This window comes from Balaenoptera acutorostrata, chromosome 8, assembly GCF_949987535.1.
Source record: "Balaenoptera acutorostrata chromosome 8, mBalAcu1.1, whole genome shotgun sequence".
NCBI classification, from domain to species: domain Eukaryota; kingdom Metazoa; phylum Chordata; class Mammalia; order Artiodactyla; family Balaenopteridae; genus Balaenoptera; species Balaenoptera acutorostrata.
The window spans coordinates 50742531-50814619 of NC_080071.1; the positions used below are offsets into that span (position 1 = coordinate 50742531).

Below are 72089 nucleotides of genomic sequence, written 5' to 3' on the forward strand. Positions count from 1 at the left end.
ACACACACACACACACACACGCACATACATCCTATTGGTTCTGTTTCTTGAAGAACCCTATTATACTGCTAATACACAATTTAAGTCCTTCCTTCCAAATAACCAGTTTTACAATTACCAGGAATAATAAAAAAAAGTCTTTACTAGAGACTAATATTCCGATAAAGTTGTTTGTTTGGGTCTTAGAAATTTAGAGGGATTTTCTAGCATTGCCTTAGAATTCTGCAGTAACTATTTTTCATTCCATAAATATTTATTGAGTCTTCCTATAGTTCATCACATCCTTGTGTAATTTGAATACAAAACTAATTTACTACGTGAGCAGAAACTGTGGGGGCAGTGGGTAGGGAGATCCTTTATAGATGCCCAATTTAGTTCATTGAGTATTGACTTGTCACATAGACTGGATTTTTTTGATTCTTTAGGTTCATTGTCTTTACTTTCTGAGTCTCAAGTACAGCCCATTTCATGGTCACCTGAACCTCAATCCAGTGATTATCAGTGTAGAGAGTTCAATGACAAAGTCCTAGTCTTCTTTTCTCTTCCTCTTCAATTCAGATTTAAACAAACTGATATGTATCTATGCTCCTCTCGGAATCTCCCCAGGTTGCTTTTGTGGGTTTTTCTGAGAAGTTTAAGTTTTCTTCCTTTTACCCTCTACTGCTGTTGTATGTGTGTTGTGTACGTACACACACACACACACACACACACACACACACCCCATTTGAGCTTTTATTTAACACAAACAAAACATGCAAAAGTCTTCTCATTTTCTTCATTCCACACCTTGGTTCTGAGGTGGCTGATCTAGTTGACAGGAGGTCTGTTCTTTCCTTGATGACTCTGCATTTCTTGGTGGAAAATTGCTGGGCAAGCCTCAGCCTTGCTGAACATCAAGCACACTTTAGATTTTTAGCCAGTTCGTACCCTCAGGGCAGCATGTGCTGGCTCTTCTTGCTGTTCCAAGAACCAGTGTTGGAATCAAGAACTGGCTCTTGAATCACTCCTCCCCTGACCTCGTCCCCTCCCCCATCCCAGTGCTTCCCTTTATCAAGACTTACTGTTTGGACTGGTTTCATAGAAACACCTTGATTCTTCCCTTGATGATGAGAAGCATCATGACAGAGTCTGGGAGTGAGTATGATGCTGGCAACATGGTAGTTGTCCCTTCACAGACATGACACCTCCCTCGGGCTACTCAGACCTGATATCCTGACTTTATTATCCTTATGATAATAAGAAGTTCTTTCTTCTCCTGAAAGGGGGAATGCAATCCAGTCCTTTGGTCAGTTGTAATCTCTTAAAAGGCTTAAAGAAGGTTAACAAACCAAGCTACAGCCCTTGCTGCTGCAGCCAATCCCTGGGCAGCACTGACACTCATCATTCATCCCCTGACCACCCATTCTAGATTTTTCTTACCCTTGACCAACATTTTGGTCTGGTTTGGTTGCTTGCCTGGTATGGTGACACAGACCTTCATTTCTGAAGTGTTTCAGCCCTTAGTTGCCTTATTCTTATCAAATCATTTTTGATACATTGCCCTTTAATAGATATTATTGGACACAGATGAGCCAAGAGAAGTCCCAGTGAATCCCCTGGGTTCTAGACATATTCCTCTCTGTACCAGCAACCCTCTCTCTTCAAGGGAATCATCATCAATCATGCCTGCCTGTATCGTAACTCTTTTTCTGCCTACTGGTTCACTGACATGTGGAGCCCAAAGAGGTCAGGTGGTAGTTTTAGCCCTCAGTTCAGTGGAACCCCTGGCCAAAGAGTTCCCACCCGGGGAGGCAGAACACCTTAATTTAGCAGAGACTGAGTCTGTGGGCATGAGAAGCTCAAATTCTGCAGGTGGGTCACTTGGAGTTATGGTGGAACAGGGCCAACGCTATATCATGTAGGACATCTATCTATCTAATCAATCACACCATGAAGGACAGCACCCCAACCCTACAAGGTGTTGTCCCTTTTCTGGTACCTTAGCTGAGATTTCCAAAGGCCATTCCACTCTTCTATCAAGCTAGCTGCTTCTGAGTGATAGAATGCATTTTAAGACTAGTGAACTATACAGTCATGAGCCTGTTGTTGCACTTCCTTTGTTATAAAATAAGTCCTTTACTCTGAGGAAAGGTCACATGTATAAAGTTAGATTCGGCGCTATGTGGGTCCTTAGATGGTGGTGTCGGCACAGGTACTGTGGGCAGGGAGGGCAAATCCATCTCCAAAGTATCAATTTAGGCAAGTATGAATCACTGCTCTCTTTAAGGTAGAAGGGGTCTGATGTAATTGACCTGCCACCAGCTGGCTGGCAGGTCTTTCCAAGACTGAGACCATATCAAAGGCTCAGTGTCAGTCTCTGATCCTGGCAAGTAGGGAATTCAGTAGCGGCAGGAGCTAGCCTCAGCCTTCTTGAGAGGGAGTCCATGTCTTTTTGATCCATGCTTAGTTTCCATTCTTGTCACATTGGTTTCATGGCCCCATTGCATAAGCACTGGATGACTCAGTAAGGAGCTGACTAACATTGTTTGTTGAGAGCTTGGTATGAGATTGCTGTTCTCTGGCACGTATTAGTATGTGATAACAGATCTGCGTGCATTTTGTTCACTCCCATTAGTCTGTGTACGTGCATCTTTGGTAGACATCCTTGTCTCGTGTCTTGTTCCGTCTAAGTACTGGCCATTCAATCAAATCACTTCCCACTGCTCAGGAGTCAGTATACATCCTTTCCTCAGGCCACTTCTCCTTCAATATGCAATGGATGACCAATGTATTGCCCTTAACTCTGCCCAATGGAAGGATTTCTCTTAACTACTTTCCTTCAGGGTCAGTTTTGAGCAGCAGCTCACCCCTGGCTGGAACCAACATATTACACTGTCCCTTTTGTGAACCAGGCCCAAGTCCTTTCTCCCTCTGACAGTTGCCATAGGGAACTCCTGATGATGCCATAGGTGTAGATTGAAGGACAGGTACAATAGAGTTAGGGAAAACGAGCCTAGGCCACCTGCCTCTGTAATTTACTCAGGTGTCCTGGACTGACTTCAGTCTAATCCTGAATGTGCCTCTTCTATTGTGTCATGCATTGCGGTCATCTCCACCCGGCCCTGTGACTTGGTGGATCTGATAGCACTCGGCTCATGATGCGCAGCTGTGTTTCACAGTCACTTGGTGTTCCGTGATGAGGACTAAATTTTTATTTGGGATGAGCATCATGCTATTTTTCCAAATAGGGAGTTGTTCTCTGCCACAAAAGGTGAAACTGTGCTCCAGAATCATGAGGGTCTGTGTTATGATTCTTCTAATGAGCCTTTTCAGAGATTCTATGCAGTATTCTCACCCACAGATGCATTTAGAACCTTCCAGCCAGGTGAGTCACATGGCTCAAGTGGCAGAGCAGCCCTCACTGCAGCCCGGACTGGTTGCACATCCCTTTTGCCTCTGGGCCACTTTTGAAACTGGGCCTTCTTTATAGAGATCTGGTAGCTAAAGTGAGAGAGTGAGAACACACCATTCTGGCTGGCTATCTATCCATCTCACTCCTAGGATGGTCATGATCCGTTACCCATCACCAGCGATCCCCGTGGACCAAAGCACCCTCTGCGGCCAGGCTGTTCTGAGATGTTACTGTGATTATCAACCTGAAGGCAGTGGGGCAAATCTTGAGGAGAACAACACTTCAACTGAGATCATTACATTGTTCAGGACAAGTAGAAGTTTTTCTCCTCTGGGGAGGGAGAAGGGGCCATTTCTCCCAGCCAGGAAGGAGGGGCAGGGACATTTGGACATTCACGATGATCAGGCTTGTTCACTCAAATGTCCCCATTCTAGGTCTCAGGTTATTACTCTTCCTCTCCAGACCCTCACTTTGACGTAGGAGCACGTTGGGCTGTGCATTTTGTCTACTTTGAAAGTTTGCCACCCTATAACATGCAATCCTGGACATGATTTTCTTCTTTGTCTGCCTTGCAGCTGTAGGAGACTAGAGGATTTTAAAAGCTGCCATAGATACCCTCTGGCTCTCACAGCATGCTGTAAGTGGGCAATTAGCTTTCCTGAGGCTGTTATTCCATTTTGTAAATCTTCCAAAGCCGTCAAAAGCAGCTACTCCATGAGACAGTTCTGTTAATTATCACTTTCCCTTTCATTCACCAGGTACAGCAGCCACTTGACACACCAATATCTTGCCTTCCACCTATACCACATACCAATTAAACCCAGGTGAATATTTCAGCAATTGTGACATCACTGCATGCCAGGGATTAGGGGCTTTCAGTTTACCACCACAAATGGGGATCCACACTTCTATCCTGAACGTCTGACTTCTAAGGGCACTCCCTATACCACTGTATTTGCCTAGGTTCTTAGAAAACAGAACCTGAAGCAAAATTTTCTGTGCTAACACTTAACCGTAGGGTGGCATTGCAGCGGGCAAAGAGAAATGAGGACGGGAATGAGGAAGAACAAACACAAGGAGGTGCGTGACCGAGCTAGCCAGAGCCTTGCCACAAACACATTAGTTGCTCAGTCTTAAAAAGACATCCCGGGATTTCCCCGGTGGTCCAGTGGTTAAGAATCCGCCTTCCAATGCAGGGGACGAGGGTTCAATCCCTGGTCGGGGAACTAAGATCCCACATGCCGCGGGGCAACTAAGCCCATGCACCACAACTACTGACTACTGAGCCCATGCGCCACAACTAGAGAGAAGTCTGCACGCCGCAATGAAGAGCCCGTGTGCTGCAACTAAGACCCGACAGGGCCACACAAAAAATAAATAAATAAAATAAGGACATCTCCAGAGGGACAATATGAAAATAACTGCATTTGGAACAGTCTGTTGGGGGGGAAAGGGCAAGGAGTTTATGTGCAGGTGGCCTCTCATTTCTTGGCTCCCGTTGGTCAGACTTCACCCCATTATGTCAATTTCCCGCCACATCGGAGTTGTTTCATCACCCCCTCCAGGAAGACCCTGGAGCTTCTGAAGGCCCAATCCAGGCAGTGCGTGGTCACAGCCGTCTGTTCTCCTTAGCTGGTCACGTCTGTGGAAGCTTTTCCATCTGTGGTGACAGCTCCAGCAACAGCAGAAGCCAGGCCTTGCGACTGCAGCAAAGGGTGGGCTGCAGCCAGGCCCTTCCTAGTTAGGAAAGAAGGCTGATGGCCAAAGCCAGGTTTTATTGAATAGGCGAGGATGAGTGGATCTGGGTGGCACAGGAACTGGGCCTAGTATATTCACTTTCCCTTCAAGGAAATAAAGCCTGATGTTAAAGTTAAGCCCACTTAACTGCGTGGCAAGTTGACGCTCTACCTCTCGTAATGAGAACCTTTCCCCATATCAGGATTTCATAGGCTCACAGGACTGGAAAGCATGCAAATCATTTGGTTCAGCCTCCATATTTTTTAGATGAGATGCATGAGCTTTACAAAGCTTAGGTGACCCTCTCAAGCCAAACAGTAAGTGGAGAAGCGAGACCACCTCCCTCCAGCGCAGGCCTCATCCCGCAATATCACACGGATAAGGCAGGTGTAGGGCGGGGGGTGGGGGGGTTAGCTGGCACCCACTCTTGCCTTTATCAAAGTCTTTTGAAGGTGTCGGTTTCGTGAGGTGATGTCTAGGAGCTGTTGTAAGAACACTGAAGGAAAGATGTTATGTAACTTTGAAGTGCTGTTGTTGGTTTTGGAACAAAAAGTCTTTAAACAACACTAGCCTGGCTTGTTGGTGAATCAAAGTGGGTGTTAGAAGAATCTGTTTCCAGAAACAACACCTTGTCTTCGGATATGAAATAGAGTGTAATACAGAGAAGGAAGTGCAACAAACAAAGGTGAGTGTGTCATGTGGAGTTATTGCCTCCCTTGAATTCTAAACCTATGTTAAACAACTCTCGAGGAGTTGGCTGGGAGGTCTTCTTCCTCTGTTCTATGTTCACGCCGAAGTGGAGACATAACAGTCTGTGCTCTTTTCAGCACAGCTATTGAAGCAGCATTCGTAGCTGTCATAAAGGTCAATGTGCACCTAGAGCAGAAACCCCTTGCTCCTTGAATATAGCCTCATTTCTAGCCAATCTGCTCACTTTGCCCTTGGTGGACACATTGACTTCAGTGACATCTGGAGATTCTTGCCCTCTTGACATGTGCGCTGAACTCTACCTTCTGACAGCCCCCATTTCTGGAGCTACAGAAGCTACACAGGGACGATGTTCTAATCTTCTTTCACTTTATGTTCCAAATAATATCCTAGGAAACTTCTTGTTTTTATTTCCTGTCTGAGAAAATTTTAAAAAAGTAATTCTGGCTTGCTAAAATCAGTTTCCCATCATGTCTTAAATTAGCCTGGCAGCAATTTGCTTGAATATCTGCCCCAGTGCTGTGGGAGGGAACTGATGAGTTGGCTTCGAATTTGCACGGGTGGATGCCAACTGCGGTGTGCCCTGGCACTGCTTTCGGATGCTTTCTGCCAAAGCCAGAGTGTCACTTCTGATTCCATAGGGAATCAAGCCCTGAATGAGAAGACAACTATAGACAGGGGGGAAAACAGCATCTATTCAATCTGTCAGCTCTTCTCCTTACATCCCTTTCCACCACAAAGGGAGCCATTGAAATACAACAAGAAAAATACAGAGTAAATGCAATTCATGAAGTGTGAGAAAAAGCATAGGTAGTTTCCAGGCAAGACTGTCACATCAGCAGTGCAAGTAAAGCATTTCAACTAGTGTTTCCACCACAGAAAGGATGCTCGCTTCCAGGGCCTGCCAGGTGCTACCCTGATGCTGGAAACCTCTCCTGGAATGGAAGTAATAGCACAATTTTGTGCCTGCAGAGTTTCCTATTTTACCCCTGTTAGCTTGAGAAAGGTTACTGCCCTTCTGTGGCACTGTGAGGACGAAGACTTGGAAATATATAATCATGCACTTCTTTGGTTGTTTCCTGAATTATGCAGGGTGTTCTTTCCAGTGAATTCTACTTGGGAGGCTTTCTGAAATGTCAGGGTCTATTACCTGCTGCCCAGGAGAATCCATTCCAGGCTTGCACAAGTAGAGCCAAAAAATCAGATTTCACCTACTCATGGAGACTGAACCAGGGCCGCAGAACTGGACTCTCTAGAAGTGTGACTTTTGGTTGTCTGTTTGTTTTGCTTTTTCTCCTTTTCTTTTTATATGAAGGAAGCTTGTTGAATGTACATGCCTCTCAGATCTGGGAGGTGCAGTAAAGCCCACAGAAATCCAGGAGGGGCAATCTCTGAGTCTTTGATAGATATTGGAGGACTTTCTGCCCCTCCTTGAATATATACCCTTATGTATGGTCAGGCCACTAAAGATGGCTGTTCTCTTGCTCTCTGTACATCCTCTGCTCAACCAGCCCCTGCTTCACTCACATGAGCATCCAAGCTCTTAATTATAGGGCTTAATCAGTAACTGCCTACGTGCTCGCCCCCCACCCTCTGCCCCAGCCGCTGGTTTCCCTGGTAACTGATGAGCCCACCTGACATCAATTCCCCCTGTAAATGGTAGCCTCTTCCTCCCCCGAGTAGTGAAGATTGTTGCTACGTCCTGCCTGCCACCCACCCACTATACATGGTAGGGTGTCACTCCAGGATCCATTGTTTCAGACATGTAGGATCCCCTGTCCAATAAGCCATTGATGTCTCTGTTGCTGTCTCTGGCTCTTTCTTCAGTTTTGAGGCTGGACAACTACAAGGCTTGCAGGCCTGTGGGGGTGCAGCCAGCCCAACAACTGGTGAGCCAGCCAGGAGGCCGAGGAAACTCCGTGAGCACAGAGATGTCGGGAAATAAGGACAGGAATGGAAAGTTTCAGGGGGTAATCCTGAGGTGGCCGTCTACTAGCATGTGGGGCCCTGTGACAGCTGACCACCATGAGAGATGTCTTTCTCTTCCACTGTACAGATGATATCCTGTAAACCTCAGAGCCTCTCTCCAGTTTAAAAGTAGCAGCCCCATGCTCATGGCTCATCTGACTGCACGGGGTTTGGCTGATGAATACAGACAAAACGCAAGGACCTGGATTATCTATTAAATACTTGGATGTTTTCTGGTTGGGTAAGACAAGCATACCCCCAACCCACCACCCCTAAACAATTACAGACACAGGCTTCGGGGACATTAACTTAGGGACAGGCGTGTGAATTGGACATGGCTAATTACCCAGACGGATTGGTTGGGGCCAGTGGTAATGACAAAACAATAAAAGAGTACCCATGGGCTTCCGGTCCCAGCTCTGGAGGGGGCAGAGTAACAAGAGTATGATGGAACAGCAGCTATATGCAGTCTGTGATGCGTTACAACAGGCGGAAGACATTACAAAAGGCTTACCTGAGTCGTCAAGCAACACAGAAAACCACTGCTCGGGGTCTGGAACAGCTGTGTGTGACATACGGGCCTCCCGTGGACATGGAGAGTGACCAAGGACCATGAAGTTCAGGAATGGGCCGATAAAAATAACATACACTGGCATTTCCACCTGCCTTACAACTCGACTGCTGCCGGGCTGTGAACGACTGAGATGGGAGATCACTGTCTCAACACGGGGACCAGGAGGCTAGCTCAAGCCCTGCAAACTATAACCAAACATCCCAGGAGAAATCATCCCAGTGCCTACACCAAGTTAACCCAGAGGCAACTAGTCAACACAATTTGAGTTCAACTGCTGACCACCAAAGGACCACTGCCAACTGTCAGTTAGGATGAAAACTCACTTTTGCTCTCCTCACAGGATCTACTCCAGGTGAACACACTACAAAATGGCCCTGGTAAGGTAAGTCCCTGGTGGTTTGGGTTTGCCACCCCTTGGGGAATAGAATTAAAAAACGATGTACAGATTTCACCTGTCTTCTACCCGGCCCCACCTGAGACTACTAGTGTAATTAATCCAGGCCCCCTACTGGAGAAAGGCACCAATATGTTAACCCTATTTTCCGTTTTTCTCCACTGTCTCTCCAGTGTTGGGTACCATCTGTGGGGACTGAGTGTGGACACAGTATGGAACTGCAGGCCAGGACAAAAACCACGTGCAGGGATGGTATTATCTTAGAATGCTGTTACTGCTTGTATGCTGCTTAACGGTCATGAACTTACCTGTACTGTGCCTGTTAAACATCTTACGTTTCATCCCTAGTCTGAGGGGAAGGAATCTGTTTGCAGACTGGGTGACAGTGGTGGTCTCACCTGTGGAAAAAGTCTGACTGCTGGGTCTCCAGTGAGATGCGATTGTTATCCTCCTCTGGATTTCCATGAAAACTTGACCTGTCTGGCTCCAAAGTTTGCCCACCTCTTGGTGAATTACTATCTTTAGTCTACTAGGTGTCTTACTCCTGATACTCTTCAGCTGCTGCCATCTGTATTGCATTCGTGGTAACTGGTTGCGGTGCCCCTCTACATACCTGGCCCCAGGGATATCCTGGAAGAGTGGTGGACCAGGACGCTAAGGGTCATGCAGGGTATGTAGGGGTGGAGCATATGGTCAGGCCATTCAAGATGGCTATTCTTTTGCTCTCTGTACATCCCTGCTGGACAAGCCCCACTTCACTCACATGACTATCCAAGCTCTTAATTATAGGGCTTAATTAGTAACTGCCTACATGCTCTCCCCCCATCCCTGCCCAAGCCACTGGTTTCCCTGGTAACTGATGAGCCCACCTGACATCAATTCCCCCTATTAACAGTAGCTTCCTTCTCCCCGGAGTAGTGAGGACTGCTGCCATGTCCTGCCTGCTGCATACCACACATGGTGGGTGTTGCTCCAGGATCCTTCGTTTCGTACATGTAGGATGCCCTGCCCAGTAAGTCACTGATGTCTCTGTTGCTGTCTCTAGCCTCTTTCTTTGGTCTTGAGGACAGTTACAGGGCTTGCAGGCCTGCATGCGGGGTGCAGCCCAACACCTTAGCAGAGCAATCAGGTAACAGCACTAGCAATATTCCTGGGATGTCTGAGATTAGGTGTTCTCTCCAAGCACGCATTGAGGGTCCTGACCTCCTATATGAACATGGATGCAGAGTTATCTCCAAAATGTGCAGCAGGAATGTTCATGGTCACTGTGCACTGGAGTAGATAAACTGTCTTGTACATGTGTGTACAAATGCAAAACTGTAGTGTAATATCATAACTGGGATATTGACATACAATCTCTTGATCTTATTTATATGTATAGTAATGGTATCTTTAATAAGATAAATTTTTTAAAAATATATATTTTAAGAAAGCCTCAGGTATTTATGAGATCATTAATCATAATACTAAAATGATAAAAACTAAAAATTATATTATGGCCTATTAAAAAGCCAAATCTCAAGTTATTGTTGGGTGGTGGGGTTAGAGTGATTTTTATTTTATTTTCCTTTTATGTCTATTTCTTTCTTTTCTACAGTTCAATATTACCTTTATGATCAAAATTAAAGTTAAAAACCAAAACTTTGGGTATGATATGGACACAGCCTGAGAGTAAACATACAAATATCTAGAATGGTCAGAATTACCTGCAAAAGGGCCTAGTTTAGTTTTCTGACACGTGTTGTTAGTTTGGTTGTTACTCCATCAACAGCGTAATACGTATACATACATTTTTTTAGTTGAGATAATTATAAGTTCGCAGTTGTAAGGAACAGGGCAGAGGGATCCTTTGTACACTTTACCCAGTTCCCCCAGTGGTAACATTTTGCTAAACTATAGTATAATGTCACAACCAGGATATGGACATTGACACAATCTACTGATCTTATTGAGATTTTCCCAGTTCTACTTGTACTCATTTGCGTGTGTTCCTGTAGGTGCAGGCACACTTCTGTATCAAGTTCCATATGATTTTATCAGCTGTGTAGGTCTGTGACCACCATAGTCGAGATACTGAACAGTTCCAGCACCAAAAGGATCCCTTATGTTGTTGCCCTTTTATCACTATACCCACCTCTGGTGCCACCTCCCCAATCTCTCATCTCTGGCAACCACTAATCTGTTCTCCATTTCCAAAGTTTCATCATTTCAGAAATGTTATATAAATGGAATTATGTACCATGTAACCTTTTGGAATTGGCTGTTTTCACTCAGCATAAATCCCTGGAGATTCATCCAAATTGTTGCAGCCATCACAATAGTCTGTTCCTTTCCATTGGTGAGCAGTATTTCATGTTATATATGTACCACAGTTTAACCACGTGCATGTTGGAGGACACCTGGGTTGATTCCTAGCTTCGGCTACTACAAGTAAAGCTGCTGTGCACATTTGTGTACAGGTTTCTGTGTGACTGTACATTTTCATTTTTCTGAAATAAATACCCTAGGAATGCAATTGCTGAGTAATATGATGGTTGCATGTAGTTTTATAAGAAACTTCCAAACTGTGTTCCAAAGTGGTTGTATCATTTTACATTCCCAACGGCAATGTATGAGTTACCCAATTTCCCCACATTCTCCCCAACATTTGGTATTGCCACTTTTTAAATTTTAGTCATTCTGATATGTCTTAGTGATATCTCTTTGTGGTTTCACTGTGCACTTCCCTAAAGGCTAACGAAGTTGACCATCTTTTCAAGTGCTTATTTTCTATCTGTTTATCCTCTTTGGTGAAATGTCTATTAATGTCCTTTTTGCCCCTTTTCTAATTGGATTGTTTGCTCTTTTAAATCTTGAGTTTGGAGAGTTCTTCACATTATAGATATCAATCCTCTACCACGTAGGTAATTTGTAAATATTTTCTCCCAGCTTATAACTTTTCTTTTCATCCTCTTCATGTGGGCTCTCATAGAGCAAAAGTTTTAAACTTTATGAGGTCCAATTTTGTGTGTGTCTGTGTGGTTTTTTTTTTTTTTTTTTTTTTTTTGCTTTTATGGATCATGGTTTTGGTGCCAAGTCTAAAAACTCTCCTAGTCTTAGGTCTCAAAGACTCTCTCTGGTTTTTTTTTTTTCTAAAAGTTTTGTAGTTTTTATGTTTTACATTTGAGTGTATGATCCATTTTGAGTTAATTTTTTTATGATGTGTGAGACTTCAGTCAAGGCTCATTTCTTCCTTTTCCTTTTCTCCTTTTCTCTCTTTCCCTCTTCCTCTCTTTTTTCTATGATGTCCAACTGCTCCAGCACCATTTACTGGAAGGCTATCCTATCTCCATTGAACTGCTTTCTCACCTTTGTCAAAAATCAGTTGGGTATATCTGTGTGGATCTATTTCTGGGTGTCGACAGCATTTTGACGCAGCATCTGCTTCACATGGAGAGATAGAGAATGAGGAGTTACTGCTTCACTGTGCGTGAAAGAAGAGGGGTCTCTGTGGGGTTATTAGTGTAAGAGAGCCAAATGCAGAATCAATGAGTAAACGCAGAACCTGGCCCACAAAAGAAAAATCTGCCTGGCAACTGTTGAAACATCAAGCCTGAGCTTAAAAAAAAAAAAATCACACTTGCTTAAGGCATACAGCAGAAGACTGTGGTCAGTTCTCTGCCTCCCTATTGTCTTTTATTGTTTTATCACTTAAAGGAGATGGGACTCTTTGATTCCCCACTACTTTCTGTTACAGATAATCAAAGACTAATTTTTAGGATATCTCTTTGAGCTCTCAGTGTTTCCCAGAGGCTATGATTATCACCTTCAAAGAAGTGTTTCCTCCCCTTAACCCCCTGCTGTCCATGTATTTGCAAGTGTCCAGACAGGTGGCTGAGTGGAGATGCCTCTCAGGGTTTTCATGTGAAGAGGTCACCATGAATCCAGGGGACCCCATAAATCATCTTTGAGAAACCTAGCCCTGACTCGTCTTACCTCACGCAGGTGCCTCATAGTATTTTCTCTGAATCAGTATGATTAAAATGATTTTGTCCTGAACTTGTTCACATTCTTTGATCACTTGGAGAGGTCTTTGAGGGATAAACTGATTATAACCTGGAATTCTCCCCAACCATAGTTACTTTCATCTTCACTCTCTCCACCTTTCACTGAGATTTAACTCCTTTTAATCAGAATAATCTATAATACAGATGGGTGCGCAAAACAAACACTTTACCATTTCTTAATATAAAGGGAATAAATCATCTCCTTCTCTGTAAGACACTTACACCAACCTGTCCTTTTTTATTTCCCCCTGGGAGCCTCTTCCGCCCCGTTCATGTGTCTCATAATGCACATGGGAAAAGACGTCTGTCTCTCTCTTCCTCTTTCTCCCTTGGTATTTCCTCTTCCTCATTATATTTTATTTATTTATTTATATTTATATTTTATATTATATTTCTTTGTATCTTCCTTTCAGTAAGGGTAATGAATTATAATTTTGTGGTTTGAAATATTATTTATGAGGACTAAGTATATGTTTCCATCATAGATCCTTAACATTTTAGCTTCTTTTTTTTTTATTTTTTTTTTAAATTTATTTATTTATTTATTTTAGCTGTGTTGGGTCTTCGTTTCTGTGCGAGGGCTTTCTCTAGTTGTGGCAAGTGGGGGCCACTCTTCATCGCGGTGCGCGGGCCTCTCACTGTCGCGGCCTCTCTTCTTGCGGAGCACAGGCTCCAGACGCGCAGGCTCAGCAGCTGTGGCTCACGGGCCCAGTTGCTCCGCGGCATGTGGGATCTTCCCAGACCAGGGCTCGAACCCGTGTCCCCTGCATTGGCAGGCAGATTCTCAACCACTGCGCCACCAGGGAAGCCCAACATTTTAGCTTCTTAAACTACATGAAAATAGTTTCAACATGCAATTTAAATTAAAGCTTTGTAGTGGAAAAAGGGAAGGTTTCAGGTCTATCCTGATTGGAGGCTGTTGGCATGAGAAAGCTGTAAGCTGCTAACTAGAATTGTGGAATTGCTGTGTAATTGGTTAGGGGTGCATATTTGACTTTCTCTGGTTGGTCTTGAGTTGAAATTGAGGCCAAAAATTATGAAAGGTGTCAGTTATTAATCAAGTCCTGACTGTTTGGGGCCTATTATTACAGGGGTACTGTTTGGGTTCATGCACTGATGGCTAGAGATAGTAGTCTGACTTCCTGGACTGCATAGTAGGCTGGCTTTCTGGGCGGGTTGCTGCAGATTGTGGGTCAGAGTCCTATTTATATATATATTTAAATATATTTATACATATATTCATATATATAAATATATATATTCATATATTTTTAAATATATATTTGTCTGTTTGTATAGTCAGTCTCTCAAGAATTTAAGCAACTTATCTTTGAACAGATAACAGAATTAAGATTCAGACTCATGATGCAACAAGAATATGAGTTTTTATCACCTCAATATACTGTCTCTGTGAAAGGATTCCCAGAGAAAGGGTGGCAGAGATAACCAAGTTGGCAGATATGGTTGCATTTTAGCTGATACCTGCCGCTGGACATTGTTAGTTGCTTATCCATCCAACTCCTATCTTCCTTCCTAACTAAACTCTGATTTTATTCAGGTATTAAGTCCCTTTGCCATGCAGCAGGATTGAAGTTGACTCCTTCTCCAATTCCAGGAACCCTGATTTTTCTAAGCCAAACAGCATCGGCATTGCCCTGGTCACCTTTCCCCCCTGCAACCCCACCCCAGGCATAAACATGTGACCTAATTTGGCCCAGAAAGAATGGAAAATGGAGGGAAGAGTCTCTTTCTTGTTGGGTGGCAGCAAAGGAGCACATATGCACCCTTTACTGCTGGTTGCCATCACTGACCGTAAGGGCAAGGAGCCTTAGGTGAAGTCAGTGCTGTGGGTAACAGAATCAAAAGGCAAAGAGAACCTGGGTTCTCCATGGTATCGGTGAACCATTGACGACCAACTCTGCAGCTGCCCTTCCTATTGACTTCTGTTACACGAGATAATTTCTTCGTCGCTTAAGGCAGTTTGAGTCGGGTTTTCTGATACACAGAGCCAAAGCATCCTAGCGAACGCAGCAGCCTAGCAATGAGTCTTTGCCTTCATACTCTGTCCCAAGTCCAGTCGTAAACTTTTGAACTTCAATAGAGCAAAATGGTTGAGAGCCATTACCCTGGACCCAGAACGCCTGCGTTCAAGGCCAGCTCCACTTCTTTGTAATTGCTGACCTTGGGAAAGCTACTTAATTTCTATATGCTTCACCCTTTTATTTAAACTGGAGATGATGACGATACCTAACTCATAGGATTGTGATGATTATAAGAGCGAAAATGTGTCAAGTGCTCAGAATAGCGCCTAGAACATTATAAGAGCTGTCACAGTGTTCGTTGTTGGTATTGATATTTAAAATTTAACAAATATTCCCTAAACTTTCTTCCAGAGCGGGGGGGGGGGGGGGGGGGCGGGCGGGGAGGAAAATACTTACCATTTAAAACTTTAAATCATTTCCATTACTGAAGTAGCTGTATCCAGTTCAGCTTTTTCACCTCTGCTTCAAACATGTAGCCAGGCTCCAGCATCCCAGGAGCAATCAGATGAAAAGGGGCCACTCTCTGCCTCCTTTCTTTACATGCCTCCTGTTCTGACAATTGATGTTTCAACGTGTTCAACAGACTCACCTTTGCTTTCATTCTCTAGCTCTTCTAATGTTTTCTTACATTTTAATAACTGACAAGTCAACATCTTTCCTTTAAAAATTGCTGAAAACCCACCACTTTTAGACAATGTGTCTGTTCTGAGGGAGTGACAAGTAGTCCCTTCCTGATTACACCAGTGTTTTGTCTCTTTTCCATGGGGAATGTTCAACCAGGAAAAGAGAAACCACTACCTAAGTGCTTACTCTGCACCAAGTACTGTGTTAGTTGTTTTCACTACTTTTTTAAAGTTTGTATTGGAGTATAGTTGATTTACAATGTTAGCTTCTGCTGCACAGCAAAGTGAATCAGTTACACATATACATATATCCACATATATCTAGAATCCATCTAGATTCTTTTTCCATATAGGTCATTACAGAGTATTGAGTAGAGTTCCCTGTGCTCTACAGTAGGTCATTATTAGTTATTTATTTTATATATAGTAGTGTGTATATGTCAATCTCAATCTCCCAATTTATCCCTCCTCCCCCTCTACCCCCTGGTAACCATAAGTTTGTTTTTAACATCTGTGTTTTCACTATTTCTTGAGTAATGTATTTCTATTAATGACATACACACAAATTGGGTGATTTTTTTTTAAGAGTTTTGTGTCAGTCAGAATAACCTGGGTTACGTATGAATACTCAATAATTCCCACTTTTTGTTGGTTTAAAATAGCAAAGGCATGTCTTTCCTTTCAATCTACATGTCTTTCTCAAGTATGTGGGTTGTGGATACAGTGCTCTGTATCAACAGTTGGCATACTTTTTCTTAGAGGCCCATTTGGTAAACACTTTAGGTTTGCATATTATACAGTCTCTGCCTCAACAATCCAATTCTACCATTGCAACTTGAAAACATAGGCAAATGGATATGGCTTTATTCCAAAAAAACTTTATTTATAAAAGCAGGCAGCCAACCCAGGGGCTGTAGATTGCCGATGCCTGGGCTATATTATCCTCACTCTGACACCCAGGCTGGTAGAGGCTCCCTTGTTTGGAATGCACCCATCATGGCAGCAGGGAGAAAAAAGATCACGAGGAATCATGCACCAGGTCTTAAATGCTTCACCTGGAAGTGACCCGTATTGCCTGCCCTCAGGTTTTATTGACAGTAGACAATCATACAGCCACATCTGAGTTCAATATATGGAGGTAAGGAAGCACACCTGTGAGCCTAGAAGAGCAGAATCAGAAACACAACCAGAAACACAAGCCCTAGTCCTGACTATCGTACATTGCATCATTCTGCTGTTCATCTCTTTTTGTGGCTATATTTTTGCTGAGCTCTATGTTCCTAGTTAAGGAAATGGTTTACTCTATGTTCTTACAGGTGTATTACTCAGTTTCTGGATAAACCGGGCCTCTTTTTTTCCTACTTTTCTCGTCCAGCCTCTAGGCTTGTTATTACTCAGCAAGCAAAGCACTAAAGAGCCAGAGAGAAAGTGAAGTGTAAAATGCAAATTCATCCACCTCAGACATGGCTCCTGGGCCTTGTACCATCCACTCAGGAAAGTCCCCGCTGAGGGCCCGTTGTCAGGCTTGGGGGTTGCAGAAATCTGCATATGACCGATTATTATCTAATTAACACAATATTCAAAGTAACCATTTTTTTTTTAAATAAATTTATTTATTTATTTATTTATTTATTTTTGGCTGCATTGGGTCTTCGTTGCTGTGCACGGGCTTCCTCTAGTTGTGGTGAGCAGGACCTACTCTTTGTTGTGGTGCATGGGCTTCCCATTGCGGTGGCTTCTCTTGTTGCAGAGCACAGGCTCTAGGCACGTGGGCTGCAGTAGTTGTGGCTCGCGGGCTCTAGAGCGCAGGCTCTAGTTGTGGCACACGGGCTTAGTTGCTCCGCGGCATGTGGGATCTTCCCAGACCAGGGCTCGAACCCGTGTCCCCTGCATTGGCAGGCGGATTCTTAACCACTGCGCCACCAGGGAAGTCCCAAAGTAACCATTTTTTGAGGCAACGTCTGGCCTGTGTTGAACAGCTCTGTATGTTAGAAGTGTGTGTGTGTCTGCGTGTGTGTGTCTGTGTAGAGATGAATATTACAAAACCAATTTGGTCAGCTTCTCATTACTGTCTCCTTTTCCTCTATTTCCTCTTTACATTTTCTTTTTTTTTTTTTTTTAATTAATTTATTTTTTGGCTGCATTGGGCCTTTGTTGCTGCACATGGGCTTTCTCTAGTTGCGGCGAGTGGGGGCTACTCTTCGTTGTGGTGTGCGGGCTTCTCATTGCTTTGGCTTCTCTTATTGTGGAGCATGGGCTTCAGTAGCTGTGGCATGCGGGCTCTAGAGCGCAGGCTCAGTAGTTGTGGCGCACGGGCTTAGTTGTCCCGTGGCATGTGGAATCTTCCCGGACCAGGGATCAAACCCGTGTCCCCTGCATTGGCAGGCAGATTCTCAACCAGTGCGCCACAAGGGAAGTCCCTCTTTACATTTTCTCTCCCTTTCTTCCTCTGGAGCCCTTATGTTTTCAGAGAGTCAAAGATAGGTTGGAGGGAGTGGGAATTAAGGATTTTTTCTGGTTAAAATATGTCCCTGGCCTATGGGCCTAATCATACCTTCCTCCAAGTTTCTTTTTCTCCATCATCCATTCATCTATCCATCCAACATCTAAATGAGGACCTATTATTTGCCAGGCTCTATGTAGGCAGGTAACAGGGGTATAACTGTGCATAAGAGCAATACAGTATTTGCCCTCACAGAGCTGAAAACTTTTGTGGGGAAAAAAAATGTAATAATTGGTAAGAGAACTGAAGAATCCTGGAAGCTGGGGATTGTGAGGGAACGTGTGGTGTGAGCATCTATCTCCTGGAAGGTAAAAAGCATTAGAGGGGAGAGTTCCTGTTACTCTATGTGAATGAAGGCACTACTAAGGGATTTTATTCAAATGCTTTTCTTCTTTAACATTTTGCTTGCACTGTTTATGCCATTGTTATCTTTAGCTCTGTTTGGAGAATGGCAAATAGCCAGCAAGTTCTCAGTTGATTTCCCATTTACAATATGTTTCTCATTTATCTGGTTTTGGCTTAAAGATCACACTGCCTTTAGGCCTACTTCTGATCTTTGGCAGAAAAATCTGGCTCTTTCGCCACTCATCTGTGTAAAGCATTGCTCAGGTGAGAATTTTCACATGATTTGAATAGAAGAACTAAAACTTTCCAGGAAATAAAGAGAGCAGGAAGGGCATAACATTTATTTTGTTGCTTCCAAGGCTCAAGATACTATTTTGTGGTTTTCTTTTGTTTTAACTTTTTATTTTGTGGCAAAAATGTATATCTAGTTGGAATGCTGACCAAACAAAATGAATACAATACTTAAGTATAGAGATATTTTGAGAAAATTCTTACATAAAATCAGCACATTAAAAACAACAGAACCATATCCAGTGACAACTCATTTATTTTGCAACCTGGAAAAATGTACTATTCCATATCACAGAATTTCCAGAAAACTTGCTCTTTTTGCATGCTCTTTTGTGAGCAAAATTTTTTTTAAAAACGAAGGTATTTTGAATTAAAATGTTTCTATGATATTTCCTATCTCTTAAACCAAACATAATTTATTCTTGATGACTCCAAGCGTAATTGCACATGAATTCAGATGATTCTAATTTTCTGTAGCATACTGATACCCTTGGAGCCTACCTAAGAGGTCTGGGACAATTTATCTCAATAGGTATGACTAGAATGCTTTACTTTAAAAGTATTTACAGGAAAACCTACTACAGGTTTAGTTGTTTGTGTTTTCTGCATTTCTTTCTTTCTTTCTTTTTTTTTTTTTTTGGTGTCTTGTTAGGGGTGTCAGACATCCCTTTTCCCAGGTATCATGTATCTGCTTCTAGTAACCACAAAACTAACAATTTATTACTTTTGATTTATGTTGAGCATATTTATTAGAATAAATTTGGGTGCATATAACATTTAGAACAAAAGTAACAGCAGCTAAAACAAGATAGTAGCTTATTTCTGTCTCATGTGTAAGAAACCAGAGACAGGCAGTCCAAGATGAGTAGGACACATCTTGAATTTCTTAGGGATTCAGTCTCCTTCTAGCTCTCCACCGCAACATCTTTAGGCCATATTCCTCATAGCCACAGTTCAAGAAGACTCCTAGAATCATCATAGCAAGGCAGCCAGCAGATTGGAAGGTGGGAAGACAGAAGGGCTGGGTCCCACTTCTTGGGATACTTCCTGGGTGGCCTATAAAACAACGTTTCCGCTTGTCTTTCATTGGTCAAAAGTTTATCACATTTATCATTGTAAATATAGTTTTCATCTGGCTGCACGACTTCCCCTGAACAAACTTGAGTTTCTGATACTAAGTAGAAACGGAAGAATGGATGCTGGGGCCAACCACTATCAGACTCTGCCATATTCCAATACCAAATATCCAAGCCTCTTAGAAAATTGTGTAGAGATTTTGAATAATGTGGGTTTCTCCTAGGAAGTAAAATGAATGGCATTTAATGCATGGACTTATATGCCTTAATCACTACAAGGCCTCTGAAAATTTTTCCAGATTCCCAGCTGGGTTCTGAATAACTAAATTCGTTACATGAATGGCATTTGAACAACGGAGGTGCTATTGTGGCTGAAGCGAATACTTATATATAAAATCCTTTTCTAGAATTCAAGAAATTCTGCTTTGCCATATCGCATAGATGCATTCCAAATGTGGGAGTTTCCTCTTGAAGTATGTGCCTCCAGTGTGTGCAGGAATTGTATGTGGCCTGAACAGTTTAGATTGGAGCCTAACATTTGGTTACATCTACTACCCTTATCACTGTTTCTCATCTTATGGAATTTATGCCAAGACCTACTAGAAATAACTTTTTCACATTACATAATTCCTAGAGTATAAGCAAAATCTTATATTTGGTTTGTTTTCTACATTTTGTCTCTCTAAATCTATCCCTTGCAACGTTAGAAACTTTGCAGTGAAGAAGATGAAGTACGCGTAAAAACAGGATGCCAATTTGTACATTTAATATATTTGTGTTTGGCAAGGATCACTGTGGGCATTATTTTTGGTTCCCTGGTATTTGGTTTAAATTAAAAACATTTGCATGGGGACTTCCCTGGTGGCACAGTGGTTAAGACTCTGTGCTCCCAATGCAGGGGGCCCGGCTTCAATCCCTGGTCAGGGAACTAGATCCCACACACATGCTGCAACTAAGGAGCCCACCTGCTGCAACTAAGACCCGGCACAACCAAATAAATAAATAAAATCAATATTTAAAAAAGAAAAAAGAAAAACATTTGCATGAGCTAGACGGGTGTCTGATCTAGAACGGGGTCTCCTGACCCCGTGCCCTTGAGTGACTTAGTTCTCTGGGTAACTCTCATGGCAGCACACATGCTCTTCTGGTGTATTATACAGGCTGGATTTTAACTGCCCTGACCTAACTGTGCCCGCAAATGTGACTTTTGTATGTGAAGCAAATGTGGAAAGTGGAAACAGAGTTTAGCTCACTACTGGGCTGATGAGCAGCTGCTGTGCACTAATACAGCTGCACTGGTTGTTTACAACTGCCCTACCAGATGTCAGATATTTTGAATACCTCCCCTAGTAAGGATTGGATAGATCTTCCTAATTATATATCAAGGACTCACCAATGCAAGATTTCCAGTGCTTCTAGAAGTCCACCCCACACACCATCTCCTGCACCTCAAGCTGTCTGCAAATCCCAGCCAAGCCTGGAGAGAGGTGCCAGCACTGGGCAGATGATGCAGTTCTTTGTCTTCCACATTGGACATAATGACCATGGTTCACTCTGTTTTTACTCCAGCATCTCAGCCATTCCTGGCCTCAACATGTTCACATGCAGTCATAACAATGGGAGTAAATGCTTTCTCGACACACCATTAAAAGGAAAAGGTGAAATAACAAGACAGCTTCGGCATCTTCCTTCTGCACCCTCTGCAGGCATCTGCCTCCTCTGTGCGTCCTGCCTGGTTTCTCGCGTATTACTGCAGGGGAATAATCTGCTAAATGCTGGGGAGTTATGGAAATAAATGCAAGTCAGTCCCTGCCCTCAGGTGCTTACAATCCAGTGTGGAAATGGTGAGAAGCCACAATGATGAAGATGAGGGATCTTGACCTAACCGAGGTCCTCCTCTGACGGAACTTGAGTTAAGTGAGGGGAGAAAAGAAAGAATGAGTATCTTAGTCTGCTCAGGCTGCCATAACAAAATATCATAGATTGGGTGGCTTGAACAACAGACGTTTATTGTTTCATAATTTTGGAGGCTAATAGTCCAAGATCAAGGTTCAAGTCAATTTGGTTGCTGGTTAGAGCTCGCTTCCTGGCTTGCAGACAGCTCCTTCTTGTTTGTCTTCACGTGGCATTTATTCAGTCTGTGCACTGAGGGGAGCAAGTTGCCAAGCTGCCTGGTGTCTCTGCTTAAAAGGACACTAATCCTGTTTTTGGCCCCTCCCAAATTCTCCCGGTTATTTTTTGGCGGCAGCACTGCATTCTTTATCGTGACCTCCTGTTATGAGACAACTCAGGCAAGTGGTTATTATCGTGCCTGGCCAAGGCGGGCAGTTTTGGTCAACAGTTCCCTAATATAGGTAATGTTCCATTTTGTGGCAGCTTCAGCAGCCTGGATCCTGGAATGAGGATGCAAAGCTGAGCTCCCAGCCAGCTAGCGGTGGACACTAAGTATAGCCATGTAACCAGCACACAGATTCAAAAATAAGACATTACCAGCAGCAGAACAAGCCTGATCAAACTTTTTCAAGGCAGCTGTCCTCCAACAGCTGTGTGGCTGACAGGGTCTTGGTGCTCCAGCAGGGTGTCAGGCCTGAGCTTCTGAGGTGGGAGAGCTGAGTTCAGGACATTGGACCACCAGAGACCTCCTTGCCCCATGTAATATCAATTGGCGAGAGCTCTCCCAGAGATCTCCGTCTCAATGCTAAGACCCAGCTCCACTCAATGACCAGCAAGCTACAGTGCTGGACACCCTATGCCAAACAACAAGCAAGACAGGAACACAACCCCACCCATTAGAAGAGAGGCTGCCTAAAATCATACTAAGTTCACAGACACCCCAAAACACACCACTGGATGTGACCCTGCCCACCAGAAAGACAAGATCCAGTCCCACACACCAGAACACAGGCACTAGTCCCCTCCACCAGGAAGCCTACACAACCCACTGAACCAACCTTAGCCACTGGGGGCAGACACCAAAAACAATGGGAACTACGAACCTACAGCCTGTGAAAAGGAGACCCAAAACACAGTAAGTTAAGCAAAATGAGAAGACAGAGAAATACACAGCAGATGAAGGAGCAAGGTAATAACCCACCAGACCAAACAAATGAAGAGGAAATAGGCAGTCTACCTGAAAAAGAATTCAGAGTACTGATAGTAAAGATGATCCAAAATCCTGGAAATAGAATGGAGAAAATACAAGAAACGTTTAACAAGGACCTAGAAGTACTAAAGAGCAAACAAACAATGATGAACAACACAATAAATGAAACTAAAAATTCTCTAGAAGGAATCAGTAGGAGAATAACTGAGGCAGAAGAACAGATAAGTGACCTGGAAGATAAAGTAGTAGAAATAACTACCACAGAGCAGAATAAAGAAAAAAAAAATGAAAAGAATTGAGGACAGTCTCAGAGACCTCTGGGGCAACATTAAATGCACCAACATTCAAGTTATAGGGGTTCCAGAAGAAGAAGAGAAAAAGAAAGGGACTAAGAAAATATTTGAAGAGATTATAGTTGAAAACTTCCCTAATATGGGAAAGGAAATAGTCAATCAAGTCCAGGAAGTGCAGAGAGTCCTATACAGGATAAATGCAAGGAGAAACACGCCAAGACACGTATTAATCAAACTATCAAAAATTAAATACAAAGAAAAAATATTAAAAGCAACAAGGGAAAACCAACAAACAACATACAGGAGAATCCCCATAAGGTTAACAGCTGATCTTTCAGCAGAAACTCTGCAAGCCAGAAGGGAGTGGCAGAACATATTTAAAGTGATGAAACGGAAAAACCTACAACCAAGATTATTCTACCCAGCAAGGATCTCATTCAGATTCGATGGAGAAATTAAAACCTTTACAGATAAGCAAAATCTAAGAGAATTCAGCACCACAAAACCAGTTTTACAACAAATGCTAAAGGAACTTCTCTAGGCAGGAAACACAAGAGAAGGAAAAGACCTACAATAACAAACCCCAAATAATTAAGAAAATGGTAATAGGAACATACATATCAATAATTATGTTAAATGTAAATGGATTAAATGCTCAACCAAAAGACATGGACTGCCTGAATGGATACAAAAACAAGACCCATATATATGCTGTCTACAAGAGACCCACTTCAGACCTAGGGACACATACAGACTGAAAGTGAGGGGATGGGAAAAGACATTCCATGCAAATGGAAATCAGAAGAAAACTGGAGTAGCAATTCTCATATCAGACAAAATAGACTTTAAAATAAAGACTATTACAAGAGACAAAAAAGGACACTGCATAATGATCAAGGGATCAATCCAAGAAGAAGATATAACAATTGTAAATATTTATGCTCCCAACATAGGAGCACCTCAATACATAAGGCAAATGCTAACAGCCATAAAAGGGGAAATCAACAGTAACATAATCATAGTAGGGGACTTTAACATCCCACTTTCACCAATGGACAGATCAACCAAAATGAAAATAAATAAGGAAACACAAGCTTTAAATGATACATTAAACAAGATGGACTTAATTGATATTTATAGGACATTCTATCCAAAAACAACAGAATACACTTTCTTCTCAAGCGCTTATGGAACATCCTCCAGGATAGATCATGTCTTGGGTCACAAATCAAGCCTTGGTAAATTTAAGAAAATTGATATTGTATCAAGTATCTTTTCTGACCACAACACTATGAGACTAGATATCAATTACAGGACAAAAAAACTGTAAAAAATACACATGGAGGCTAAACAGTACACTACTAAATAATGAAGAGATCACTGAAGGAATCAAAGAGGAAATCAAAGAATACCTAGAAACAAATGACAGTGAAAACATGATGGCCCAAAACCTATGGGATGCAGTAAAAGCAGTTCTAAGAGGGAAGTATATAGCTATAAAATTCTACCTCAAGAAACAAGAAACATCTCAAATAAACAATCTAACCTTACACCTAAAGCAATTAGAGAAAGAAGAAGAAAAAAAACCCAAAGTTAGCAGAAAGAAAGAAATGATAGGGCTTCCCTGGTGGCGCAGTGGTTGAGAACCTGCCTGCTAATGCAGGAGACGCAGGTTCGGGCCCTGGCCTGGGAAGATCCCACGTGCCGCGGAGCGGCTGGGCCCGTGAGCCACAGTTGCTGAGCCTGCGCGTCTGGAGCCTGTGCCCCGCGACGGGAGAGGCCGCGATGGTGAGAGGCCTGCGCAGCGCGATGAAGAGTGGCCCCCACTTGCCACAACCAGAGAAAGCCCTCGCACAGAAACGAAGACCCAACACAGCCAAAAATAAATAAATAAATTAATTAATTTAAAAAAAAAAAAAAAAAAAAAAGTAACTGAAGTGAAAAAAAAAACCAATTGAGGACACAAAACAAGGCAAAAATATTAAAAAAAAAAAAAAAAAAAAAAAAAAGAAAGAAATGATAAAGATCAGCCCAGAGGTAAATGAAAAAGAAATGAAGGAAACAATAGCAAAGATCAGTAAAACTAAAAGCTGGCTCTTTGAGAAGATAAACACAATTTATAAACCATTAGCCAGACTCATCAAGAAAAAAAGGGAGAAGACTCAAATCAACAGAATTGGAAATGAAAAAGGAGAAGTAACAACTGACACTGCAGAAATACAGAGGATCATGAGAGATTACTACAAACAACTATATGCCAATAAAATGGACAACCTAGAAGAAATGGACAAATTCTTAGAAAAGCACAACCTTCTGAAACTGAACCAGGAAGAAAGAGAAAATGTGAACAGAGCAATCACAAGCACTGAAATTGAGACTGTGATTAAAAATCTTCCAACAAACAAAAGCCCAGGTCCAGATGTCTTCACAGGCGAATTCTATCAAACATTTAGAGAAGAGCTAACACCTATCCTTCCCAAACTCTTCCAAAATATAGCAGAGGGAGGGACACTCCCCAACTCATTCTATGAGGCCACCATCACCCTGATACCAAAACCAGACAAAGATGTCAGAAAGAAAGAAAACTACAGGCCAATATCACTGATGAACATAGATGCAAAAATCCTCAACAAAATACTAGCAAACAGAATCCAACAGCACATTAAAAGGATCATACACCATGATCAAGTGGGTTTTATCCCAGGAATGCAAAGATTCTTCAATATACGCTAATCAAGCAATGTGATACACCATATTAACAAATTGAAGCATAAAAACCGTACAATAATCTCAATAGATGTAGAAAAAGCTTTCAACAAAATTCAACACCCATTTATGATAAAAACTATCCAGAAAGTAAGCAAAGAAGGAACCTACCTCTACATAATAAAGGCCATATATGACAAATCCACAGCTAACATTGTTCTCAATCGTGAAAAACTGAAACCATTTCCACTAAGATCAGGAACAAGACAAGGTTGCCCACTCTCGCCACTATTATTCAACATAGTTTTGGAAGTTTTAGCCACAGCAATCAGAGAAGAAAAAGAAATAAAAGGAATCCAAATCAGAAAAGAAGAAGTAAAACTGTCACTGTTTGCAGATGACATGATACTATACATAGAGAATCCTAAAGATGCTACCAGAAAACTACTAGAGCTAATCAATGAATTTGGTAAAGTAGCAGGATACAAAATTAATGCACAGAAATCTCTTGCATTCCTATACACTAATGATGAAAAATCTGAAGGAGAAATTAAGGAAACACTCCCATTTACCATTGCAACAAAAAGAATATAATACCTAGGAAGAAACCTACCTAAGGAGAGGAAAGACCTGTATGCAGAAAACTATAAGACACTGATGAAAGAAATTAAAGATGATACAAACAGATGGAGAGATATACCATGTTCTTGGATTGAAAGAATCAACATTGTGAAAATGACTCTACTACCCAAAGCAATCTACAGATTCAGTGCAATCCCTATCAAACTACCAATGGCATTTTTCACAGAACTAGAACAAAAAATTGCACAATTTGTATGGAAACACAAAATACCCCTAATAGCCAAAGCCATCTTCAGAAAGAAAAACGGAGGTGGAGGAATCAGACTCCCTGACTTCAGACTATACTACAAAGCTACAGTAATCAAGACAGTATGGTACTGGCACAAAAATAGAAATATAGATTGATAGAAGAGCATAGAAAGCACAGAGATAAACCCATGCACATATGGTCACCTTATCTTTGATAAAGGAGGCAAGAATATACAATGGAGAAAAGACAGCCTCTTCAATAAGTGGTACTGGGAAAACTGGATAGCTACATGTCAAAGAATGAAATTATAACACTCTCTAACACCATCCACAAAAATAAACTCAAAGTGGATTAAAGACCTAAATGTAAGTCCAGACACTATCAAACTCTTAGAGGAAAACATAGACAGAACACTCTATGACATAAATCACAGCAAGATCCTTTTTGACCCACCTCCTAGAGAAATGGAAATAAAAACAAAAATAAACAAATGGGACCTAATGAAACTTAAAAGCTTTTGCACAGCAAAGGAAACCATAAACAAGACAAAAAGACAACCCTCAGAATGGGAGAAAATATTTGCAAACAAAGCAACTGGCAAAGGATTAATCTCTGAAATATACATGCAGCTCAATATCAAAAAAACAAACAACCCAATCCAAAAATGGGCAGAAGACCTAAATAGACATTTCTCCAAAGAAGATATACAGATTGCCAACAAACACATGAAAGGATGCTGAACATCACTAATCATTAGAGAAATGCAAATCAAAACTACAATGAGGTATCACCTCACACCAGTCAGAATGGCCATCATCAAAAAATCTACAAACAATAAATGCTGGAGAGGGTGTGGAGAAAAGGGAACCCTCTTGCACTGTTGGTGGGAATGTAAATTGATACAGCCACTCTGGAGAACAATATGGAGGTTACTGAAATAACTATAAATAGAACTACCATAAGACCCAGCAATCCCACTACTGGGCATATACCCTGAGAAAACCATAATCAAAAAGAGTCATGTACCACAGTGTTCATTGCAGCACTATTTACAATAGCCAGGACATGGAAGCAACCTAAGTGTCCATTGACAGATGCATGGATAAACAAGATGTGGCACATATATACAATGGAATATTACTCAGCCATAAAAAGAAACGAAACTGAGTTATTTGTAGTGAGGTGGGTGGACCTAGAGTCTTTCATACAGAGTGAAGTAAGTCAGAAAGAGAAAAACAAATACGGTATGCTAACACACATATATGGAATCTAAAAAATAAAAATGGTTCTGAAGAACCTAGGGGCAGGAGAGCAATAAAGGCACTGACGTAGAGAATGGACTTGAGGACACAGGGAGGGGGAAGGGTAAGCTGAGACAAAGTGAGAGAGTGGCATGGACATATATACACTACCAAATGTAAAATAGATAGCTAGTGGAAGCAGCCGCATAGCACTGCACTGGGAGATCAGCTGGGAGCTTTGTGACCACCTAGAGGGGTGGGATAGGGAGGGTGGGAGGGAGACTCAAGAGGGAGGAGATATGGGGATATATGTATGCATATAGCTGATTTACTTCGTTATACAGCAGAAACTAACACACCATTGTAAAGCAATTATACTCCAATAAAGATGTTAAAAAAAAAAGACACTAATCCTATTGACCTTAATAGGATTATGACCTATTAATCATGTGACTAATCCTTATGACTTAATTTAATTTTAGTTACTGCCTTACTCCAAATACAGTCACACTTAGGGATAGGGCTTCAATATGTGAATTTTGGGGAGACATTCAGTGCCTAACAATGGTTTGAGGTGAAATACCTGGAAGGGGCAATGGATCTTCCAAATTTTATTCTTGTTCTCTGGAAGATTTACTTCAGTCAATAATTTATTCCCTTGAATTGTCCGCATTGGCCTCACTCCCCACCTCCTAGCTTAGGTCCTCAGCCTCAGAAGCTACTTCCATTTGAGTGGGATGGGTGATGCTAGATGTCCTAGAAAGAGCCAGAGTAGATGCCTGAGTGGGCGGTTGGAGGGGCGACATCCTGATGGTCCTTCAGACTGCAGTTTAGAATAACCACGTTTCTAGAGCTAAAGCCAGGGCAGACCTCCAGGCTGAGAGAAAAATGTTTAGAACTGGAACTTCTCCAGACTGAGTTGAATAGAATATGGTTGCTCTAGGGTGCAGGAGGCAGTAGGGAAAATAAAGGAACCTGGCTGAGGGGCAAGATCTAACTTTTATCCACAGCTCTGAAAAGGATCTGCGGTTCACAGGCATATACTCAGGCCCTGTATGCTCAAGGTCTATGCCTCACTCAGAGACCTCCTTTCTGTGCTGCCCTGGGCTCTCAAGGTTTCCCCAGCTAGGTTTCCCACGTCTCTCTCTATGTGTGTGAACAGATACCATGGGAATTTCTTGTTTTCCCCATCCCTCCCCTGGTGGGTCACTCAGAGCCAGTGCCTGGAAGCAGGAGAAGCATGTGTGGTCAGGGCGGAGCAGTGGACTGAACTTTGACCTCTGGGCATGTGTATAACAGTTCCTAGGGAGAGATTGCTAAGATTTCTATAACTCCAGAAAGTGTGTAGCCCTCTCCCAGGTCTGCCATGTAGCACAACTGCAGAGGGTACGATTCACGCCAAAGTCTACATGAACAGTGCCCCAGAATTGCACAGTGCAGAGCCCGTCAGGCCATTCAAAGTGACCCTGCCTCTCCCTAGTGATCCCCAGTCCTGAAGAAATCGGTTACTGCACCCATCTTCTCTAGCCATAGCAGGAATGGAAACAGAGCCAATAATGACAAGGCCAAGATTTATTCAAGTGCTTGTGCAAAAAGTCTGATTTTCCATACCATTTTATTGCTCTAGTACATACCTTGATATTGGAAGTGACCTATACTTTCATGGATCTCCAGTCATCAGCTTTCTTCTAGCTTTGCAAGGGGCAATTTGCCTAAGAAATCTAACTATTCCAGGTAAATGCTGCTTTCACTCCCTCCAATATCTAAATCTCCTCTGGGAAAAATAGGTTAGTAATTCTTCTATTTACAAGGCTGACTTGATCTTGGTGGACCAAACATATGAAAAATTATTTGAATTAGGACTGGAAAGTACCAGGTGTCCCTGAAGATTTCAAAGCAGCAAAGAGGTTTTTTCTTACTTATTTAAAATCTTGCAGTGATACATGCTAATATCCAAGAATCTCTAAACCAGTGGCTCCCAATATGTGGTCCCTGAAACAGCATCACCTGGGAATTTGTTAAAAATGCAAATTATCAGGTCCCACTCCAGATCTACTGAATCAAATTCTGAGGGGTAGGACCCGGCAATCTGTGCTTTAACAAGCCCTCCAGGTGATTCTGATGCGTGCTTACGTTTGCAAAGTAGTGTTCTAGGACTAGGAAAGTGATTCTCAGTCTTGCTTGTATCTAAGAATCCCCTGGGAAGCTCTTAAAAAATCTGCCCATGGCTACACCCCAGACAAATCAGAATCTCTGGAAGGGGAACACAGACATAAATTCCCCAGGTGATTACAATGTGCACCCAAGGTTAAGCACCACATTGCTTTAGGAGCAATACATCTCAAATTTTAGCATGTATAAATATTTGTTAAATATTTAGATTAAATACTTGTTAAATATTTAGATTACCCCCAGAGATTTTGATTCAGTAGATCAGTGGTAAGGCCCAGGAATTTATGTTTTTAGCCAATAGCCCAGGTGCTATTGTAGAAGGTCCATGGACCACTCCTTAAGGAACACTACTTTAGAGCCAGGACTACCTAAAGAATCTTGAGGAAGGACTGTGCTTACCTGTGGGAATGAAGAAGCCATAGCTCTAAAGACTTTAAGTTGCAGGGTCTGTTGTATGGTGATGGATGGTAACTTGACCTTTGGCGGTGATCACTTTGTGGTTTATACAGATGTTGAATTATATAATGTTGTACACCCAAAACTTGTACCATGTTATATACCAATTTTACCTCAATAAAAAAATAAAATGTTTTTAAAAGTTGCAGGCCAAAAAAAATTCAACAGATTATTTCATGGAGAGGGTGGGAAATGGAACTGCAGAAAGGTGGTGAAGCTGTTTAATTATGATGTCCCTATCAACCATTGATTTCACCGACCTTGGGAGCTAATGAGCTCTCTTAGCAAAACAATGAAATCAGGGGGTGGACCCAAACAACCTCTTAAATTGCATGGTCCTATGTTAGAGGCTAGCCCATCCACACAGCAAATTCCTACACCAGGAGCAGGGCAACAGCATGAAAACAACAGACTTTGGAGTCAAGCAGACCTGGATTTGAATCTGGATGTCACCACTTGCTAGCTACATGACCTTGAGCAAGTTACTCGTCTCTCTGAGTCTGTGTTCTGATCTGTCAGATGAGGATACTGATACCTCCCTCACAGGGCCATTATGCAGAGTAACAGGAAAAGCACAGGGCACCCACTAGCCTCACACAAAGGGTAGCTATTGTTACTCTGCTGTTTTTTGACCAGAGTCTGTTTTCTAATTTATTGTACCAAATGTCCTTCAGTAGTTTTGACATCCTGAGAAATTCCTCCAGCTCCTCTGTATAGACACAGAATTCACAAGAAGCAGAGACATGAAAACCTGCCATTATCTTTTTTTTTTCTTAATTTATTTTTTATTTTTGGCTGCGTTGGGTCTTCGTTGCGGTGCGCAGGCTTCTCATTGCCGTGGCTTCTCTTGTTGCGGAGCACCGGCTCTAGGCGCGCAGACTTCAGTAGTTGTGGCGCTGGGGCTTAGTTGCTCCGAGGCATGTGGGATCCTCCTGGACCAGGGCCCGAACCCATGTCCCCTGCATTGGCAGGCGGACTCTTAACCACTGCACCACCTGGGAAACCCCTGCCATTATCTTTAAATAAAAGCAACTAAGAATGGATGATCTAGGGAATATTTTTTATAAGCCCTGTGCTTGAATTAGACCTCCAAATGATTCTCGAGTCTGTTGAGCAAACTATACCCATAGCAATTTGACTGGTAAGACGCTAACTTGAGGGAAAAATAAAAATCTTAAATATTTTCCCAGCTGTGTTCTAATTGTCTGCTTAGAAAGCGTATACATACATTTTTTACTGTGGTTACTTCAAGGATAGATGTGGCTAAAGAGAATTTTAAGTGATTCATAACATGTTTCCTCATTCGAGAAAGCTTTTGCTAACTTTGTTCTGATAAGCCTACGGAAATAAAAGAGAATATGGTAGAGGAGGACATTAAGAATTAAAGTTGGAGAAAAATTCAAGCAGTCACCCAGTTTATTTTTTGAGTTTTAGACAGAAAGTCTAGCCTGACCCTCGTGATGGCCTGAGGCAGATGGAGGCTTCTGCGAACGTCAGTTTTTACTAAAGTGAAACGCTCCGTATCGTTCGGCTGCCTTCCTCCTGCCACAGGATAAATATGGCTCCTCGGGTGGGTTTGGGATGGAGAGGAGCTGGGTATCACTCCCATCGTAATTACCCCTCAGACACTTAAGATGACAATTGAGTCATCCTCTAGCCTCTTTTTTTCTAGGAAAAAATCCAGTTCCTTAAAACCTGCCTCACAGGCTCTCTTTTCCAACCCTTTAATCATGGTCTCCTTTGTGTGCCCTGGCCACATGCCCTGCTTCTCTTCTCAGCTGTGGCTCTCAGAACTGGACCTGGTCCATGAATGAGGACCTGTCCATGCTGACAGGAATAGGAAAGCCCCTCTGTCTCCATAATCACTTTTAAGCCAAGAAAGTAGTTAAAAGTCATCACTGAGTACCTCCCAGGCTTCGTTCTAGAAGCTGTGGGTAACTCTGCCGTCACAGAGCCAGCCAGGACCATAATGGGAGGGGGGGGCGGTGGGGGGCTGGGAAGGATGGTGTCAAGCAAGAGATTGTGGCCCCGCTTGGCTCCAGGGGTCTCTTGCCCTGAGGTCCATTGTTTCGGGGTCTTTTTCTTTCTTCCTTTCTTTTAAAATTTATTTTCCATTTTTTAAAAGAATTTTAAACTTAAGGTGTAATCGACACATAGCATTATGTTTGTTTCAGGTATACAACGTAATGATTCAACATTTGTATACATTGCAAAATGATCACCACAATTAGTCTAGTTAACATTCGTCACCATACATAGTTACAAATTTTTTTTTCTTGTGATGAGAACTTTTAAGATTTACTCTTACCAATGTTCAAATATGCAATACCATATTATTAACTAGGACCAGCCCAGGTTGAGTGATTCCACTCTCAGAGCACTTGGTAACCAGGGTGTTGCTGTCAACCCCTTGTCTCTCCCCGTTTACCATCTAACTTCTTGTAAGAATATCTACACTTGTGATCTTTCCATCTTCATCTCTCACTTAGTCTTCAAGCCTCTAAAACCTGACTTCACCCATCATGACTAAAACTACCCTCTCAGAGCCCCAGTAATCTCCCGAAAGTAATTTCAATGGGCACTTTGACAAGTTCCTTCAAGTAACCTCTCTGTAGTGTTTGACACCTTTGACCACGGTCCTTCTGGAAACAGTCTCTCTCTCCTTTAGCTTCCAGTATCTCAACTATTGCCATTCACTACCTCATTCTGTTTGTGCTACAGCCATATATAACTCTTTGCAGTCCCTTGTGCAGGGGATGTGGTGTTGACTCCACAACTCTTTGAGTGAGTCATGAGTCTAAACCAAGCATGGTATTCTCACTCCCCTTCTAGCAGTTTGATCAGGATGGAGCAAATGACTCAGTCCTGGCCAATAGGATATAAAGGGAACAAAGATTTTCTTACTCCTGAAAAGAGTCATGTGGAAGAAAGAGTATCTTTTCTTATGGGAAGGATGGAGTAGAAGTAAGGAGGAGGGAGGCATCTGGAGAGCACAGAGAAGGGAAGCTGAACTTGTGTGTGGCCTTCCTGAGACCCACACTACACATGACTTTCTTGTTGTGTAAGATAATAAACTGTCTCATGGCTTAGTGAGTGTGAGTTGGGTTTTATTTACTAATGATACTGAACATTTCCTCATATGTTTACTGGCTGTATGTGTTTCTGCTCCTGGCAAATGTTTTAAGGTTTCTTTTGTTATTTTTTCTAATTTTATGTGTTTTTTCTTATTGATTGGTAGAAACTCTTTTTATATTTTTGAGACTAATTATATGTGTATTGCAAATATTTTATCTCCATTTTACTTTACTCTTCACTTTCTTGAAGATATCTTTTGATGAACAAAATATACTAATTTTAATATAATTTATCAATGTTTGTAGCAGATGCTTTTTAAGAAAATATCTTATACAAGAAATCTTTCCCTATTTGAAGGTCTAAATCATTTTCTTTTATTTTCTACCATGAATTTTAAAGTTTTCTTTTTTGTATTTAAGCCCTTAATTCATCTTGAGATGATTTTTGTATGTGGTGTAGGATACATACTTTTCCATTTGTATTGTTCCTTCGGCCTGGGATAAACTCTACTTATTCATGATATGTTATCCTTTTTATATATGGTTGAACTATGGTTGGATTTGTTTTGCTAATATTTAAAAATTTTTTGCATTTGTTTCTTGAGGAATATTGGTCTTTTTTTTTTTCCCTTTCTTGTAATGTTTGTCTGGTTTTAGTATCAGGGTAAAACTAACTTTATGGAATGAGTTGGAAAGAATTTTCACATCTGGAGTTTCTGGAAGAGTTTGTGTAGAATTGGCATTATTTCTTCCTTAAATCTTTGTAGAATTCACCAGAGAAGTCATCCGGGCTTGGAATTTTCTTTGTGAGAACATTCTTAACTACAAATTCAATTTTTAATTATATATAGGGCCATTCAGGTTATCTGTTTATTCTTAAGTGAGCTTTGGTTGTTGTGTCTTTCAACGAATGTTCCTATTTCATTTTAGTTTTGAAATGTATTTGCATAAAATTATTAATATTCTTTTATTATCATTTTAATGTCTGTAGGATCAGTAGTAATGTCCTTTCTCTTTTTTTCTTGATATGGGTAATTTCTGTATGATAGGATAGATATCTCATGGCTTAGTGAATATGAGTTGTTCTATAATCATTGACTAGAGCAACTTGTTTAATGGTGCAGTTCAGATCTTCTGTGTTCTCCCTGATTTTGTGTCTGCCTGTCATTTCTATCAATTATTGAGAGTGCAGTATTGAAAAATTATAGATTTGTCTACTTCTTTTAGTTCTGTCAGTTTTTGCATTGTATATTCAAAGCCCTGTTATTAGTTTCATATGCATTTAGAATTTTTATGTCCACTTAATGAATTGATCCCTTGATTATTGTGAAATTTCCTTTCTTATCCCTCATAATATTCCTTTTACTGAAATGAACTTCATCTGATATTTATATCTCTATTCCAGCTTTCCTTTGATTGGTGTTGGCATGGTATATCTTATTTCATCTTTCAAATTTAATTTGTCTATATCTTTACATTTAGAGTGCATTTCTTGCAGACAGAAAATAGCTGGGGGTTGTTTTTCTATCAAGTGTGACAGTTTTGCTTTTTAATTAGAGTGTTTTTACCAATTATATTTATTATTGTCATTGTTGGACTTAAATCTACCATCTTGGTCTCTGTGTTCTATTTGTCTCATGTGATGTTTCTTTTTTCCCCTCTGAAATTTCAGACATTATTTCTTCAAAAAAAACTTTTTTGTCACCCCCATCTCTCTCATCTGCTTCTGGAATTGCAATTGCATATATTTTAGGTAATTTGATATTGTCTCAAAGATTATTAATGCTCTGTTAATTTTTTCTTCAGTCTTTTTTTTCTGTGTGTATTTTATTTTGGATACTTCTATGTCCTCAAATTAACTAACGCTTTCTTCTGAAGTACCTAGACTGCGGTTAATCCCATCCAGTAATTTTTCATTTCATATATTACAGTTTTCAGTCTTAGCAGTTTGATTTTGATTTTAAAATACCTTCCATTTCTTTCTTCATTATTTTTGTGTTCATGTTGGGCACATTGTTTGAGGTCTCATCCCAATCCCACCAGACTCTTGAGTTTTTCCTGCCTGTAATGTGGCCTGGAATGAATCTCTGGAGTGATCACAGAACTTAACCTCGTTTGTTTAGCCTTTCTCAATGGTCATTGTCCTGCACTGACTATTGTTCACTGTCTAAAAATCATTGGCTCGTATATATATTTTTTTTTAAAGAAATTCACGTTCTTTTATTTATTTATTTATTTATTTATTTATTTATGACTGTGTTGAGTCTTCGTTTCTGTGCGAGGGCTTTCTCTAGTTGCGGCAAGTGGGGACCACTCTTCATCGCAGTGCGCGGGCCTCTCACCATCGCGGCCTCTCTTGTTGCGGAGCACAGGCTCCAGACGCGCAGGCTCAGTAATTGTGGCTCACGGGCCCAGTTGCTCCGTGGCATGTGGGATCTTCCCAGACCAGGGCTCGAACCCGTGTCCCCTGCATTGGCAGGCAGATTCTCAACCACTGTGCCACCAGGGAAGCCCTGGCTCATATATTTTGCCTGTTTTTTAAGTGGTTTAATACAGGAGGGCAAACCCAGTCCCTGTTACTCCGTAATGGCCATAGCCTTCATTTTAGAAAGATATTTCTGGTAGATATAGAATTCTATGTTGACAGCATTTTACTTTCAGCACTTTCAAGCATGTTTTGCTTTTCAGTGTGTTAGAAATATTATCTTCTGGCTTATGTTATTTTTGACAAGAAATTATTATTCTATTTTCAACAACTTTTCTCCTGGTCATAGGTCACATTTTCTTGTTTCTTCTCATGTCTAATATTTTTTAAATGGATGCTGGAAATTGTCATTTTGCATTGTTGTATGTCTGGATTTTGCTGTCTTTCTGATTTTTGTCTCCTCAACTCATTACTCAACTTCTGTACTCTGTTTGGGTTCCTCTACCTTGTGGTATGGTCTGGAAAGTACCTCCATGTAGAAAGCCAGAGTGAGCATAGGACCATTTTATTTGATTGCCTTTCCTCAGGGGTTACTTAACTGAACAGCTTGTTTTCCAATATCTGAAAGCTTGGGGGTTTTTCCCTATATTTTGTCCAACTTTCTAGTTGTTTACAGTGGGAGCATAAGTCCAGTACCAGTTACTCTGTTATTTTTGCCAAAATCAGAAATTATTACATTATTAAAAATAACTACCCAACTAACAAGCAATTAAATAAGGGTTTTCATGCATTAGCCAAGGAAGAGTAGTATCATGAACCATGAATTATGATTAGTCCAATCCCACACCCCCGAGGCCCTTTTCGAAATAAGTTGAAAAAACCAATTCCACATTTGTATTATCTATTTTGCATTCAATGCTGAAAGCCCACATCATTTAGCAATATATTATTTTTGCTATGGTGTACAGTTGTGGGGCTGGTATATGCCCTTTAATTTTCTCTGTTGTGGCCTAATTCTCTTAAGTGGTATAAAGAGGTATTATATGCCTTAGGAGTATTTGTTATTTGGGACAGTCTCAAAGATTTCTGGACTAATTCTTTCAGAATGAAAAGGGTGCACTAGATTCTCAGAATTTGCTCCATGCTCACATTTTCCTTCTTTCTTGAACATCTCATTTCTGTCCATATCTGTTAAAATTCCACTCCTTCTTCAATATTCAAATGATATGTCTGTCACCTCCTTTAGTTATTCCTTCTTTGTCAGTATCTTTAAATTGAGACTTAGCTTCCTCTCCTCTGTGTTTCCACATTTCTTGGTTTATACTTCACATAGGATAATTATTAATTCTAAATTATATTGTAATTATTTGTACAGATGTCACATTTGCCCCCCTGTAGGCTGTGAATTCATTGAAGGAAAGACTAAATCTTAATCATCTTTGAGGTCTCATAGCACCTTGTACCATGGCTGTCAAATAATTGTGCTCAGTAAATCATTGTTGAATGAATGGTGAACAAAAATGGAAAGTCTTTCGAGACAAGCTGCTCTTAATCTACTGTTTTTACCTAAACCCAGCTCTATTCATCGTAGTCTAATAATGCAGGCATCATTGTTCTCTGAACGCCTGCTTCAGAGGTCAGTGGTCCTGATGTGGCTGCAGCTCATGCCAACTTCTCCTCGTTCTGAGTTGCCATGGGGGGTGGATGTTCACTGAATTGGTAGTAAGACCAAGTTTCTTCTCCTTTTCGTCTGTTATATTCCTCTGCCAATCCCCTACCCCATTGTCAGTCTCCCTCAATCTTAGAAGCTCTGGAAGCTTCTGTGAGCTAATGACAAAAGGTTCCAGTCATTTCTGTATGCGTGCCTGCCCATGGAGAGTAGCGGTGTGTGTTTAAATGACAGTTTCTCAGTCCCTCTCTAGTGCAGCTTCCTGTTTTGAGAACACTCTGGGTTCAGTGCCTTTCTGCCTCTGTAAACTTTTCTCTCCTCGGTGTGTTGGCTTATTTGTCTTTAACCACCCTTTGACTGCAGAATTAGTCTTCAAATTGCTATATTCTTTGAGAGTCTAAGTGAGCTGGAGGTCACAGTGCAACTCAAGCAGGGGAAGGCTTACTGATATACTCCTGGCTCTTTGTTGAGATCAGTCCTCAGTTACTTATGGAGTAACACCTTCTGGATGCTGTGCACTGCCCTGGGTACTGAAGGTGCAAAGTTGAGTAAGTTTTGGCCTCAAGGAACTTATCATTTAGATGGAGAGATTGGTAAACAACAAACAAGCCTACAATTTATGAGTGCAATAACAGAGGATGGGTAACAGAACACTCTGGAAAGGTAAAGGGGAAATAACTCTGCCTGGAGGCTATGGTAGGGTACCTCAGTACCCTGGGGAAGGTAAAATCTAATCTGGGTCTTTCAGAATGAGTAGGAATTCATCAGGCGGAGAGAGGTAGGTGGAGAGTTCAGGAGGAGGAAACAGCACGTGCAAGAGCCCCAAAACATGAGAGATTATGGTTTGTTTGGTACATTTGGGAGGGAGGCAGTGAGAGGAAATTGCTGGAAAAGTACACTTGAGCCAGACTACCCTTTTTATGATCTCCTAAGAAATATGGATTTTTTTTCCATAGGCCTATATTTCCTAAATTTTGGTCATGTTTCTGCCACTTTCACATTATCACCATATATAATGCATAATATCTGTACCAATGTTCATTTAACACTTTCCTTAAAACGACTCTAACTCACCTCACTTAAAATAGTTTATTATGTAATATTTAATTACTTTAAAAAGAATATATATCACATATATAACTTATGAATCAGAATAGTAGAATGGATACTTGTGAACTCATCATCCGATAGAAGTAAAACATTTTTATCCAACTTAAGGACTAAAACATTTCCAGCTCCATTGCTCTACTTGTACACTTCTTTCCTGTGTCATCTCCTTGCCTCTCCTAAGAGGTTACCACTATCCTATACTTGGTGTTCATTATTCCCTTGTTTTTTTGAAGAGTTACTTCACCTCCTATGTATAGATCCCTAAACAATATATCACTTAGCTTTGTTTGGTTTTTTTGTTGTTCTGTTTTTTGTTTTTATTTTATTGGAGTATAGTTGATTTACAATGTTGTTAGTTTCAGGTGTACAGCAAAGTGATTCAGTTATACATATACATATATTCATTGTTTTTTACCTTTGTTTGGTTTTGCACTTTATATTTTGATTTGTGACATCCTTGTAGAAGAAAGATTGATGCAGGAACAAGCCTGAAAGGAGGGAGACTGTTTAGAGGTGATTGTCATAATCTAGAAAAGAGTTGATGAGAACCTGGATTAGGGCAATAGGGAGAGGAGAGGATCAATATGAACTATTTCAAAGGCAGAGTTGCTGAAACCAAGGAACGATTTAAAAGAAATATATAGTAAGAGCTTCTTTAGAAATCTGCCCTCTGTGATGTTTCTAATACTAAAACTCTTTGTTTAGTTTATTGATATAAATAGTTTGAATTTTGACCCTTGATGGCTGGTGGTTCCCTGTGGTTTCCAGGGAATAGGGAAAAACAAACCCATATGTCTCCTTCCTAGAAGGTCTATTCTCTGACATTTAAAGATAAGTAAATAAAAGCCAGGTACTTTTGAGTGATGTTTAAGGTGTGGTACTTTACGATCCTACTAGGCAGATGAACCAATCCTCAGATCTTGGTTTTTTTTAACTCCAAAACAAGTCCTTCCCTCCAGGCCATAGTGTCTTGAATTTCCTTTTTTAATTCACCCCACCCAGATTTTCCCCATATTTTTTAAAACAAAAATGTCATCTTTTTGTAATTTGTACAACATCACTATTGTTTTCAGAATGACTTTGGAAAGACCCAACAATTTGGGCAATGTTTACAAATTGTAGTTAATTTAAGGCTGTCTACACTAAGGAGATTTTTAACTTTAAAATAAGGGGTTGAATTAGCCAGTATTATTGCCACTAGAGCAATTAACTTGTAATTTGTGGTTGGCTGGAAACAGCCACTCACTAGAAGGGGAGCCTGGGTACTCCCCCAGGCCCTCATGCTGACCTGGATTGAGCAACGTGAGCAAAGCAGAGTGGTTTGGAAGAAGCATTCTCCAGCCAGGAGACCATTCATGCTACACCAGCTAGACTTGGAAACTGGTTCAACACATCAGATCAGAAAACAACCACACAGCAGGAGTTTTAAAGAAAATGCAAAGTGACCACTTGTGAAAATAGAGGTGAAATACAGTGATTGTCAATTTAATTTAAGTCCTCTTTTGAGAGTCAATACCCCCTCCCACCTTTTTAGTCATTTAGTTGAGCATTTTCCTTAGTTTGAACCGGACTGGTTGCTCAACAAACTATTTGACAGTCTAGGAAAGCCAGTTATCGGGAGACAAAATGTCTTGGATAAATTAGCCATGTTCATCAGCGGTAGAATCCAAACAGGACCCCGAGGTTCCTCATGCCTCTGCTTGGTTGTGACCTCTTAGACTATTCAGTTCAATTAAACTAATATTTATTTAGTGCCTATTATGCAAAAGCTCAGTACTAGGCACCCTGCTAATACTGTATTACTTTCCTAATGGACTGGGAAACTTGGGAAGGTCTCAAATAGGTTGTAACACGTCCCCTATCTTATTCTGAGGAGGAGATGCTATTTATCTCCAAATTAATTGAACAGACTGGGGAAAGGAGGGAGGGTGTGAATGGGGACCCTGAGGGGAGTAGCTCTGTTGCTCTGTCTTCCCCAGTGGAAATTTTGACAAATGTGAGGTGGGAAGCCTAGTGCAGAGAGGGATTTGGTGGTTTGGGGATTTGAGGAGGTAAGATCTTAAGATCTACTCTCCGATACTAGATGAGGACCTGTGACTTAATCCTAACAGGGTATGACATTCAGGATTTTGTGGCCACCTTGATGGGTTGACACATTCCTTCTGCATCACTGTTCACCCAGCCATTAATTTTATTTGACTATATACTTCTACTCTGGAGTCTTGCTCTTTGAATACGAGAATTTTGCTTTATTTTTATTTTTTACCTCCTGATGATTGATGGTGGGGAGGGGAAGGACAGAAGCAGACAGGAAGCAGATAGATAAGCTGACAAAAATGACAAAATACAATTTTATGTTTAAGTTGGAAGAACAAAAGGCTGTTGATGAATTGTGATATTATTTGGTATTGAAGAGTAACACAGATATAATTAAAGTCTTTCAACCCAATGTTTAATCCAGAGAGATCTTTTCAGAAAGTCAGGCAGTATTTATCTCATACAAGCAACCCTGGTTTATGCAGCTCATTTATATGACAGCTGTTATGACCATGATATCTAGACCCAGGGCCAGAAACACAGTCCCAAATTGAATCTTTCAATACCCATGGCATGAAGGAGCGAGTATGCATACAGAGAGGGGAATAATATCCTACATTTGCATAGCGCTTTTTTCTTCTTTCAAAATACTTTCACATCTATGAGAACACGAAATGGTGTTGTTTACTAAAGTTCATTGTTAATTTTTTTTTTTCCTAATGATCATTTGGCCACCATCCTGTAGACTGTGTTGTTGAACTAAGTTTAAGAATCTTAAGGTCAAAAAAGGACATTTGGTGATCTTTTGGTCTGGGGCACAAACTGTGAGAAGATCTAGAGTTCTTCCTTAAAATGCATATACCCCTTGGAAGAAACATGTTCCTAGGTAACAGCTTAAAATGTGATTGTTCACATATTAACATGGATTTGTTGGCAGTTACCTGAAAAGAGAGAGAAGAGTTTTAAGGTGGTAAAGGAAGTTATCTAGAAGAGGAAGATGCCTCCAGGAGGGGAGCGAGCATCCATGGGGCTGCCAGAGACAAAGTCCATCTCTCCAACTCCAACCTCATCTGTTACCAGCCTTTCCCATAAAACTGCATGAGGATTGTCTTCTTAATTTCTCTTTCTGATAGTTCGTTATTAGTGTATTGAAACACAACAGATTTCTGTATATTTTATATCTTGCAACTTTACTGAATTCATTTGGTGACACAAATAAATGGAAAGATATACTGTGCTCATGGATTGAAAGAATATTGTTAAAATTTCCGTACCGCCCAAAGCCATCTACAGATTCAATATAATCCTTATCAAAATACCCATGGCATCACAGAACTAGAACAAAATAATTCTAAAATTTGTGTGGGACCACAAAAGACCCCAAATAGCCAAAGCAATCTTGAGAAAGAAAAACAAAGCTGGAGGGATCATGCTCCCTGATTTCAAAGTATATCTCAAAACTATAGTAATCAGAATAGTGTAATACTGGCACAAAAACAGACACATAGATCAATGCAACAGAATAGAAAGCCCAGAAATAAACCCATGTTTATATAGTCAATTAATCTATGACAAAGGAGGCAAGAATAAACAATGATGAAATGAGAGTTTCTTCAATAAATGGTGTTGGGAAAACTGGACAGCTACATACAAAAGAATGAAACTAGACCAGTTTTTTACACCAATACAAAAATAAACTCAAAATGGATTAAAGACTTAAATATAAGACCTGAAACCATATATTTTCCTGGGAGAAAATATAGACAGTATGCTCTTTTTTTTTTTTTTTTTAACATCTTTATTGAAGTTTAATTGCCTTACAATAGTGTGTTAGCTTCTGCTTTATAACAAAGTGAATCAGTTATACATATACAATATGTTCCCATTTCTCTCCCCTCTTGCATCTCCCTCCCTCCCACCCTCCCCATCCCACCCCTCTAGGTGGTCACAAAGCACCAAGCTGATCTCCCTGTGCTGTGCGGCTGCTTCCCACTAGTTATCTATTTTACATTTGGTAGTGTATATATGTCCATGACACTCTCTTACCCTGTCACATCTCACCCCACCCCCTCCCCATATCCTCAAGTCCATTCTCTAGTAGGTCTGTGTCTTTATTCCCGTCTTGCCACTAGGTTCTTCATGGCCTTTTTTGTTTTGTTTTGTTTTTCCCTTAGATTCCGTATATATGTGTTAGCATACTGTATTTGTTTTCCTCTTTCTGACTTACTTCACTCTGTATGACAGACTCTAACTCCATCCACCTCATTACGAATACCTCCATTTCATTTCTTTTTATGGCTGAGTAATATTCCATTGTATATATGTGCCACATCTTCTTCATCCATTCATCTGTCGATGGACATTTAGTTGCTTCCATGTCCTGGCTATTGTAAATAGAGCTGCAATGAACATTTTGGTACATGACTCTTTTTGACCTATGGTTTTCTCAGGGTATATGCCCAGTAGTGGGATTGCTGGGTCATATGGTAGTTCTATTTGTAGTTTTTTAAGGAACCTCCATACTGTTCTCCATAGTGGCTGTATCAATTTACATTCCCACCAACAGTGCAAGAGTGTTCCCTTTCCTCCACACCCTCTCCAGCATTTATTGTTTCTAGATTTTTTGATGATGGCCATTCTGACCGGTGTGAGATGATATCTCATTGTAGTTTTGATTTGCATTTCTCTAATGATTAATGATGTTGAGCATTCTTTCATGTGTCTGTAGGCCATCTGTATATCTTCTTTGGAGAAATGTCTATTTAGATCTTCTGCCCACTTTTGGATTGGGTTGTTCGTTTTTTTGTTATTGAGCTGCATGAGCTGCTTGTAAATCTTGGAGATTAATCCTTTGTCAGTTGCTTCATTTGCAAATATTTTCTCCCATTCTGAGGGTTGTCTTTTGGTCTTGTTTATGGTTTCCTTTGCTGTGCAAAAGCTTTTCAGTTTCATTAGGTCCCATTTGTTTATTTGTGTTCTTATTTCCATTTCTCTGGGAGCTGGGTCAAAAAGAATCTTGCTGTGATGTATGTCATAGAGTGTTCTGCCTATGTTTTCCTCTAAGAGTTTGATAGTGTCTGCCCTTACACTTAGGTCTTTAATCCATTTTGAGTTTATTTTTGAGCATGGTGTCAGGGAGTGTTCTAATTTCATACTTTTACATTCCTGTCCAATTTTCCCAGCACCACTTATTGAAGAGGCTGTCTTTTCTCCACTGTATATGCTTGCCTCCTTTATCAAAGATAAGTTGACCATATGTGTGTGGGTTTATCTCTGGGCTTTCTATCCTGTTCCATTGATCTATATTTCTGTTTTTGTGCCAGTACCAAACTGTCTTGATTACTGAAGCTTTGTAATATAGTCTGAAGTCAGGGAGCCTGATTCCCCCAGCTCCATTTTTCGATCTCAAGATGGCTTTGGCTATTCGGGGTCTTTTGTGTTTCCATACAAATTGTGAAATTTTTTGTTCTAGTTCTGTGAAAAATGCCAGTGGTAGTTTGATAGGGATTGCATTGAATCTGTAGATTGCTTTGGGAAGTAGAGTCATTTTCACAATGTTGATTCTTCCAATCCAGGAACATGGTATATCTCTCCAACTATTTGTATCATCTTTAATTTCTTTCATCAGTGTCTTATAATTTTCTGCATACAGGTCTTTTGTCTCCTTAGGTAGGTTTATTCCTAGATATTTTATTCTTTTTGTTGCAATGGTAAATGGGAGTGTTTTCTTAATTTCACTTTCAGATTTTTCGTCATTAGTGTATAGAAATGCAAGAGATTTCTGTGCATTAATTTTGTATCCTGCTACTTTACCAAATTCATTGATTAGCTCTAGTAGTTTTCTGGTAGCATCTTTAGGATTCTCTATGTATAGTATCATGTCATCTGCAAATAGTGACAGCTTTACTTCTTCTTTTCCGATTTGGATTCCTTTTATTTCTTTGTCTTCTCTGATTGCTGTGGCTAGGACTTCCAGAACTATGTTGAATAATAGTGGTGAGAGTGGGCAACCTTGTCTTGTTCCTGATCTTAGTGGAAATGGTTTCAGTTTTTCACCATTGAGGACAATGTTGGCTGTGGGTTTGTCATATATGGCCTTTATTATGTTGAGGAAAGTTCCCTCTATGCCTACTTTCTGCAGGGCTTTTATCATAAATGGGTGTTGAATTTTGTCGAAAGCTTTCTCTGCATCTATTGAGATGATCATATGGTTTTTCTCCTTCAATTTGTTAATATGGTGTATCACATTGATTGATTTGCGTATATTGAAGAATCCTTGCATTCCTGGGATAAACCCCACTTGATCATGGTGTATGATCCTTTTAATGTGCTGTTGGATTCTGTTTGCTAGTATTTTGTTGAGGATTTTTGCATCTATGTTCATCAGTGATATTGGCCTGTAGTTTTCTTTCTTTGTGACATCTTTGTCTGGTTTTGGTATCAGGGTGATGGTGGCCTCGTAGAATGAGTTTGGGAGTGTTCCTCCCTCTGCAATATTTTGGAAGAGTTTGAGAAGGATAGGTGTTAGCTCTTCTCTAAATGTTTGATAGAATTCACCTGTGAAGCCATCTGGTCCTGGGCTTTTGTTTGTTGGAAGGTTTTTAATCACAGTTTCAATTTCAGTGCTTGTGATTGGTCTGTTCATATTTTCTATTTCTTCCTGGTTCAGTCTTGGCAGTTTGTGCATTTCTAAGAATCTGTCCATTTCTTCCAGGTTGTCCATTTTATTGGCATAGAGTTGCTTGTAGTAATCTCTCATGATCTTTTGTATTTCTGCGACAGTATGCTCTTTGATATCAGTTGTAGGAGTATTTTTCTGGATATGTCTCCTCAGGCAAGAGAAACAAAAGCAAAAATAAACAAATAGGACCATACTGAAAAGCTTTTGCACAGTGAAGGAAACCAGCAACAAAACAAAAGGCAGCCTACTGAATAGGAGAAGATAATTGCAGATGATATGACTGATAAGGGGCTAGTATCCAAAATATATAAGGAATTCATACAATTCAATATCAAAAAAACAAATAATTTGATTAAAAAATGGGCAGAGGACCTGAGTAGACATTTTTGCAAAGAAGACATACAGATGGCCAACAGGCATATAAAAAGATGCTCAACATCACCATCAGGGAAATGCAAATCAAAAAGTGAGATATCAGCTCACACCTGTCAGAATGGCTATCGTCAAAAAGACAACAGGGCTTCCCTGGTGGCGCAGTGGTTGAGAGTCTGCCTGCCAACGCAGGGGACACGGGTTCGAGCCCTGGTCTGGGAAGATCCCACGTGCCACGGAGCAACTGGGCCCGTGAGCCACAACTACTGAGCCTGCGCGTCTGGAACCTGTGCTCCGCAGCAAGAGAGCCCGCGATAGTGAGAGGCCCGCGCACCGCGATGAAGAGTGGCCCCCGCTTGCCACAACTAGAGAAAGCCTTGGCACAGAAACGAAGACCCAACACAGCCAAAAATAAATTAATTAATTAATCAATTAAAAAAAAAAGACAACAAATAGGGAATTCCCTGGTAGTCCAGTGGTTAGGACTTGGCACTTTCACTGCCGTGGCCCAGGTTCAGTCCCTGGTCAGGGAACTAAGATCCCACAAGCCACATGGCATGGTCAAAAAAAAAAAAAAAAGCAAAACAAAAAAACCTAATAATAAGTGTTGGTGAGAATGAACATGGAGAAAAGAGAACTGTTGTGCACTTTTGTTGGTAATGTAAATTGGTACTACTACTATGGAAAACAGTATGGAGTTTCCTCAAAAAATTAAAAATGGAATGGTGATACAAACTAGCAATTCCACTTCCAGGTATTTATACAAAGAAAATGAAAACACTAATTCCAAAAGATATATGCACCCCAATGTTCATTGCAGCATGATTTGCAATAGGCAAGATACAGAAGCAACACATGTGTCCACCAATAGATGAATGGCTAAAAAAGATAGATGGCTACATTTATATATCTCACAATGGACTATTACTCAGCAGTAAAATAAGAATGAAAGCTTGCCATTGGCTACAACATGGATGGACCTAGAGGATATTACATGAAATGAAATAAGTCAGATGGAGAAAGACAAGTATTGCATGATTTCACTTATATGTAGAATCTAAAAAACAAAACAAATGAAAAAAGACATCAAAAGAGAAACAGACTCATAGATACAATGAACAATCTGGTGGTTGCCAGAAAGGGGGAGGAGGGTGAGGGGATGGGTGAAATAGGGGAAAAGGATTAAAAGGTACAAACTTCCAATTACAAAATAACTCATGGGTATGTAATGTATGGTAAAGGGATTATAGTCAATAATATTGTAATAACTTTGTATGGTGACAACTGGTAACAAGACTTATCATGGTGATTATTTCATAATGTATAAAAATATCAATTCACTATGTGGTACACCTGAAACGAATATAATAATGTATGTCAATTATACTTCAATTAAAAAAAAAACTGCATTAGTTGCCTCCACTGTCTGCTCACAGGGCCCCTGCACACTCCTGACAGCACATATCACTCTCAGGTTATTTGTTTGGTCAACGCATTAATTCTGTCCCTAGACTCTGCGTTCTTTGGGGTCAGCGACTCGTGTCCCTCCCATTGCTTTCCAGCATTTCTGCATATAGTAGAGACTCAGGAAAGAATTACAGAATGAATGAAAACTTTAATCCATAACTTTATGCCTAGTTGTAATAGTTAAGCTTCTTGATTATGCCATCTTTGTTTTCAAAAGGAATGACTCTGGAGCATGCCAGAAATTGAAATGTTTATCTTTGTTTTAATACTCTAGAAAAGTATCCAATTTCCCTGTGGAACAGTATAAATAATAGATAGGTAACACTTACTGAATGTTTATTGTGGGCTGGGTACTTTTTTATCATTTTATACAGATTAATTTATGTGATTCTCACCATAATCCTCTGAGGTAAATGCTACTATTATTACCATTTTAAAATACAGAAACTGAGGTGCAGAATTTGAGTCTTCCTGCATATAAATTTTGCCTTTCCTGTTGTGAAAAAGGAAAAAGCACTGAATGACAATGACCAAAGAAGTTTTTTCTATTTGCATTTATCAAACTTCAATGTAGACTCAAAAAAAATTAAATGCAATTAAAGAAAGACGAAGTGTTCATCCCTGAGGAGAATGGCATAGTGCCTAAGTATATCATTGCATAACGATCTATTAACAAGTTCCTAAAACCCACAAGAACGTGGAGCTGTGTTAGTGATAAATATCAAGAAGTGGAGGATCCAAGACGGCGCACAAACTCTGTCCACTAGGTGGCATTAGCGCCTCTAAATGAGGGGCGTGGGTGGGAACACGTCTGATCATGCCGTCAGCACCCTTGACGAAAAGATTCAAGTAGTGGTCTTCAGTTTCCTAGGCCCTAGCTTTGCATCCCCGGCGAGCTGAGGAGCTGTCAGACACCCACCAGCGTGGATCGTAGTTCCCCGACCAGGGTTCGAACCCGAGCCCCCTGCATTGGAAGCATGGCGTCTTAACCACTAGACAGCCAGGGAAGTTCCCCAGTTTCAGTTTTAGATGCTAAGGTAAAGAAACTACTATTAGCTATGTGTAAGCTGGTCATTAGAAGAAGAAATGCAGATTTAGCATCTGCAATGAGCTAGTTCCTTCTCTAGGTGCTGCTGTTGCTGCCAATACGGGCAAAGCAGGTACTAGCCTCACCCTCACAAAGCTTGTAATCTAGCTGGGAAGGTAAACATGAAACAAGTAATGACATAAAAGTAGACAATTACAAGTGTGCCAAGTACCAGGTCTTACAGAAATGTGAGACAGGTGGATCTAACTTAGTGGGGGGGGTCAGGGAAGGCTTCCAAGAAAAAGTGATAATGGGAGGTAATCAGGTAATTAGCCAAAAGGAGGGTGGCTAAGCATTCCAAGTGAAAGAAACATCATTTGTATGGACCCCTAAGTGGGCAGGGGCCTGCTCAATTCAAACGACTGAGAAGATCCCAGTGTAGCCGGAGGGGAGAAAGAGTGGGACAGAGGGGCGGGAAGCTGGAGAGGTTGCCTATTGGACAATAAGAAGTGTTAAAGTATTTTAAATAGGAAAGTGACATGATCAGATGTGCATTTTTTAAAAGGTTGTTCTGCCTGAAATGGGGAGGCTGGATTGAGGACATAAGACTGGATGGGGAGAGACCCATGGGGAAGCTTTTATACCGTTTTAGTAAAATGGTGATGGCAGCCTGACCCAGTGCGGCAGGAAGTGTGAGCTCATTGATTAGGTGTGTGAGAGGGAGGAGTCAAGGTTTCTGGCTTAAACAAGAGGATCGATGGTATTGCCATTAGCCAAGGTAGAGAACATCAGAGAAGCAGCAGTTTTGGAGGAAAGTTCACGTGTTCATTTCAGGATATTTTGAGTTTGAGGCATTTAAAAAATATTCAAGAGGAGCTATTAAGAAAGCACTTACATATGAGGAGCTCAAAAGAAAGACTGTGGTTGTTCACATAGATTTGAAACCATATAACTCAGATTGGGACTAGAACCCACAGTCTTTTAACTGAGATCACACACCTGGTCGGAGGACTTAATGAAGCTCAGGTTCTTGATGTCTCATCACAGAAAGAATTCAGTGAGAGACAAAGTGATGGGTAAGAAGTGGATTTATTTAGAGACGAACACATTCCCCAGACAGAGTGTGGGCCATCTCAGAAGGTGAGAAAGGCACCAAGGTATGGAGTTGTCAGCTTTTTAGGGGTGGGTACCTTCATAAGCTAATGAGTGGGAGGAGTATTCCAGCTATTTTGGGGAAGGGGTGGGGATTTCCAGAAATTGGGCTATCACCCACTTTTTGACCTTTATGGTCAGCCTTGGAACTGTCATGGCGCCTGTGGGTGTGTCATTTAGCTTGCTGATGTGTTACGATGACCATATACTGAGGCTCAGGGTCTAGGTGGAAGTTGACTTGTCTGCCATCTTGGACCTGTTTGGTTCTAATCAGTTTGTGTTGTGTCCTTGGGCTATATCATCCTTCTAAAGGTTGTGCCCTGCCCTCTTCCCTCCTGTTTCAGACTCAGGTGTTAGCAGCACACAGATATAAATAGAAAATGCGATGAGACCTTGTAAGGAGAAAGTCAAGTGTGAGAAAGGAAGATGTCCTGGGATAGAACTCTAGGGACCCCCACCATTGTCAAGTTGGTAGAGATTAGGAATCAATAGTCAGTAATGAAAACAGAGAAGGAACAGTCACAGGTACAGAAGGAAAACCAGAAGGCCCAGTTCCCCTCCCCCAAAAATGATTATGAAAGAGGAAGGGGTCAATAATATTGAGAGCTACTGAGAAGCAAGGGAAGCTGAGAATTAAAATGTGTTCTTTGGATTTGGGGACAAGGAGGTCACTGGTGACTTTGGTGGGATCAGTCTCTATGGCACGCTGAAGGCTGAGGCCAGATTGCAGTGAGTTGAAAAGTTGAATGTGGGGTAAGGAAATGGTGATAATTACGCTAAAACTGTAATCCAATTGATTGGACCCTAGCCTGGGTCCTAGCCTGGGCTGAGGCCCCTTGTCTCTGCCAGGGAGTTTCTTTTTCCAATCGATTTGTGCAGCCAATAACGAAACGATGCTGAGACTGGAACAGCACAAGCTTTATTCAATGACCAAAGAATGGAGAAGTGGGAACCTGGTTCGCAAATCAATTTCTCAACCCAGTTTGGGCGGAGACACCAAATACAGTATATAGGAGGGTCAAAATAAAAAGGAGGAGGACTGAAGATGTCACCGTGAGGTGAGATTCTGGAGGTAAATGGTTGTCCTCCACCCCCCTGGAAATCCTGTTCTTTCTGAACGGGTGGTATTATGCTACCTATTTTCTGCTGGAACTCTTCATATTTCTGTATAAAGCTCTGACTTTTGTATTGGCAGGTCTCCTGCTACCATATCCAACAGCCAATCTAGTACTGGATGTGGTGATACTCTTCCTTTAGCTTGGAATTGAAGTAATTCAACTATTTTTTGGTACAAAGGGAAACCTCTGCCAACAAAAGATGCCACTTGGTATTAGTGTGGCCTTGACCTTCCCGTCTGCCATGATGGCCTCCTATTACCTGATGCTGCAGACCTACGTGCTCCGCCTGGAAGCCATCATGAACGGCATCTTGCTCTTCTTCTGTGGCTCAGAGCTGCTGCTTGAGGTGCTCACCCCGGCTGCTTTCTCCAGTATGGACAGGATTTGAAGTACAAAAATTTCAGCCAGCAGCCCTCACAGGCTGAGACCACACATACCTCTGGTACTTTAGCCATACCAGTGAGAAACGGTGGGTCAAGTTGTCCTGGGAAAGGTTGCAGCTTTTCCTCAGCACAGACACCTTGGGGAACAAACCGAGCATAAGGCCACTGGGCACCATCTTCTAAACCAGGACCATCAGCCCAAGAGACTCTTCTACACTCCAGTATAGGGAGGCGCGAAGCTGTCGCCATCCTGGCCCTTCTCAGAACCAATTCCCTTCTGACCTCAAGGTTTCCTCTTTGATCATCGTGGCCAGAGCATCTTGTGTGGACCGTGTAAGCTCCTTGGGCTTCCAGCAGGACCTGAGCCGCACACTCCCTGTGTATGCGGTGCCCCACGTCCTGCAGGAGCACGAGACACCTCAGGAGGCTGTGCTTCCAGAGTGATGCAAAAGCCACTCATCCTATTCCTCAGAGACTGAGCTCTAGGACTTTTTCTGGAGCCCATAGTGTTAGTTTTCGACTCTCATCATGAAACAAACATTATTTTATAATAAATATGTATTTTCTGTTAAAAAAATAAGATAAAAAAATAAAAAGGAGGAAATTGAACAGAGTAGAATATTCATGACTTATCCAAGAACAGGGGTGTGGTTTGGACCTTTCCTTTTCAGTCCTCTTAGGGACTTGTCTAGTTGCTGTCATGGCAATCATCAACTGTCACGGCACTGGTGGGTGTGTCATTTAGCACGCTAATGCATTACAGTGGGTGTGTAATAAGGCCCAAGGTCACTGCAAGTCAAATCTTCCACCATCTTGGGCCTAGTTGTTTCTAACCAGTTCTCGTTTTTTTCTCTTTGCAGCTTCCTCCTGAAACTTAGATGAGAGTGATGGGTTTCTATTTCAGGGAGGGGCAGAGGTATGATTCTGGGGCAACAGCCTTGGTAACAAAAACATTTTCTAGAAATTTGGCTGGGAAGGTAAGGTGGAGGGAGGGCTTTTTTTAAAGGGGAGAAACATGAGCAGTTTTAAATGCTGATACAACAAAGCCAGTAGAGAGAGAGATGTGGAAAATCTAGGCAAGAGGAAGATTCCTAAGAAGGTGGCAGGGGATAGGATCCAGAACACGGGAGGAAGGACAACTTCCGCATGAGAAGGTCAAGGGTGAGGCAAACTCAGGTATGTTTGCAGACTTGGTAGCCGGAAGTTGGCGTAGCTCCTGTGCAATGCTTGTGATGCCTCTTAAATACAAAGGGTGTCATCTGCTGACAGGGAGTGAGGGTGAGGTGAGTTCAGAGGGAAGATTTGAAGTAGTCAAAGTGCTAACTAAGCAAGATGAGGACCCAACCAACTGAGGTTGGTGACCGCTGACTCACAGTGACACAGGTGGAAGGTATGTGATCTTCTGCAGCTACGTTCATGATGCAGAGTTTACTTGGAGATGATGAACTGTTGGAATCATTCACTCACAAATTTTTCTTGTGTATCTGCTCTGTGCCAGGCCCTCTGCTCTGTGCTAAGTTCTGCTGGGCAGATGTCATACAAGAAAGACTAGGACAAGGTAATTGTGGATATTAATAAGAGTGTGGTTTAAATGATGGACCACTGAATCTTAGCTATGTAAGAGAGGAAAGACTTTTCCTCTGGCCTCTTGCATCCTGTGGCTGGGCCTGAGGATTAAACTGACAAAAGACAGATGAACAGGAGAAGAGCATACAAGTTTTATTTGGTGGTACTATTTTCATGTGGCACAGGAGACTTCATAGAAAAGAACTGAAGACACGAAGAAGCAGATAGTTCTGAGAGCTTGTATACTATAGCAACAAAGAACAATACATTGTGGAGATGTAACAAGGCAAAGGAAGAAGGGTTTGGGGTGAGGGGCAGGAGACTGTGGGAAAAGGATTAGGAAATATATGGGGGGAACTAATGAAAGATACGGGCTATCTTAGTAGGTCTGTTTGTACAGATTCATCTCGTTTCTCATGATAAGAATGTTCCCCTTTTCATGGTACAGTGAGGGCATTTTTCTCACTGGAAATTTATGTCCTGCTTTTAGGTAGAAAGGGGGACGGCAGAGAGCCCTTCCCACATCTGCCGTTTCTTAAGTGCCTTGGGCTCAAAATAATATGTCAAAGTGGCATATTTTGGGGCGGTAGGTTCTGATCCCCTTCAGCTAGATAGGGAGGAGAGTGGAGGAGAGAGATGGACGAGTATGTAGACAGTAGAGTGCGAAAGCCACTGGAGGTCTCCATGAAATAAATGAACAGGTGTCCTGGGGTATCTGCTGCAACCCTGGGAGAATAGGAGGTTGTGGCCAGACTAAGATTTCTAAGTTACTCTTCTGAACTGTTGATGTGGCTCTTAGAATTGGGGGCTGAGGTGAGGTGAAGAAACAATGATGTCACAGCAACCACAGAGATCTTTTCAAAATGCACATTTGGTTTTTTTCTTGGGTTTTTTTGAGATTTTATTTAATTTACTTATTTATTTTTAACATCTTTATTGGAGTATAATTGCTTTACAATGGTGTGTTAGTTTCTGCTGTATAACAAAGGGAATCAGCCATATGTATACATATATCCCCATATCTCCTCTCTCTTGCGTCTCCCTCCCACCCTCCCTATCCCACCCCTCTAGGTGGTCACAAAGCACCAAGCTGATCTCCCCGTTAAAATGCACATTTGAATGTGTCATTTACACCTACAACGTTTTGGTGGTTCTTAAGAAAAATATTAAAAATCCTTAACATGGTCTGTGAGGCCTTTCTCACCCTTCCAGCTTCACCTCATGATGCCTCTTTCTAGCCACTCCGGCCTTCTACCTCAGGGCCTTTGAAAATGCTGTTTCCTTGACCTGAAATGCCCTTGGCCAGCCCCCAAGAACTCTATCCAGTTATCTCCTCCTCAACCTTTTGTATTTGGGTATCAGCTTAATATCACTGACTCAAAAAGAGCTCCTTTGCCCTCAGATGAGTTCCGTGAACTTTTCCTTCATAGAGACTATTACAAGTTATCATATATTTGTGTGATCTTTAAAAATTATTCTTGTGTCTCTCCCAGAAATGATAAGCCCCATGAGAGTAGCAACTATGCCTACTTTGCTTCTTGTCCTATTGCACCAACGAGCCCTGTGCCTAGTACATATGAGTTGCTTAAAAATATTTGTTAAATGAATGGATAAATAAAGAAGTTAAGTGACTTGCCCAAAGGCATTGATTGGGCTTGCGAAGAATAACAATATTAATATTTATAAAATGTGTTTCTTGTACTTTATACCTTTGTGACACTTGCATGTGTGTCCAGACGGGTGAATGACACCAGCGACATGACTGATGGCAAAGAAGACAGAAACACAAAGGAAACAGTGATATAAAACAGGAGGTAACACAGCATGGAGGTTTGATACCCAGATGTCTTCTCTGATGTTTCTCCTGTAGAATGAGGGTTCTGACAGGGCAAGATGGACCCTTCTCCATAATCACGGATGGCTTTATTTTATTCTGGTCTCTCCTCCTGCCTGACCATTGTGGCAATTCTAGCAACCTACACGCCTGTCCACCAGGAGCAGGCATGTGTAAAACAGCCCCTGCACATCCCTGAGTACTGACTGCATGACTGGGTGAAGGGAAGGAGCATGCCCCAGCGGGCCCCAGGCTGGTCTGAGGTCTAGGCCAGCCCATCTCTCCCTTTATTACCTTGAGCTGGCATTGAAACAACTGGTAGCAAGATACTTTGACTTATTACCTGAGGATTTTGTTCATGTGTTTTCTTGTAACCCTCCAGCTCTTCTCCCATTTTACAACCAGAGTACGAGCCACACCCTGACTCAGAGGAAAAAGAAGTATTTTCCTGACTTGAGTTCAAATGTACAGACCCTACAGGGAACAAGTTGATGGATTTGAGAGAATGATGCAGGAACAAGATCTTCCACCCCAAAGGATTGTTTGATGGGTCAAGGCTGATAAGTTTCACTGAGTGTCAGAGGGGAAACAGAGTACACGAGCTGCTAGTTTGTTCCTAGAAAAAAAAGACATCTCCTCGCCACCCCCCACCCAGCTGTTGGATAGGAGACAACAGAAATCCCAGGTGTGTCGAGGTAACTGCCCCTCTTGCAGGTAGAGCTTCAGGAAGCTTCGAGATGTCAGAATGGAAATGGCTGTGAAGTTTGTCTCAACTTGTGGGCCTGAGGGTGCCTCACAGAGCACCCCCAGCCCAAGTTGATGTGATTCCGGGGAATGATTCCAGTGTGCTCACAGGGAGCACGGAACTGTCCAAGGCCCTTGGACAGCACCCCCAGACCCCACTGCCTGACATGCAGGGGCCTCAAGGAGAGCTTTAGTAGCAAGGACGGTCACCAACCGTAAGGGGCCCTTTGGATAGGAACAAGGTCCTTCCAAGCAGCCATCTGGCAGCCCAATCCCCCAGGGCCAGACGAGACGATAGATCTCAGTGGGTGTCAGCTTGGGCCCTGCCTGTTCCCCATTCTTCCTCCCATCATCTTGGACCCCTCAAACTTAGAACTGATACCATGGTTGAGGAGAGGGGGTCTTTGAGTTGACTAAGATTATGCTTTTTGCCTCTTGGAAGAATCTGAACCTGATATCAATCTTGGACATTCAGTATTTTCTATATTAAAGGAATGTATCTTTTTTATTATTGAGAAATAAAACTTACCTTTCTTGCACACTTGAGTTTGTGAACAGAGATGCATATTCTACACACGTTTTGCTAGCGATCTTTTCCTGCATTAATGTCTGGTCTCCACAGCTGAACTGCAAGATTGTCAAGGCTAGAGAGTAGCCCCTTCCTGCCCTCTTCTTTCTACTCAGCACCTTGTATACATAACAGGCTGCATTTCTGAGAGAAAACCTATGGAATAGGATGTGCATGGTGGTTTTGTTTGCATGTTATTTGCCAAAGTATCATTTCAAGAGTCTCTCAGCTCTGACTTCATTTGTAAGTTGTAAAAGTTCCCCCAAGTATTCATTTTTCACGTTAAGAGATAACAAATATTTGCCAAGCGCCCACCATGTGCAAAACCTACTTGGACCTCTTCCTGGGGATGCAGCCCTTGTCATTAAGGAACTTGTTATTGGAGATGTAGACGGGATGTAGCTGAGGGAGTTGACCGTGCACTGACTTTAGGACAACAGCTAGGAGGTTTTGTTGCCTGTTATTTATTTTATTTTATTTTTTTTAATGGGAGAGCTGGATGGATTTAATGGGAAAATCAGAGCCCCTCATGTACTGCCAGGCTTAACACCCAGACCACAGTAAAGCCTGTTCTGTCCTTCACCCCAGGACAGTGGTCAGCCCCACGCCCCCAGATCATTGGAAAGTCCAAGGGGGCTATGGTCAGTTCCTCCCCAGACATTCAGGAACTTGAGCGCCTCCCTCTCTGGGTTTGTCTTCTGCTCTCCATACCTGCAGTCAGCCAGTCCCATCCCCCTGGCTCTCCCAGCAAATAAATTCCTTCTCCGCACCTTTGCTCAAGCTAAGTCTCCACCTGGAGCATCCTCTCTCATATTCTTTGTCCAGATTCCACCTTCATGTTGTTTCAAGTCCATCTTCTTGAAAGTACCCTTCCAGGGACTTCACCCCACGTGTGACACCCACTGTCCAGACTCCAAGGCCCCTGCAGCCCCTCAGTCTGATGGTCCTGCTTCCATGTGGGCTCCTCCTGCCTCCCCAGGAAGGCCGAGGCTCCTCAAACCATAAGCTGCGGTGACAGTTTGCTGGTGCCCCCAGAGCTCCAGCAGGAGCATGGGAGTATTTTCAGAGGAGTGGTGGGTACATGAAGGGGTGTCCCTGCTGTGGGCAGCTACACCTCTGCCCAGCCCCGCCAAGGCTGTACGTCTCGGGATAGCAACCCTGACGAAGAAAGAGACTTTACTACTAGTCAAGATGTTTTTTAGACCCTTTTGAGGTCAACAAAAGCCACATGCTGCTGACCTTCCACAGCTCTGCCCTGCCCAGTACACAGAGCCAAACCCCATCCTGTCCCTGGGCCTGGGCCATGCAGATAAGGCCCCCTAGGTTGCTGGGCCCAGGTGTGGGTACTGGGAGGCTGGCTGTGGCTGGTTCACAGATGTCAGCCCAGCTAGCAGGTGCAGGCCCGTCCTCATGCTGCCCCTCCAGTGCAGTGACCTCACCCCACACACAGCTCTGCTGAAACCCTGTGCGTCTCAGATCCCACCTCTGCGTGAAGCCGCCCTGTCTTTCCCAGCTGTCATGAATTGCTCTTTCTCTGTGCTCCCGGGCTCTAAGCGTCCTCTTTGTGATTGCTGGGTAGGTCAGCATTCGTCTCCCCTCTAGCCTGAGCAATCACTGGTTCTTAAAGGGGAAATTCGTGATACCCAGTCAGCCCAAGACAGGGAGATGTTTGGTAGCAGGGCTGTGGGTATGTGCTTCATGTCACCTGGCAGCTCCAGGAACTCCCCAGGGCCATACGGAGAGTGTATCATTCACCAGCATCTTCTCCCTGGCAGGGTCACACGCGGGACAGTCACACTTCGAGGACAAATGACTTGTCTAGACACACGCAGCAAGAGAAGGGATGTTCTGGAGGAGACTGCCCCTCCTTCTCCAGAGGCACAGAAGGAGTCTGAACAGGGGTTTACATCTTAGGTCTGCTACTCCGAGCTGTGGGACCTTGAGTTTATTTCACCTGAACTGTAGTTTCCTCATCCATGACATGGGAACCCTGTACCAACCTCTGTTCATGTACTTAGGAAGCAGATCACACAAGACACCTCCAGACGTGTCACAAGGCTTCTGTGCCCAGGATACAGTCAGTTAATTGCTTTGAATTCGGGGAGTTCATGGAGGAAACCATGTGGGCTGGAGCAGTCAGAGAAGGCTTCCTTGAAGAGCTAAGTCTGGGGGTGAGACCAGGGAGGAACCAGCAGGGCCACGGTCCAGCTGGGGAGAGAGCAGAGACGGGTCCGGCTCTGCCATTTCCTGATAGGTCCCCTCCGGCTTGACTGCGCGCGCCTCTATCTGAGCCTCTGTTGCCTCATCTCCACCACTGAAGATAGTCTTCTAGCGCCCAGCGTTAGATTGGGCCCAACAAGCAACCACGTTCTCGACCCTGGGATGACGTCACAAAACTGAGTTCCAGCTGACAGTTCTTTGCCTGTAAGTGCCTCCATCATTTCACTCTTCAGCTGTGGCCACTTGTCTCGGTTTGTACTTTCACTTGGCAAACATTCACTGAGCATCTTGCGGGTGCTGGGCCCTGTGCTGTGCTTCCTTTGAAGAGCAGCCAACCAGTAAGGGACATTTATTGAGGATTTACTAATACCGAGCCCGGTGCTATGTGCTGTACCTTAACTCATTTAATCCTCTCGACAACTCTGTGCGGTAGGTGTTGTTGTCCTCATGTTACAAGTAAGTAAACCGAGGCTGAGAAAGATTAAGTTCAAGAAGCTGGTCCAGCTAGGATGTGAATCCAGGTCTAACGCCATAGTGCACATTCGTTGTCCCCGTGCTATACGCCCTGTGAGGGGCCCAGGCTGAGGGTTCAGGAGAGGCCTTGGTGGGAGGTTCTGGTGCCCAAGCTGAGTCCCACAGAGCCAAGAGCGAACAGCCTGGCAAGGAGAGAAGGAGATATTCCAAGCAGAAGGAGCAACATGGGCAAAGCTGTGGGAGGAAGCGTCTGGCAAGAGCTGAGGACCAGGAGGGGATTAGCAGAGAGAGAGGCTGAAGAAGAGGGGGGGCCGGGCCGCTCCCCGAGTCTGCGAAGCACAGCCGAGGGGGAGCTCTCGCCCAGCCGCGCTACCTACCTCAGCACTGGCAGGCTCTCCGCAGAGTAGCTAAATTTGGTGTCACGTTGTTTTCGCCCTGGGGGGCCTCCAGCTGGAGTCCGGGGTCTCCGCAGGGGTGGCCACTCAGCTTGTAAATGAGCCCAGAAACACCCCTATTTTAAATACACATATAATCTAATTGCCAAAGTGACAAATATTTATTCGAGAAAACTTGCAAAATTTAGAAGTAAACAAATTGCACCGACAAACTCAGTATCTGTAAAATTAGAAGTAGTCAATGCTGACATTTTGATGTATATCACTACTTATGCATTGTAAAAATGTATCATGATCTATTGGAGTTTGTTGTTTAAAGAAAACCCTGATATACTAGTGTGTCTGTGTGTGTGTGTGTATATGTGTGATTTTTGATTTCTCCTAAAAAGGAGATAGTGGTATTTGAGAGTTTCAGTGACTATATGTATTCAGTGACCGATTACAGTATGTTGATGAAAGAAATTTGAAAATGTATTGCAGATTAGAAGAAGATGAAAATTAGGTTTCTGGTAGTCAAGTGGGATGGGAAACCAAATAAAACATACATTTGAATCTAATCCATGATGGATCCATGAAAATAGTTCTGTTGATTAACTCAAATGTCACCTCCTCACTGAAGCGCTCCTGTTTTCGCTCCGGCAGTGTTAGCCAGCAAGTCCCTCCTGGCTCTCAAATATTTTTACTATTTTAATTTAATAATATATTCATTATTTTAATAAAATAATATACACTATTATTTCTATATTATATTTTAGGGAGGCAATATAGTGTTGTGGTTAAAAAAAATAGATTTTGGATTTAAACATCCCAAGTTCAAATTCCAGACTTACCATTTGCTAGCTGTGTGACCTTGGACAAGCTGTTTAGCCCTCTCTGAATCTGAGTTCTCATCTGTACAATGGCAATAATAATACTTACTTCATAGAGCTGTTGTGACAAACAAGTAGGACAATATTTGCAACATGCTGATCTGCCCCAGAACACAGTCAATGACTAATAGGTGTAATTATTTTTATTACAGGACTTGCCGAGTTGCATTGCAATTACTGGTTTAGGAATGCTTTCCTCACTGGACTGTGAGCGCCTAGACAGCAAGCCCTGGGTCCTGACCTCTCTCATCCAACCTCTCTCCATCCTAGCAGTGTAGCCCATAAACAGTAAACAATCCATATGCGTTTGCTGGAGGATAAAATAGTTATGGAAAGTGCCAGATCCAATGCTTTTCCCCTAAGAGTCCTATATCCTTACTCAGATTTTTTGAACAAACTCTTAACTGCAAATCATTGACTCTTATAATCAATATTATACAGGGCCATTTCCACTTTAATGCAAGCTAACATTTAATGAGCACTTACTATGTGGCAGGTTTTGTCCTAGTGCCTTACATTGTATTTAAGCCACTCTATGAGGGGGATATTATATCTTCTTTCATGGATGAGGAAACTGAGGCCCAGAGAGAGTGCTGTGAACTCTATGACTTCTGAGATTTTGCTAGGGGTCCCAGGGGGGTTCCTGGCTCTCTGTTCTTCCATTTAAGTACCGAGGCAGGAGGTGAGGAAAAGAAGCAACCATATATTTTTCTTTCTCTTTAGGAAAAACATTTTATTTATTTTGCAGTCTCTTTTCTCTTCTGGAAAAACAAACAAAAGAAATTCTTGCTTCACTCATGATTTTACCCCTGCTGAGGTCCAGGGCAAGATTTCTCCCCTGCAGAGCCCTGATCAAGGATGAAAATGAAGGTTGGTTACAAGACTCCACTGAGTGTCCCAAGCAGTAGTTTTTTTTTTTTGAGAGGGGTTTGAAATAGGCTTTCAGTACATTCAAATAATAACAATAATTCATATCCCATCTGTGTGTATAAAACAATTAAGTCACCTGTGAAACCATGAAATATCAATATGCTGGAAAAAATTGAGAGTGGAGGGCACTAAGAATTTTTTAAAAAGCAACTTATTCTCAAGGAAGATATTTTATCCCATATGATCCATGCTTTATGTTCATGAAATTTATCAGTTATTTGTTCATGTTGCCTACATGAGCGAAAGATATGTTTTAAAAATAAGAAAAACCTTGGGATGATTCGGATTGGAATCTCTCCAGATTCCACATTTGTTCCTATTGACCAGAAGTCTTCTGACTTGGGAAAATATTTTTATTTCCCTCCCCCTGTTCTAAATGTCCTACAAAGACCTGCATTAGGATGGGAAACATTTTCTGAGTCCCAAAGGAATCCTCCATTTGCCTGAAAGAGATAGTTGAACCGAGTATTGAGAGAAGCCGCTCAAGAAGAGGATGAAGATGCCTCAGAATAACTTTTTCAAACATTCTATGCATACTTTCTTCATTCATAGTATCATCTGCCATATGATAGAGAATATGGGATTCTAGAGAGCGTTATATTATTTTTCTTTCACATACACCATAAAAGATGCAAAAAAAAAAATTCACTTTTGAGATTACAACTGCATGGTGCGTTTAGAGTGCATATTCACTCTTTAAAAAGTTTGTTTCGGTTTACTTCCAGAATTGGACAGATAACAGCAGAGGCCACTACATCAGGTACAGATCAACTGTTATTCTTCTCTAAGAAAATAAATTATAAGGAAGGGGAAAAAATCAACCAGGTCCCTCAAATATGAATTTTGCCTTACTTTTGCTAACATTCCCATGATAAAAATAACCTAAAACATGTTAAGTAGGAAAATTAATTCCATCTAGGGAAACTATTGCCTGACGTACTAATAGAATTCTCAAGTGAAATATGTAGTGAATTTTTAAACCAATGTAATCGTAAAGGTAGCTGCTGGCTGCTCAGTGGTCCTTTCTGTAGTGAAGCTGGTAGCACTACCTTGGAAAAATACTTTGAAAAATTACTAGCCTTGTGGAACTTTGTCCTGGAATTGAGGATGGGATTGATTCAGGCTTCAGCTCTAGGAGAGAATATTCTGAAGGGATGAAATGAGAAGTGTAAGTACTAAGAGCGGCAGGTGATGCCTTCACTCAAGGTACAGAGTAGGTACTGGTTAAATGTTTGATGAATTAATGATGGAGAAAGCTACTGGTTGTTAGGGGTCTTATGGGTTGTCATTTAGGACACTCCAGAATCAATGAGTCTTGTTTACTTCCATTAGGTGTGAGTTTATTTCTTCCTTCCTTCCTTCATTTATCTGTTGATGCTTGCCATGTGTCACGAGACTGAAAATACAACTATGAGCATCACAGACAGTGCTCTTATAGAGCTGACATCCTAAAAGATGGAGAGCAAAACAAACAAGCAAACAAAATCCCTGTAGACCAGTCAGTAACTTTGGGTAGCACAAGTCTTCATGGCTCAGGTCCTGTCTGCATCGAGGTTAGGACATGCCTGGTATGAGAAACAGCAAAGAGGGCCTCTCTTGGGAGCTCCTGCCCCCCTCCCCTGCCCTAGGGGCCTGACTGGTTCAACCTTCATCTTCTGAAGTTCTCAGTTAAAAAATGGGGAGCAGAAGAGGGCCATTGCACTGGGGGAGGGGGGACTTGTCAGGGTAATAAACAAATCTCATATGCCTTTTCTTTAAAAATGCTCATTTAGGCATATAAGGCTTTAGTTAGCCGCATCTGCCATCAGAATAATCAATTTAAAGTGAATAGATTTCCTTGAGAAGAATGGATATATGATTGGTTCTATAGAACAGAGATTATCATACAATTCCCTGTCTTCCCTCACTGTCCCTCCTCCCCATCTTTATCACTACCATCTTCCTTTGTTTGTCTTATATAATTGAGTAAAAAGCAGGATCTGGAGTTGACATTTTCAACAAGGCTAGCCCACATCATCCTCTGGTACCAGACAATTTTCACTTCATTTGTGGCTCTGAAAGAGGGTGCTATAACTCTCTAACTTTCCATGTTAAAGTAGTCATAATTTGCTTTTTATATGTAAGATTCCTCTACTACACAGCAAGATGTAGCTGAAGTCTTGTTTCGTCTGTTCTGGTTCAGGCAAGCCCTTAGGTTTCACATACATGGGGCCCTAGCCAAGAGATGGGTGTTTTTTGTTTTTAACATGTTTATTAGAGTATAATTGCTTTACAACGATGTGTTAGTTTCTGCTTTATAACAAAGTGAATCAGCTATACATATACATATATCCCCATATCTCCTCCCTCTTGCATCTCCCTCCCACCCCAAGAGATGGTTTGACTTCCAGCATCAAATTTTAAATGTCTGGGTGGTTGAACTAGAATTCACACTTAGGACTCTGATGCTTGGATGTCATGCACAGCCAGTGTTGAATCTGTTTTCCAAGTTGGTCTGTTGTTGTTGTGTGTGAACCATTGTTACTTTTCCTGTGAACCAGTGTGACTGGATCCTGAAGAACAAGGGCATGGAATGGAGCCAGTCTGACAGCACTTAGGGACTACCTATCCCGTAGGCAGGACCAGGCAGAGTTGGATGACAGCAAAGCCCGGCAGCTGTTGGGGAGAAAGCCCAGGGGGCCCAACTCCATGCCAGGCAGGTGGAAGAAATACTGTCAGAGCCCCTTGAAGTACAGCCCCAGGCCACATGGCACAGGTGTGGCAGAACTGGGAATACCAAGAACAAGAGACCTTCTCAATCAGAAGAGAGGTGGCTGTCATGGAAGAAAGGTGCTTGGTAGTCTGTGGATTAGCAATCAGGATAGAATGTCAAGTGTTACCATCAAAAGCTGTGCCCCCAAATTAAAGGAAAGCCTTTACACAATGGCCATGCAGAAAGAAGCCCTCTGATGCTCGCTGAAGGGCACTGCTATTATGTCCCCTAGAATAAAACACCTATATGCTCTGAAGAGACAACCAAATTACTTTTAATGTTGCACCAAATACTGGTGAATATATTCATCTTTTAATCAAAGGTTCCTCTCATTTCTTGAGTTGCAGGGTTGCAATAAAGTATTTGTTATCTATAGCTGCATAAAAAGTTATCCCAACTTAAAACCACAAACTTATACAGTCTCTGAGGGTCAGGAATGAAGGAGGCTTATCTGGATGGTTCTGCCTCAGGGTCTCTCTCATGAGGCTGCAGTTGAGTTCTGGGCCAGAGTGGGGCGGGGTGAGGATGAAGGGGCCCAGTCATATCCATGCTTGTCTGTATGCTTCTGAGACGGCTCACTCACAAGGCTGCTGGCAGGAGGCCTCAGTTCCTCACCACAGGGCTGCTTAAACGTCCTCACAACATGGCAGTTGCCTTCTCCCAGAGCAAGTGACCCAAGAACAAGGCAGAAGCCACAATGCCTTTTATTATTGATCACAAAGACACACACCATCACTTCTGCCACATTCCATTCATTAGAAATGAACCATTTTGGGACTTCCCTGGTGGTGCAGTGGTTAAGAATCCACCTGCCAATGCAGGGGGACACTGGTTCGATCCCTGGTCCGGGAAGATCTCTCATGCCGCGGAGCAGCTAAGCCCGTGAGCCACAACTACTGAGCCTGCATGCCACAACTACTGAAGCCCGCGCACCTAGAGCCCGTGCTCAACAACAAGAGAAGTCACGAAAATAAGCCTGCGCACCACAACGAAGAGTAGCCCCGCTCGCCGCAAATAGAGAAAAACCCCTTGCGCAGCAATGAAGACGCAACGTAGCTAAAAACTAACTAACTAACTAAATAAATAAATAAATAAAAGAATCATTAAGCCCAGCTTGCAGTCAAGTGGGGAGTGGGATTTTGGTTCTACCTTTTAGAGGACGAACTGTTGAAGAATTTTAAACTCCTACGTATATTAGGTGGGCCAAAAGGTTCATTCATTTTTTTCTGTAAGATTGCTTTAATAGCACTTAGTTGTCTTTAACTTCATTTGAAACAATTTTGTTAGATTGTATGTGACAGCTGTCATATCAGTGTGCATTTAAAAAAAGACTTATCAAAATTGGTGAATTTTTGTGTAGCCATTTTAATATTGAAGATGGAAGAAAAAAAGCAACATTTTCGGCACATTATGCTTTATTATTTCAAGAAAGGTAAAAACGCAACTGAAACACACAAAAAGATTTGTGCAGTGTATGGAGAAGGTACTGTGACTGATCGAACGTGTCAAAAGCGAAGTTTCATGCTGGAGATTTCTCGCTGGACGATGCTCCACGGTCGGGTAGACCAGTTGAAGTTGATAGTGATCAAATCGAGACATTAATTGAGAACAATCAACGTTATACCACGCAGGAGATAGCTGACATACTAAAAATATCCAAATCAAGCTTTGAAAGTCATTTGCACCAGCTTGGTTATGTGAATCGCTTTGATGTTTGGGTTCCGCATAAGTTAAGCGAAAAAAACCTTCTTGACCGTATTTCCGCATGCGATTCTCTACTGAAACGTAATGAAAATGTTCTGTTTTTAAAACAAATTGTGACAGGCAATGAAAAGTGGATACTGTACAATAATGTGGAACGGAAGAGATCGTGGGGCAAGCGAAATGAACCACCACCAACCACACCAAAGGCCGGTCTTCATCCAAAGAAGGTGATGTGTATATGGTGGGATTGGAAGGGAGTCCTTTATTACGAGCCCCTTCTGGAAAACCAAACGGTTAATTCCAACAAGTACTGCTCCCAATTAGACCAACTGAAAGCAGCACTCGATGAAAAGCATCCAGAATTAGTCAACAGAAAACACACAATCTTCCATCAGGATAACGCGAGACCACATGTTTCTTTGATGACCAGGTGAAAACTGTTACAGCTTGGCTGGGAAGTTCTGATTCATCCACTGTATTCACCAGACATTGCACCTTCGGATTTCCATTTATTTCATTCTTTACAAAAGTCTTTTAATGGAAAAAAGTTCAGTTCCCTGGAAGACTGTAAAAGACACTTGGAAGAGTTCTGTGCTCAAAAAGATAAAAAGTTTTGGGAAAACGGAATTATGAAGTTGCCTGAAAAATGGCAGAAGGTAGTGGAACAAAAGGGTGAATACGTTGTTCAATAAAGTTCTTGGTGAAAAAGAAAAATGTGTCTTTTATTTTTACTTAAAAAACTCAAGGCACTTTTTAGCCCACCCAATAGTATTCATTTAGGATATCAGGAAATGTAGTATGCTCAGGACCGGCTATAAGATTTCTGGGACCCAGTGCAAAATAAAAATGCAGAACCACTTGTTTAAGAATTATTAAGAATTTCAAGACAGTGACAGCAGAACATTAAACCAAGTGTGGGCCCCTTCTAGGAGCCAGGCCCTGTGCTACTGCCCAGGTGACACACCCAGGAAAGGCAGTCCTGAGTAGAGTGGTTAAGAGCATGGGCATTGAAATCAAGAGTTTGAATCCCAGCCCTTCTGCTTTATAATTGTGTGACTCTTGGGAAAGCTACTTAATATCTCTAAACCTCAACTTCCATTTCTCTAAAATGGGTATGATTAATTTACCTGCTACTTGGGATTTCTGTGAGCATTAAATGAAGTAAATACAGTGCCTGACTCATAATAGGCACTTGAAAACTTGTAGATATAATGATTACCTTTTTAGGGAGCTTTAGAAGAGAAAAGAACCACTGAGCTGGTAACTCAGATTGATTATTCAGCTGATGATCATAAACTCCTTAAAGTAGGAATCGTATCTCATACTCTCTGCAGTACCAGCATCTGTTTTACCAAGCATGGACCCACACGAACATGAGTTTGAAAAATGTGGCCTGCAAGCTACAATAAGAATGGCTAAGAAGATGTGTTTCAGAAATGGTATGTTTTCAACATTCTAGAAGGTAGAACCAAAGCTACAATTTTAGGAAAATCCATTTAAGATCAACATTTCATTGGCTGTTGCAATACTAGGCATTTATCGGCACCTTAGATATAGTTGCCATGAACTGCTTTCTATGAATAACTCAGTTGATGAAAGTGAATATTAAATGGGAACTTTCCCTAGCAATATTCTTTCTTAGTGGCTCAAAAAACAGAAGCAAAAACTAAAACAATTCCTGGATGAAGTCTTAATACTGGCAAAATGATTTTATAAGACACTTTAGAACTTCAGGCAGGTTTTTTCTGCTTCCTTTCTTCAGCTAAGCCTGGCCCAGTGAAGCTGTCAGCCATGGACTGGCCTTCTTCAAAAACCATCAACTGTTTCCACATGGACCTTCTTCTACTAAGCTCTTAACCAAAGTCTACTGTTGGCCCAAGACATCTTCACTCATTTGACAAAAAGCACGTGCACCAGTCCAGGCAGTGGAGTTCACAGAACCCAGGAACACCGTACCAGGCTTTTAATCACTGCTGAATAGTGCCTGAAAGAGCTGATGCAGAGGCAGGTACCTCTGTTGCCTCTTCTAAAAACATGGTCTTTGCATGAGCAGATAAATAGGAAATAGTAAGAAAATAGTGCAAGTTGGGGTCTTTTCACAAACACATTAACACCATAAAATAAATACGGCAGGTATTAGTGGGAATAGACTCCCCCCCCACGACTTAACTACAGGCAGTGCTGTTTTCTTAGCAGTAGTCTATTTCTCAAGAACTTCTTTATTTATTCCCCAATCCAAAATTAGTTCCTTAATTTGAAACAGCCATAAACAAACATTACTAAAGAAATCCCTTGGGCTCTCTTCTCCCACACCCTCTCCCCTCACACAGATATTTTTTGCTGCTTTGTTTGTTCTCAGTTCTTTTTGCCTTTGTGCTCAGCACAAGGACCTGCAGTGGCTTGGCTTTCTGAAATCCCTTCATTCATCTCCTGAACCATATTTAAATTCCATTTTGACAAGAGAGAATTAAATTCACATTAGTTTCAATCAATTACGTATTAAATACAAACTTCAATAACATCTAAGTATGGGTTTGAGTACTCTACTGGTATCTAAGGTCGCTTGCAGCTCTTTAATTCTTCTATTGGCCTGTTCTAGCTACCACTGGGCAGTGGATATAAATGGAGCTGCTGATCTCAGCAGCGGCTCTAGCAGACTTGGAGAGAGATCCCCCCACTTCTATCTCTTCCTGACTTGCAATCTTTGCTACCCTTTCTTCCTTTGCTACCTTTTTCCTTTGCCTCCCTTCCCCTCCTCATATCAACAAATAATTTCATAGCCATGTGGCTTTCTTCTTCAGATTCATCTCAAAACCATCTTCATAAAAAGGAATGTGCTGACCATTTCCCTGGTTGCTCTGGCCTTTCCCCTGCTCTGCTTTCTATCATGGGGGACTGCATTTTCCAGCTCCATTGCCCTCTGGCTTCCACACAAGCTGAGTCAATGGGAGGCATAGGCAGAAGACGGGAGAGTGGGAGGAGGGGAGAAGCCAGGGAGTTTCTCCCCTTCTCTTTTCTGTTTTGAGTGGTTTCTCTGGCAGCAGCTGCTTCTATTCCATGATTTCAGTTGCTGTCAGATAGTCCCTTCCTTCCTGGTCTCAGCCTCTGCCAGGAATCCTCCCTCTGTGCTCCTGACTTCTTTCTGATGATCCTACCTTCTAGGCTCTGATAACACTGCCTTCTCCCTGAGGCTCTCCAGCCCTGGGGAGGGGGGAAGCATGGAGGTTAACGGCTTCTGACCATTGTTAATGTTTGGGTTACCCTCGCCATCCTACTTCACTCCTTGGTTCTGGTTCTTCCAGCGCTTCCATCACACGTGTAACGAGTGCCTGTATTAAATTCCCTCTGTTTCGAACACCTACAGTGGTTTCTGTTTTCTCATTTGGGCCCTGACTGAAGTAGGGGGCTCATGATGACAGCAACAACAAACAGGAGCTCCCAGGTCGTGAACACGAGGAGGTGTTAGGAGAGTGGCAGGCTCAGAGAGGGCGTGGAAGCCCTTCCCATGTACCTGGCCCTGCGCACCTCTTCCATCTGGCTGCTCCTGAGTTATATCCTTTTGTAACAAATTGGTAATCTAAAATCTATTTTAAAAATTATAACCTCCTCTGAACCTCTCAAAACTCGTCTTTTTTTTTTTTTTTAAAGATTTATTTATTGATTGATTGATTGCTATGTTGGGTCTTCGTTTCTGTGCTAGGGCTTTCTCTAGTTGCGGCAAGTGGGGGCCACTCTTCATCGCGGTGCGCAGGCCTCTCACTATCGTGGCCTCTCTTGTTGCGGAGCACAGGCTCCAGACACGCAGGCTCAGTAGTTGTGGCTCACGGGCCTAGTCGCTCCGCGGCATGTGGGATCCTCCCAGACCAGGACTCTAACCCACGTTCCCTGCACTAGCAGGCAGACTCTCAACCACTGCGCCACCAGGGAAGCCCAAAACTCAAGTCTTATGACATCTTCATAAGCTGAATCTGGATTACAACAAGTCCTCAGAGGACGGCAGAGCCGTAAGATGGAATGAGCCTAGGTCCCTAATCACCACATGGAGGAAAGCAGCCTACTAACAGGATCACCATCTTCAAACTGGCACATGCACAAGAAAGAAACTATTATTGCATTTGTGCCATTATATATTTGGATCATTATTTGTTACAGCAGTTTATACAACTCTAGAAGTTATAGGTAGAGAGGAGATGACACTCAAGTAATAGCTTAAATCTTAAAAGAGTAATTACAGGGCTTCCCTCGTGGTGCAGTGGTTGAGAATCTGCCTGCCAATGCAGGGGACACAGGTTCGAGCCCTGGTCTGGGAAGATCCCACATGCCGCGGAGCAACTGGGCCCGTGAGCCACAACTACTGAGCCTGTGCATCTGGAGCCTGTGCTCCGCAACAAGAGAGGCCGCGATAGTGAGAGGCCCGCGCACCGTGATGAAGAGTGGCCCCCACTTGCCGCAACTAGAGAAAGCCCTCGCACAGAAACGAAGACCCAACACAGCCAAAATTAAATTAAATAAATTAATTAATTAAAAAAAAGAGTAATTACATAAATAGTACTCCTACAATAAATATACGAATTTTAGTTGATTTTTGGACTGATGAGATGATCAAATTTACACATGGTAATGGAATCTTCCTTGTGTATAACTGAATCCACCCTGTAAACATGTTTCGACTAATGCTTTAGTATGTCTGCCAATGTTGAAAGAGACACAAAATTCCCAGAGACAGAGGGGTAATCATAATTTTGATGTAGTAAAACAATAAAAATAAAAAGAGCAATTAAAAGCAATTAAACAACAGCAGCAGCAATGATAAACCACCACATAGCAACATCTCAGATCAACAGTTCCTCAGAGTGGAGTGCTGCTATGCATGACCTTATTCTTCTCTCCTTTTGGGATTTTATACACATGGCACACCTTACAAAACCAACAGCTCTCATAACCCAGAGTCAAGGGTAAGTTTGGGGTGCACATGAGCGGTGCACTAGGGAAACAGATGGAGTATCTTTTCCTATCTGCACCTGTTGAGGGCATCCTATTGTTTTCACTCTCCTAAACATGGAGAGGATTTTCTGCTCTTACTTTACTAATATGGACTTTACACAAAATGTCATATGAGAGTTGGGAGTGACTTTCTCATTTCCATCTGAGTAGACAGGTCCCATCCACTTTGCACTACAGCCTCAGGACTCCAGTAATGTGGTTTTGATCATCACTAGGTTCAATAATCTTGAATCTCACCTGACAGCAACACCTCTTTGTTTGTGAATCTTGGAAATATTTGCTATAGAGCAGTGGTTGGCAACACTTTATGAGTCAAAGGCCTTTTGGAAGAATACTGGGACTGGTCAGAATCCTCTCTGGTGCACCTCTCAGGTGCACACACATGCACACGCATGCACATGCACACACACACACACACACACTCACTCTGACATACATCTTAGCAGGCTTGTTGATTCCAGATTAAGAATGCCCCACACCCCTGACCAACCACGTGGTCCTTGGTCAAATATTATTATTCTGTTAATATCCAGGATGCCCTGGGTTTTGCCTATGTATGTTAACATACATGTATTTTTTATTTGTAAAACTGTAGTTTTACAAATAACTTATTTTCTTTCCATTTTTGTCCTTTTAAATGATGGATTTAAGTTCAAAATACAAAATCTGTCAGATATTATTTGGAGAGATTCTTCCTTCTTTTGGACTAATCCTTAGGCAGATATTTCCATGTCTTACTTGTGTTAAAAGATTTCTCTATAGTGATATTAAATGCTTCTGTACATGAAACAATCATTTTCTCCTGCTGTTTTGAGATAGCTCTTTTTCTTATTGGCACCACATGAGATAAAGTTCTGTAATTGGGACAGAGATTTATGTAGCATTATTGTTGAATGTATGTGTATGCTGCTTTCCTGTGGTGAAAGACCCATGACACAAGACTTCTGTTTGGGGATTGATCTGGGGCCTAGTGCAACATATATGCTATAATAAGTCACAGCAGATGTTGCCTATTCAATCTCTGCTATCCCATGTGGGTTCTATGGTGGATAATTTTGCTCATTCTTTTGGCCTTTGCTATGGCTTGTCAGGGACTGGACTCATGTTCATAACTCTGAGACGTGCTCAGCTGTGAAATAAGTACTGAAAAGATGAAATGCAATTGATTCTGAGCCACTGTGATCTTTCAATCCCATGTAAGCAAGAAATAAGTATTTAAAGTGGTGCAATAAATCTTTTTGAGTTTAAAAGTTCATACATTTAAAATATTTATGGACTGACTTGGGCAGAAAGACCAGGAAAAACTATGTACTGGCTCTGAAGTAGAGATAGAAACCATTATTGTGTATTAGTGACAAGCTCAGTGGGGTCAGCCTAGTGTATCTGTTTCTACAGAAGTGAGAATCTTTTAGCATTAAGGTATGCGTTTGTGTACAGAAGTATAGGAGATGTCAGTTCCAAGATTGATTAAAAATGAAAGATTGGCTTTCTTTTAAACATCTGTAGCTGTTTTTTGTGTTTGGGTTTATTAGAAGAGGATATTACACTAAAATTCTTGAGGCTTTCTATAATAGGAAAGGGGTAATCTTTCAAACTGAGTGACAAGAGTTATGCAGGACCCATGAATGAAGATACTGGAAATGCTTGGTATTCATTCATTCATTCAACAAGCATTACTGAGTGCCTTCTATATTCCAGGACCTCTGTTAAACATGGGAATAAGAAAATGAATAAGACATTTTATAGTCTCAGTGTAGTAAGAGAGACTGATAAACAGGTAATTTAATCATGGTGTGATATATTCTATGACAGAGGTGCAGAGTATTATTGGAACACTGAAGAAGTGTTCTTTTCTTGTTTTGAGAGATCAGAAGACCTTCTCCGAGAAGGTGATGTTTTCCAGAATGAGAAGTTATTGGCTAGGGGAAAAAGGAGAGAGAGGCACCCCAGGCAGCAGAGGCACCCCAGGCAGCAGAGACACCGTATGCAAAGGTGAAAGTAAGAATCCTGAGA

General features: G+C 41.9%; 1 pseudogene; it reads left to right on the forward strand.

The window, feature by feature from the left end:
• Window positions 1-3541: 3541 nt before the first annotated feature.
• LOC103019902 (uncharacterized) lies at window positions 3542-51177 on the forward strand (annotated as a pseudogene).
• The last annotated feature ends 20912 nt before the right edge of the window (window positions 51178-72089 follow it).